This window comes from Gossypium raimondii, chromosome 13, assembly GCF_025698545.1.
Source record: "Gossypium raimondii isolate GPD5lz chromosome 13, ASM2569854v1, whole genome shotgun sequence".
Classification (NCBI taxonomy): Eukaryota; Viridiplantae; Streptophyta; class Magnoliopsida; order Malvales; family Malvaceae; genus Gossypium; species Gossypium raimondii.
The window spans coordinates 26,599,861-26,671,949 of NC_068577.1; the positions used below are offsets into that span (position 1 = coordinate 26,599,861).

The window sequence follows — 72,089 nt, forward strand, 5'->3', positions numbered from 1 at the left end:
AGTCCACAAGTGCTTAAAGGTAAGCCATGTAAGGGATTTACTGTATTTGAGTCTTCTCAATCTTACTTGAATCTTGATGACGAGATTAGCAAAGACTTAGTTTGTGAGAAAGTTTTTCATCTTGATCTGATTGGAAATCATAATTTGATTGTTGATAAATGTGTTTTACATAGTAATGTGAAATATCTTTCTGCTCATGAGCCTATCATTGTCAAGATTGATCAAGAAGTAAGTCCAGGTAAGCCCAAACAAAATTTAGGATTGTGTGATGAAAAGTTGACATCTAATTTGTTTGCTTGTGATGATCATGTGAATTATCTAAATTGTGGTGTGAACTTTTCTTGTTTAATTGTGCGAATGAAATTTGAAGGGTTTGATTGCTCGAATGTATGTATGCCTAACTCCTATTTGCTTGACATGTGTGAAGTCTTGGTGAAGAAGAAATTTTTGTTGCGTTGCAAAACGACCAATGAAAATCGCGTTTTTAAACCCGGGATATACATTCCTAAGTTAACGTCAAGCCAAGCAAGAGGAAGCTTCGTTTTTGACCCCGGAGATTATTATTCTTTGTTCTTGTTAAAAGGGTTTGGATTTTGCAATTTTGACTTTCGAGATTATGCCTTTCGACTATTTTGTGGTTCGGATTTGTTTCTATCCATGAACTTTTTGATTCATTTTGGAAAGGTAAGACCGAATTTCATTTTTGATCCTGGCATTGGGTTAAGCATCCCAATTTTGAATAAGCATCTGAAAAGATCATTTGTGTTTATAATTTTTAGTGTCTCTAATTCCTTTCATTCTCGTGTAGGTGACACTCTAAATTGTTTCCCTCTTAAAGAGGGAGGGCGTGGAAATAATTCAATTTCTTATCGAACCATTTGTGATTTTCAAAGTTTTGGAAATGATTCTATTCGGATCATGAACAAAAGGGTTCGAGATCTTGAAAATTTTTTCTCGAGCAAGTGGCCCGATTTGAGGACAAATCGCCTTAAAGAGGGAGGGGATGATACGACCACGCCTCGGGCACAACAACAACTTGGATTCATCAACGAGGTCCGGATCACATCAATTAAAAAATGGTATTTGGTTTTGGTACGTTTTGGTATTTGGGAATTGGTTCGAAATGGTATGGAATTGGTATGAAATGGTATGGTATTTGGTACGAATTGGTAATGGTTCAAAGAGGGCAAGAATGAACCAACACTAAAGAAAAGTGTCGACCCGAAACTTATAGGACCTAAATGAATTGGAAATGGTTGAAAAGGACCTTGACCCAATACTTAGGAAAGTATGAACCAAAGGTATCAAAGGTGAACGCCACACTCGGGTTTAAGGAGTGATAAGTTCAGAAAAGACTCGGAAAGACGCCACTAAAAACTTAGATAAGTCTTACGGGTCTCGAACGAAATTTGAGAGAAAATGCCTCACAATTTTGGCAGCAATTCGCTAATTAAAAATGTCAAAAGTCCTTTACAAAGTAAAAAATTCAGCTATTTATAATAATCTCCTAAGCTAGCCGAATGGTCTCTTTCAATCCTTAAGGAGTAAGCAAATGAACCACTTGAATGTGCTAGCTAGATTCGGCTGAACTTGACAAGCTTCTAGAACTCCCATTGAACCTTGGTCACTTTGAATGGTGCATGAAGAAGTTAAATTCGGCCAATGTACATAAATGAACTCATTTAAGTTGTATCTTTTGCTGAAAAGTGACCAGCCATTAAGAGGGATTTGAATGGCCAAATGAAGTGATACGAGCTCGTTTCGTATGAAATAACGAGTCGTAATATTTCCCGATCGAAATTAGGTAGTGTCGGCTTTAAAATAAATTCAAGTCTTGGTGTTTAAAATTAAATGGCTTTGGGGAAACAAGGGAGTTTGATGGAGTGTTGTTTGCTGGATATTTCAATGAAAACAAGTCGAACCCTTATTAGCAAATAAGGACCCGGGGCTTAAGGTTTCAAAGAAAGAAAGGATTTGGGATAAAACCGAAACCCTCTATTTAGCAAAATAGGAACCTACGGTATGAAGAACGCCACACCAATGGTGATAAGTTCGGAACAAAGTCAGATTGACACCACTTGTTGAAGATAAGTCAATTTGAGCTTTGGAGAATAAAGAGAGTGAATTGTCTCACTAAAATGATATTTCATTCAGAAATTTGTCAAAAGTCCTTTTACAAGAAATTGAGCAACTATTTATAGTCTAATGTCTAGTAGCCGAATGGACATATTCTAGACTTAATTTCTAAGCAAAAAATTGAACAAAAATTTAGCTTAAATTCATGTATATGCTTGCATCAAGGTTCGGCTGAATAGAGACCAAGGAAGAGCTTTCAATGGACTTGGAAAAATGGCAGCAGCTACATTCGGCCAATGGAGTTTAATGAGGTCATTCATGAAGCAACTATTGATGAAAAATTACCAGCATTAATTGGCAACTTGAACAGCCATTTAGAAGTGTGAATAGACGGTTTTGAAGAGCCTTGAAGTGTGACCATGGCTGAACCGAATAGACATAGTGTGAACGACTTTTATCGCCCTTGGGAAGAGAATCGCCAAGCTTGAAAGGATGAAAAGCTTGATCACTCTTGGCGAATAGTTGCCTCGAAGAACACCAAAATTAATCAGCTTTTAATGCATTAATTCAGCTGCACATGCATCTTCAAATTCATTGAATCTCCATGCATGAATCGCCTAATTCATCTCCAAATTAATTTGCACCTAAAATAAACATGAACTTAATTAATTTCAAGCAAATTCATCGAACTAAATTAAAATATAATGTGAACATCCTAAATAACATTGAGACAACTTAAATATTAACAAATCATAACACATAAATTCAGCTAGACAAATTTAAAACATGTAATAATTTAGACAAACTAAATGACATCAAGACATCTTTAATTTAACTAAATCAAGACATATTAAACACTTAAATTAATTAAGACATATTTAAAAGCTGTAATGAAACTTATTTAAATGTTTATTTAAATGGTCTAAATTCCAACATCAAATTAATTAGCTAGAACGAAATTCACTTCAAAGAAGTTGAATATGTTCACTGTTTTAAACTCCTTGCTATCATTTTCCTCAACCTGTTCCACCATTGCTAAAATAGCATCTTTGAATCGTTTAGCTCTAGCTCGCGTTATTGGACCAATGGGCGACTTGATGGCTTCTTGTTCATTCTCCATTTGGTTCGTAGGCAAGCTCACATCATTCCCTCCTCTTGAGCGATTTGCCCTCAAATCGAATCGCATCAAACGGAGACAAATCGAAAGCGTTAAAAGTCGCGCTAACATTATATTCACCAGCAAGTCCAATTTATAGGAGTTATCGTTAATTCGCTCAAGGACTTGAAACGGTCCATCCCTCTCGGAAGAAGTTTGGATCGCCTTTGCATAGGAAATCTCTCCTTGCATATGCAACCAAACCCAATCTCCGATTCGAACACAACTCGCTTACGACCTTTGTTAGCATGTTGCTCATAGTTCTTGGTCTTGGCCTCAATATTGTCTCGAACTCGTTGGTGCAATTGCTTGACGAAATCAGCTTTGCGGTTCCCATCTACATGAACAAGTTGATTAGAAGGCAATGGCAATAAATCAAGTGGAGTTAATGGATTGAAACCATAAACAATTTCAAAAGGAGAAAATTTGGTAGCTGAATGAACAGCTCGATTATACACAAACTCCACATGTGGTAAGCATTCTTCCCAAGCCTTCAAATTCTTCTGAATAATAGCTCGAAGCAATGTAGACAGAATTCGGTTGACCACTTCGGTTTGGCCGTCCGTTTGCGGATGGCAAGTGGTTGAAAACAGCAACTTCGTTCCAAGACGCCCCCATAGTGTCCTCCAAAAATGGCTAAGGAATTTGCGTCTCGGTCGGACACGATCGTTCTAGGCATGCCATGCAACCTGACCACCTCTTTGAAAAATAAGTTAGCAATATTAACGGCATCATCAGTTTTATGACATGCTATAAAATGGGCCATTTTTGAGAACCTATCTACAACCACAAATATTGAATCTCGGCCATTCTTACTCCTTGGTAAACCTAGCACGAAATCCATTGAGATATCGGACCAAGGGGTTTCGGGGATGGGCAATGGTTTATACAACCCGTGGGGCTTTATTTGCGACTTAGCCCGTTTGCACGCAATGCATCGATTACAAAATCGTTCGACATCTCGTCGCATCTTAGGCCAAAAGAAATGTTCGTGGAGTGTAGCTAATGTCTTAGCGACACCAAAGTGCCCCATTAATCCTCCGCTATGGGCTTCTTCGATCAACACTTCTAAATGCGGAACCTTGGGGTATACAAAGCTTTCCTTCTCGGAATAAGTACCCATCATGTCGATAGTACTTCTCGTAGGCTCCCTTTGCACATAATCTAAAGAATTCACCAAAGTCAGCATCGTTGACATATAAATCTTTAAGAAATACAAACCCCATTAACTTAGCATCCAAAATATTTAGCAACGCATACCTTCGAGATAGTGCATCAGCCACTACGTTTTCCTTACCTTTCTTATATTTAATAACGTAGGGAAAAGATTCGAGAAATTCTACCCACTTAGCGTGCTGCTTATTCAACTTGTGTTGCCCCTTTAAATACTTCAAGGACTCATGATCGGTGTGTATGACGAATTCCTTGGGCCAAAGATAGTGTTGCCACATTTCTAAGGCTCGGATCAACGAATAGAGCTCCTTGTCATATGTTGGATAGTTTAAGACAGCACCATTGAGTTTCTCGCTAAAATAGGCAATAGGACGACCATCTTGCATCAACACAGCTCCAATGCCTAAACCTGATGCATCACATTCTAACTCGAAAGTTTTATCAAAGTTAGGCAAAGCTAATAACGGTGCATGAGTTAGACAATATTTAATTTTCAAAAAGGATTTTTCTTGTTCCTCTCCCCAAATGAAGTTGGAATTCTTACGAATAACCCGGTTAAAGGTGCGGCTAAGGTCTGAAATTTGGCACGAATCGACGGTAAAAACTTGCTAGTCCATGGAAACTTCGAACTTGGGAGACATTCGTCGGACGGGGCCATTCTTGGATCGCCTTGATCTTCTCTTGATCAACTTCAAGACCCTCCGAGCTAACAACAAAACCTAAAAACACAACCTTGTTAGTGCAGAAATCACATTTCTTCAAATTAGCATACAAGGTTTCTTTTCTCAATACTTCCAAAACAGATTTTAAATGTAAAACATGTTCATCCAAATTTTTACTATAGATCAATATATTGTCGAAGTATACTATGCAAAATATACCAATAAAAGGTCTTAAAATGTGATTCATAAGCCTCATGAATGTGCTTGGGGCGTTCGTTAAGCCAAATGGCATAACGAGCCATTCGTAAAGCCCATGCTTTGTTTTGAACGCAGTCTTCCACTCATCTCCCTCACGCATCCGTATTTGGTGATAACCGCTCTTAAGGTCGATTTTTGAAAATAAACTCGCGCCACTTAGCTCGTCAAGCATATCATCCAATCGTGGTATAGGATGACGATACTTGATAGTTATTTTGTTTATAGCACGGCAGTCCACGCACATCCTCCACGTTCCATCCTTCTTCGGAACTAGTAAAACAGGCACGACGCATGGACTAAGGCTTTCACGCACATAGCCCTTTTCAAGGAGTTCATTTACTTGCTTTTGTAATTCTTTCGTCTCTTCAGGATTGCTCCGGTAAGCAGGTCAATTTGGAATTGCGGCCTCCGGCACAAGACCGATTTGGTGTTCAATTCCACGAATAGGTGGTAACCCACTCGGGATTTTTTCCGGGAATACGTCTTGAAATTCCTGCAACACAGACAAAACAGAAGAAGGCAATTTGTCATCAAATTCGTTAGTGCCAAGCAAGCTCTCCTTGTACAAAAGAACCAACAATGGTTGTTTCAATAGCATCGATTTTCGAACTTCCCTCTCTTTTACAAACAAATTCTTTTTTTCAATCTCATCACTCATTTCTTTTCTTTTGAATCACTCTCTTTTTATCACTCATCTTTTGTTTTTCTTCTTTTCTTCACTCTTTTCTTTATTTTTTCATTTTTTGCTCTCTCTCAATTTCTTTTGATTTTTCAATCGAACTCCTCATTTTGAGTTGATCTTCGTACACTTGTTTGGTGATAACGAGCTAGAGTCACCATTCGTCCCATATGTTTGAAAGAGAACCGATTGGTGTATCCATCATGGATTGCTCGCTTGTCGAATTGCCACAGGCGTCCCAAAGAAGATGCCCGCATGCATCGGCACAACGTCACACAATACTTCATCTTGATATTTTCCAATTGTGAACGAGATAAGGACTTGCTTTGTTACCTTCAATTCTCCACCATCGTTAAGCCATTGGAGTTTATACGGATGGGGATGTTTGGTGGTGGCCAATCCGAGTTTCTCCACCATCAACGTACTAGCCACATTTGTACAACTTCCCCCATCGATTATCACGCAACAAATCTTACCTTGCACTTGACATCGCGTATGGAAGATGTTTTTGCGTTGTTGATCATTTTCGACACCTTGCAAAGTAAGGCTTCTTTTCACAACCAAGATTTATCCATTCTCGGCTTGTTCGATGTCTTCCTCTTCTTCGAGTTGTTCAACAGCCTCGTTCTCTTGTTCACTTTTAGATTCAATTTCACCATCATCTCGAACAAACATCGCATTCCGGTTCGGGCATTGGCTTGCGATGTGGCCCCTTCCAAGACATTTTGATACGATCTCGGTTTAGTAGTTGAATCCGAGTCGTTTAGTTCCTGATCGTAAACGAAGAAGTATGTTTGAATAAATCGATTCAAGAGAAAGTAAAGAGAAATTGGGTTCAAAGAAAGCAAGTCAGATGAACAAAGTTGGTATGGTTTTTAGTTTAGATGAGAAGGAATTGGTTTGAATTTGGTCGAGTTCGGTTTTGGGTTTGTTACGAAATGGTAATGTGATTTGGTTCAAAATGGTAATACGATTTGGTACGATTTGGTAAGGTGATTTGGTTCGAAATGGTAATACGATTTGGTACGAAATGTTAATGGTTCAAAAAGGTCAAGAGTGAACCAACACTAAAGAAGAGTGTTGACCCGAAACTTATAGGACCAAATTGAGTTGGAAATGGTGGATAAGGACCTTGACCCAATACTTAGTAAAGTATGAACCAAAGGTATCAAAGGTGAACGCCACACTCGGGTTGGGGAGTGATAAGTTCGAAAGAAAGACTCGGAAAGATGCCACTAGAAGCTAGATAAGTCTTACGGGTCTCGAACGAAATTTGAGAGAAAATGCCTCACAAATTTGGCAGCAATTCGTTACTTAAAATGTCAAAAAGTCCCTTACAAAGTGAAAATTCAGCTATTTATAATAATCCACTAGGCTAGCCGAATGGTCACTTAAATTCCTTAAAAATTAAGCAAATGAATTACTTAAATGGGCTAGCTAGATTAATTGAACTTGGAGCTCAATGGTCACCTTCTAGATGGACAATTGAACTTGGAGCTTGAGGGAGTAAATGGCAGCAGCTACATTCAGTTGATGTGCTTAAAGGAGCTCATTTAATTGGCAACTATTGCTGAAAAATTACCAGCAATTAAGAAGATGTTGAGTAGTCACTTTGAGTGTGAAAACCAAGTTTTGAAGAGTCTTTGAATGTGAACACCTTGATCCGAACAGCCATGATGTATTCAACAGTGTGTAAGTAATAAATTCGGCTGAATGGTCACTTAAGAGACTTCAAACAGCAGCCAACTTCATTCTCCCATTCATGCATGTGTCGTCCCCTTCATGTACCCTCTTTTAATACCTTTCATGCTCCAAAAACGTTCATGGATGATGTACCTGCAGCAACATTCATCAAATAATTCAAATTCATGTTTAGACACATTAAATTAACACTAAAATGCTGCACATTAAAATCGGCAACCTTAGGACATAATTAAAACAAGTAATAAAGTTAACATATTAAAAACAAGCTTAAAAACATATTTATAAGCTGTAAAAATTAAGACAAAATTAATAACATGTCATAATAACTAAAATATCATGCATAATTAAGTTTGACCAGATTTAAGACCAAGTTAATAACGAAAATTAATTAAGCTTGTAAATAACTAATTTAACTAACTCAATTAATTATTTTAGCTACTATATTATTGACTAAGTTATTTTGAGCTAATTTTGAGCTGGTTCGAATTTAATGAGCTAAAGTGGAGCTTAATTCAGCTCGTAACAAAGTGCAAGGAAGGCTCATCGAGTTTGTCCAAGCTTCATCAATGCGTCCAACCAAAGTCTCGCCCCAAACTTGATCTACTAAGGCCAAAACAGTCTCCTTGAATTGTTTAGCTCGTGATCGGGTGATTGGACCTTGAGGCAGCTCCAAAGGCTCCTTGCTCGAGCTAGGTTGGACTTGAGGCGTGGTTGTATCACATTTGAAGCATTTTATGTCTCGGGATCTATTTGGTTGAGCATCCATCTTTCCTTTACTCGATTCGGCAATCGGTTTGTTGAACTTGGTGGCACCACTTACTTCTTTATTCCGACTTGGCATATCTCGTTTGTTGGTCCCTTGCCCCCACCTAGTCATCGAAGAAGTGTTAGGGAAAGAACGGGACGTACCTTTTCTTTTTAATTGTTTTTCAACCTTTAAGGCCATATGGACCATATCAATGACTTCAACATAGTGGTGTAGCTCCACAATATTTGCGATTTCACGATTAAGGCCGGCGAGAAATCGAGCCATGGTGGCTTCTCGATCTTCTTCCACATCGGCGCGAATCATGGCCACTTCCATTTCCTTGTAGTAATCCTCCACGCTTCGTTGGCCTTGAGTTAAACTTTGAAGCTTTTGATATAATTCCCGGTGGTAATAGGCAGGAATAAATCGCTTTCTCATAATCACCTTCATTTCCGCCCATGTAGACACGGGACGTTCTCCATTGCGTCTTCGGCTTAACGAGAGTTGATCCCACCATATTATGGCATAGTCGGAGAATTCTATAGCAGCTAACTTCACCTTCTTGCTTTCCGAGTAATTGTGGCACTCGAAAACTAACTCCACCTTCTTCTCCCATTCAAGATAGGCCTCGAGATCCGACCTTCCTTGAAAAGTAGGAATCGCCATTTTAATGTTTTTTAAATCATCATCGGTCCTCTCTCGATCTCTTGGTCCCCGTGCTCGTTGGCCTTATCGCCTTGCACTTTGTCGCGAAGCTAGATCACTTTCAACGTCACTTGCTTCATATAGATCATTTGCATGTTGCCATGGACGTTCTCGCTCTCTTCTCGGAATAGGAGGGGTGTTCGCACGTTGGCTTCGTTCCTCCATTTGTTCCATTCGTTCATGAAGGGAATCGAATTGAGGTTGGAACAAACGAGAAATTTCTCGCACGATTGCTTGAACTTGTAGATCGGGCACTCCGCCTCCGGGAACGTTTCTCCTTGGTTGAAGATTAACTCCTCCACCAGCGGCATTCGAGGCCCTCCACTTGTAGCTCGTCGTTCCGGGCTCCTAGACATGATGATTAAAATTAAGAAATTATCCTCACCACAAAAACCTCACAATTTCTCTCACAAGAAAAGAATTCACTCCTCTCGTGTTTCACTCTATTTTCGGCTCTTATCTTGATGTACTCTCTTGCCTTTTACCTCTCAAATCCAACTCTCGATATTCTGAAAAGCTACTTAGATTTATCCACACTTGTGGGTCAGCTTCAAGGGGTTTGCAAGGGAAAGTTGTATGGTTTAGGGTAGGCTCGAAAGAAAGAAAGGCTCAAAGATGTGGCGTATAAAATGGATTCACTAATTGGAAACGAATTTTTTTTAATAATGTGAAATTTCACCAAGAGGGATATTAAGGAGTGTAGAATGTGATTTTGGAAAAATTTCTATTGAAGTGTCTCCAGACTCTTTTTTTTTTACGGATCTTTCACGTCTTTTCATCCGCACCTAGACCGTATGCAATTTTTTTTCAAATTTTTTTTTCTTTTCGATTTTTTTTCTTGATTTTTTTTCGAAACTACAATTTACGTACCTAAATTAACCAACTTTGATACCAACTGATACGAGCTCGTTTCGTATGAAATAACGAGTCGTAATATTTCCCGATCGAAATTAGGTAGTGTCGGCTTTAAAATAAATTCAAGTCTTGGTGTTTAAAATTAAATGGCTTTGGGGAAACAAGGGAGTTTGATGGAGTGTTGTTTGCTGGATATTTCAATGAAAACAAGTCGAACCCTTATTAGCAAATAAGGACCCGGGGCTTAAGGTTTCAAAGAAAGAAAGGATTTGGGATAAAACCGAGACCCTCTATTTACCAAAATAGGAACCTACGGTATGAAGAATGCCACACCAATGGTGATAAGTTCGGAACAAAGTCAGATTGACGCCACTTGTTGAAGATAAGTCAATTTGAGCTTTGGAGAATAAAGAGAGTGAATTGTCTCACTAAAATGATATTTCATTCAGAAATTTGTCAAAAGTCCTTTTACAAGAAATTGAGCAACTATTTATAGTCTAATGTCTAGTAGCCGAATGGACATATTCTAGACTTAATTTCTAAGCAAAAAATTGAACAAAAATTCAGCTTAAATTCATGTATATGCTTGCATCAAGGTTCGGCTGAATAGAGACCAAGGAAGAGCTTTCAATGGACTTGGAAAAATGGCAGCACTACATTCGCCAATGGAGTTTAATGAGGTCATTCATGAAGCAACTATTGATGAAAAATTACCAGCATTAATTGGCAACTTGAACAGCCATTTAGAAGTGTGAATGGACGGTTTTGAAGAGCCTTGAAGTGTGAACATGGCTGAACCGAATAGACATAGTGTGAACAGCTTTTATACGCCCTTGGGAAGAGAATCGGCCAAGCTTGAAAGGATGAAAAGCTTGATCACTCTTGGCTGAATAGTTGCCTTGAAGAACACCAAAATTAATCAGCTTTTAATGCATTAATTCAGCTGCACATGCATCTTCAAATTCATTGAATCTCCATGCATGAATCGCCCAATTCATCTCCAAATTAATTTGCACCTAAAATAAACATGAACTTAATTAATTTCAAGCAAATTCATCGAACTAAATTAAAATATAATGTGAACATCCTAAATAACATTGAGACAACTTAAATATTAACAAATCATAACACATAAATTGGCTAGACAAATTTAAAACATGTAATAATTTAGACAAACTAAATGACATCAAGACATCTTTAATTTAACTAAATCAAGACATATTAAACACTTAAATTAATTAAGACATATTTAAAAGCTGTAATGAAACTTATTTAAATGTTTATTTAAATGGTCTAAATTCCAGCATCAAATTAATTAGCTAGAACGAAATTCAGCTTCAAAGAAGTTGAATATGTTCAGCTCGTTTTTAAAATCCTTGCTATCATTTTCCTCAACCCGTTCCACCATTGCTAAAATAGCATCTTTGAATCGTTTAGCTCTAGCTCGTGTTATTGGACCAATGGGCAGCTTGATGGCTTCTTGTTCGTTCTCCATTTGGTTCGTAGGCAAGCTCACATCATGAAGTGTGAACACTCGGTTTCAAAGAGTCTTTGTGTGTGAACATTCCAAACCGAAAAGCCAAGAGTGTGAACTTCATGTGTGAACGGCATTATGCTGGTTCTTGAATCATTTAAAATCAGCTGAACATTCCTCATGCATGTAACGCCACATTCATTGAACCTATGATGCATGCACCTAGCTTAAATACTTCCATCCACATTCGGCCAACCTACACAACATGAACAAATGAATATAGTTGATCATTATTCAGCTGAATCACATTAAAAATGAAATTTAGACAACATTAATCTAAATAATTAAAACAAAACTCAATTAATTAAACTAAGTCTAATTAATTCAGTTTGGACAAGACACATTAAAACATGTATTAAGACTTATTTATAAGCTGTAGGAATTTAATTTGACTTATTAACATGTAAGAAAAACACAATTAATCATGCATAATTAAATCCAACCAGATTTGAGACAAATTAAATAGCAAAAATTATTTGAGCTGAATTTGCAAGTTTTGAGCTAAATTGAGCTGATTTGAGCTCATTGAGCTAAATTGGAAGTTAATTCAGCTCGTAGTAAAATGCATGGAGTGTTCTTCGAGTTGGTCCAAGCTTCTTCGATGTGCCCAACCAAAGTCTCGCCCCAAACTTTGTTAACTAAAGCTGAAACAGCCTCCTTGAATTGTTTGGCTCGTGATCGGGTGATGGGACCTTGAGGCAGCTCCAAAGGCTCCTTGATCGAGCTAGATTGGACTTGAGGCGTGGCCGTATCATCTTTATATACATCATTGGGATTTAAAGGAGCAAAAGTGAATTTTCGGCCTTTAAACACAAGAGAGTATCTATTGAGCTTACCTTGGTGTGTAACATCACGATCAAATTGCCAAGGCCATCCAAGGAGCAAGTGTCGCATGCATTGGGACCACATCACACCATACCTCATCCTCGTAATTCCTGAGCTTATAAGTCATCAAGGCCTGTTTTGTAACTTTAACTTCCGAGCATTCATTAAGCCACTGAAGGTGATACGGCTTAGGGTGCTAGGTACAAGGTAACTTTAAACAATCCACCAAATAACTTCTCACTACATTCGAACAACTCTCACTATCAATAATAAGTGAACATAAGTTACCTTTTATAAAACACCTAGAATGGAAAATATTGGTCCTTTGATTATCAACATCGTCTCTCATTTGGATGTTAAGGGTGCAACGGACTACAAGGACCTCATTATGGTCATTATTCTCATCATCAACGTGACCAATTCTAGACAGCTTATTTTAAAACCTGCAAAACAAACACTCAACACTCAAAAAAAATTAACAAACCTCACCGCTAATCACTCAAAAAGGAAAATCAAATTCTCAAAGAGGTAGAATTCAGTCTTGTGATTTCTTTAGTAGAGTCTATATCAATCAATTAGAAAGTGTATGAACCGTAACTACCAAATAATCCTAATTGCACTAGGAGTCCAAAAAAGTGACGAGACACCAATTGATTTGTGTCGCACCGAGGAAGAATTGTGCACACTTTTAAATCCTACTAACACAAGAAACAAGAAGGTGTTAGATTGATACGAACTCTTTCGTGATTGATTCGAGTCGTTAGTGATGCCCGATCGTGAATTGAGTAGAATAGAATCGTTTCGGTTTAAAGGAAACAAAATAGAAATAATGGCTTCAAACAAAGGTAATATACAAAATAGATAGGAAACAATAACAAATTAATTGGCTAAGACCAAGAATGAACCAACAAATAAGGGAATTGTTGACCCGAATCTCAAAATGGTGCTTAGGTGTTTAACGGTTTAAAGAAACAGCAAGAAACCTTGACCCACTATCAATTATGATAGGAACCAAAGGTATATTGAACGCCACACCAAAGGTGATAAGTTCGGTAAACAAAGAAAAGATGGACGCCACAAGCTATGCTTGATAAGTCAAATCAATTCCGTAAGAACAAAGAGAATTGGATAGCTCACAATTCAAATATAACATCTATATTCAGCAAAAGTCCCCTCTCTAAGGCTGATTACAACTATTTATAATGCTAGAACAAGGTAACCGAATGGTCAAAAAAAAACATCCACTTAATGTGCCATAAAAACTGATGTCTTTTCTTATGCTTTGAACCAAATAACTCCTTCCATAAAATCATTTCAATTCAGCTGATTTGAATGTCTTTAATGTCTTAAAAATGTCTCTTGAGTTGTCCTTGGCTAGCTGAATAGACACCATCTTTTAACCTGCTCCTTAATGACATTCAAAGGTTTGATTAATTTCTATTGAAAGCTCCAAAAATGGCTGGAAGTGGAAGAGTTGCTGCTGAATTTTAAAGGGCATAAAATGCTCTTTAAAAACTCCTTTTAATGATCTTTAAGCTCTTTTTTTTAACAGCCCCTTTAATTGTAACTCAAAAGAACTTGAACAGCCACTTATTAAATGTGTAACAGCCTTGAATTGTAACCACTATAAGCTAAAAAGTCACCTGCAATAAACACATTAAAATGAGTTTATTAAACACATTAAAACACTTATTAATCATAACACATATTAAACTTACTTAAATAAATGAACTAAAACATATATGCAATAATTATTCCAAGAACTAGTTTAATTAAAGAAGCATAATTTAAAGAACTTAATTTATGCATCAATAAATAATCCTAGGAACTAGATCAATTAAGAAGCATCTTATTTAATAAAGTTCAATAACTAACTCATGTATTAAAACTTTAAGATAAGTTAAATTAATTGATCAGCAACTTATTTATTAAACTAAAACAAGTTAATTAAAAGAAACAAATTCAGCTTGCAATAAATTGCAAGTAACGCCTTTTGAACGGTTTGAAGCACGACTATCAAATTCGGCCACTCCCTCTTCCCAAGCTCGTTCCACATAGCTTGCTATTACATTTCAAAATCTCTTAGCTCGTGATCGAGTTATTGGTCCTCGTGGCAGCTCAATGGATTCGGTAGTAATTTCCCGGGCTAAGGTTGCATCATTCCCCCCTCTTCGAGGCGATTTGCTCCCAAATCGTCACCTACATCGAAAAGAGATAAATCAGCAACATTAAAAGTAGCACTAACCCTATACTCACCAGGTAAATCTAACTTATAAGCGTTATCATTAATTCTCTCCAAGACTTGAAAAGGTCCATCTCCTCGTGGTAATAGTTTGGATCGTCTTTGAACGGGAAATCTCTCCTTGCGCATGTGAATCCAAACCCAATCACCAGGTTCAAATATTACTCGTTTACGGCCCTTGTTAACTTGATGTGCATATTGCTCCGTTCTTCGTTCAATATTATCCCTAACTCACTGATGTAATTGTTTCACAAAATCTGCCTTTTTTCTTTCCATCTACATGCACCAATTTATCAAAAGGTAAAGGCAATAAATCCAATGGAGTTAAGGGATTAAATCCATACACTACCTCAAATGGTGAAAACTTGGTAGCTGAATGTACCGATCGATTGTATGCAAATTCAATGTGAGGTAGACACTCCTCCCAAGTTTTTAAATTCTTATGTATTATGGCCCGCAGTAGTGTTGACAGAACTCTATTAACAACCTCTGTTTGGCCATCAGTTTGGGGATGACTTGTTGTGGAAAATAATAGCTTAGTTCCAATCTTTCCCCATAAAGTCCTCCAAAAGTGGCTGAGAAATTTAGTGTCTCGATCCGAAACAATGGTTCTTGGAATTCCATGCAATCGTACAATCTCCCTAAAAAATAGATTGGCAACATTTAAAGCATCATCAGTTTTGTTACATGCAATGAAATGAAACGTACCTTTTCTCTTTAATTGTTTTTCAACCTTTATGGCCATATGGACCATATCAATGACCTCGACATAATGGTGTAGCTCCACAATATTTGCAATATCCCAGTTAAGGCTGGCGAGAAATCGAGCCATGGTGGCTTCTCGATCTTCCTCCACATCGGCGCGGATCATGGCCACTTCCATTTCCTTGTAGTAATCCTCCACGCTTCGTTGACCTTGAGTTAAGCTTTGGAGCTTTTGATACAACTCCCGGTGATAGTAAGCAGGAATGAATCGCTTTCTCATTATGGCTTTCATTTCCGGCCATGTAGACACGGGACGTTCGCCATTGCGTCTTCGGCTCATCGTGAGTTGATCCCACCATATTATGGCGTAGTCAGAGAATTCTATAGCAGCTAACTTCACCTTCTTGCTTTCCGAGTAATTGTGGCACTCAAAAACTAACTCCACCTTCTTCTCCCAGTCAAGATAGGCCTCGGGATCCGACCTTCCTTGAAAAGCAGGAATCGCCATTTTAATGTTTTTTAAATCATCATCGGTCCTCTCTCGATCTCTTGGTCCCCGTGCTCGTTGGCCTTGTCGCCTTGCACTTTATCGCGAAGCCCGATCACTTTCAACGTCACTTGCTTCATATAGATCATTTGCATGTTGCCATGGACGTTCTCGCTCTCTTCTCGGAATAGGAGGGGTGTTCGCACGTTGGCTTCGTTCCTCCATTTGTTCCATTCGTTCATGAAGGGAATCGAATTGAGGTTGGAACAAACGAGAAATTTCTCACACGATTGCTTGAACTTGTAGATCGGGCACTCTGCCTCCAGGAACGTTTCTCCTTGGTTGAAGATTAACTCCTCCACCAGCGGCATTCGAGGCTCCTCCACTTGTTGCTCGTCGTTCCGGGCTCCTAGACATGATGATTAAAATTAAGAAATTATCCTCACCACAAAAACCTCACAATTTCTCTCACAAGAAAAGAATTCACTCCTCTCGTGTTTCACTCTATTTCCGGCTCTTATCTTGATGTACTCTCTTGCCTTTTACCTCTCAAATCCAACTCTCGATATTCTGAAAAGCTACTTAGATTTATCCACACTTGTGGGTCAGCTTCAAGGGGTTTGCAAGGGAAAGTCGTATGGTTTAGGGTAGGCTCGAAAGAAAGAAAGGTTTAAGATGTGGCGTATAAAATGGATTCACTAATTGGAAACGAAGATTTTTTTTAATAGCGTGAAATTTCACTAAGATGGATATAAAGGAGTATAGAATGTGATTTTGGAAAAAATTTTGTTGAAGTGTCTCCAGACTCCTTTTTTATTTATTTATTTTTTTTACGGATCTTTCACGTCTTTTCGTCCGCACCTAGATCGTATGCAATTTTTTTTTGAATTTTTTTCTTTTCGATTTTTTATTTTTATTTTTTGAATTTTTTTTCGAAACTACAATTTACGTACCTAAATTAACCAGCTCTGATACCAACTGATACGAGCTCGATTCAGATGATGTGACGAGTCGTATTATGTTCCCGATCGAATTTAGGTAGTGTCGATTTAGTTCAAATTCAATAAGATGAGTTATATTGGTTTTAGATGATTTAGGAAGCAAAATGGGGATAAATGGTTTCCAATGAAACAAGAACGAACCCTTATTAGCAAATAAGGACTCGGGCTTAAAGGTTTCAAAGAAAAGGAAAGAAATGGTAGATAAAATCGAGACCCTCTATTTAGCAAAATAGGAACCTTCGGTATAGTTGGAACGCCACACCTTATGGTGATAAGTTCGAAAACAAAGTCAGATTGACGCCACTCGTAAAGATAAGTCAATTGAGCTTTGAAGAATAAAGAGAGTGAATTGCCTCACTAAAATGATATTTCATTCAGAAATTCGTCAAAAGTCCTTTTACAAGAAAAAAAAGAAACTATTTATAGACTTTCAACTAGTAGCCGAATAGACAAGTTCAAGACTTAATTTCTAAGCAAACATTCAACTAAAATTTGGCTTAACTTCATGAATATGGGGCAATGTAGATTCGGCTGAATTGTGACCAACTATGAAGCTTCCACCTTAAGCAAATGGATTTTGGAGATGCATGTAGCAGCTACATTCGGCTAATGGGTTTAAATGAGCATTCAAGAGGCAACTCTTGCTGAAAAATTACCAATAATAAAGAGAGTACTCGAGCAGCCATATCAGGTGTGAATGGACGGTTTTGAAGAGCCTTAAAGTGTGAACACCTTGAACCGAATGGCCAAAAGATTTCCAGCAATGTGAAGGAAATAAATGGCAGCTTTGGATAATGAACAATCATCTCTTTTGGCCGAATGGACACATAGAAAACTTAAAAATCAGCACACCAAATTTAATGCATTCCATGCATGTATCGTTAGGTGCATGAACCCAATATGCATGCATCTTCTCATTCATTGAATCTTCATGCATTAATCTGTCCAATTCACCTTCAAATTCGGCTGCACCTAAAAACACACATAAACTTAATTAATTTCAAGCAAATTCAACTGAACTAAATTAAAGTATAATGTGAACATCCTAAATAACATTGAGACAACTTAAATATTAACAAATCATAACACATAAATTCGGCTGGACAGATTTAAAACATGTAATAATTTAGACAAACTAAATGTAATCAAGACATCTTTAATTTGACTAAATCAAGACATATTAAACACTTATATTAATTAAAGACATATTTTTAAGCTGTAGTAAAACTAAATTAAAGGTTATTTAAATGGTCCAAAAAAATTCCAGCAATTAATAACTAGCTGGAACGAAATTCAACTTCAAAGAAGTTGAAAATGTTCAGCTCATCTTTAAGCTCCTTGTTTTCTTTTTCCTCAATTCGTTCCACAAGTGCTAAAATAGCATCTTTGAATCGTTTAGCTCTAGCTCGCGTTATCAGACCAATAGGTAGCTTAATGTCTTCTTGTTCGTTCTCTACTAGGTTCGTAAGCAAGCTCACATCAGATTTGGAATTGTAGCTCCGGGAATAAAGTCTATTTGGTGTTCAATACCTCGAAAAGGAGGCAATCCACTTGGCACATCTTCCGGGAAAACGTCTTTGAATTCCTGAAGCAATGAAACAATAGACAAAGGTAAAGAATTATCAAGTTCGTTAGCATCAAATAAGCATTCCTTGTATATAAGTACAAGTACGGGTTGATGCAAGAACAATGATTTTCTTATCTCTTTTTCTCTCACAAATACGCTCATTTTACCACTCTCAATTTCTTTTTGACTTTCTTGTTCCTCTCGTACTTTTACCTCCACTCCCTCAATTTTTTCTTTCTTTTTTTCATTTTTCTTGTCTCTGTCTTTTTCGATCTTTTCCTTCAACTTCAATTGATCTTGGTACACTTGCTTTGGAGTCAATGGCGCTAAAGTTACATTCTTGCCTCGATGCTTGAATGTATAGCGATTTGTATAACCATCATAGATCACGCGCCTATCAAACTGCCATGGACGTCCCAAAAGTAGATGTCCCGCATGCATAGGAACTACATCGCACACCACTTCATCTTGGTACTTTCCAATAGAAAATGCCACCACAACTTGTTTTGTTACTTTCAGCTCACCTCCATCATTTAGCCATTGCAACTTGTATGGAGTTGGATGTTTAGTTGTAGCCAAACCTAGCTTTTCCACCAACATAATACTAGCTACATTAGTACAGCTACCACCATCAATGATCATACTACATACCTTGCCTTGAATGTGGCATCGAGTGTGAAAAATATTCTCCCTTTGTTGATCAGTTTCAACACCAAAAATACCGAGGCTACGCCTTACCATAAGAATTTCTCCTTCAACGAGTAACTCTAAATCTTCATCATCGGATGGCATTTCAGGTTCATTTTCATCCACTTAATGTGCCATAAAAACTGATGTCTTTTCTTATGCTTTGAACCAAATAACTCCTTCCATAAAATCATTTCAATTCAGCTGATTTGAATGTCTTTAATGTCTTAAAAATGTCTCTTGAGTTGTCCTTGGCTAGCTGAATAGACACCATCTTTTAATCTGCTCCTTAATGACATTCAAAGGTTTGATTAATTTCTATTGAAAGCTCCAAAAATGGCTGGAAGTGGAAGAGTTGCTGCTGAATTTTAAAGGGCATAAAATGCTCTTTAAAAACTCCTGTTAATGATCTTTAAGCTCTTTTTTTTAACAGCCCCTTTAATTGTAACTCAAAAGAACTTGAACAGCCACTTATTAAATGTGTAACAGCCTTGAATTGTAACCACTATAAGCTAAAAAGTCACCTGCAATAAACACATTAAAATGAGTTTATTAAACACATTAAAACACTTATTAATCATAACACATATTAAACTTACTTAAATAAATGAACTAAAACATATATGCAATAATTATTCCAGCAACTAGTTTAATTAAAGAAGCATAATTTAAAGAACTTAATTTATGCATCAATAAATAATCCTAGGAACTAGATCAATTAAGAAGCATCTTATTTAATAAAGTTCAATAACTAACTCATGTATTAAAACTTTAAGATAAGTTAAATTAATTGATCAGCAACTTATTTATTAAACTAAAACAAGTTAATTAAAAGAAACAAATTCAGCTTGCAATAAATTGCAAGTAACGCCTTTTGAACGGTTTGAAGCACGACTATCAAATTCGGCCACTCCCTCTTCCCAAGCTCGTTCCACATAGCTTGCTATTACATTTCGAAATCTCTTAGCTCGTGATCGAGTTATTGGTCCTCGTGGCAGCTCAATGGATTCGGTAGTAATTTCCCGGGCTAAGGTTGCATCATAGATAGTGTAAAGGAAAAATAAAGGCAAAACAAATGAAAACCTACAGCTAAGAGTCAATAAAAATTGCTGAAACCCGAAAACCCGAAAAACTGCGGAGTAACTTGACAACTTCGTTCGAGGTGTTCCTGATCTCCAAAAATCACGAAATTTAAATTGGAATGTCCTTAAATATTTTATATTTGATCTGGAAATTTTTGGAACTAAAATCAACCCGCTGAATATTTTTTAATTTTTTTCTTGATTTTGTCTTTTTTATTTTTTTTGAATATCTCTACTGATTTTTTTTGCGGGAAATATTTTTTAATAATCTATAATAGTGCCAAAAATATGCATATAAAATTTCAGACCAATCAGACAATGTTTACCCACTCAAAAGAATTTTTTTCCAAAAATTTTTCTGGGTAAAAACTGTTGTTTGCTGTTTTAAAAAGGAGATCAGTTTAGAAATCAACCAAGAACACCCAAAACACCCAAAATCTGATACCAAATGATAGAGGGTTGCGCGCGAACCAAGATCGTGTTGTCAAGTCACGGGAAAGTCCTACGAGATTTATAAACAAATTGGCTGCAACGAAAACAGAGAACTAAACTTGTCAGATCAAGAATCCCAAATCGAATAGAATAAGAAATACTTGGGCGGCAATAAATCTGGAAATTATGAATGAAGAATGTTTCTTGATGCCTAAGAACGAAGCCGAATCAGATCTTGAAGTTTGGAATGGCTGAAACGCAACAGGAACAATTAATCCCAAGTTAATCAATAAATCAGCACAAGCAGAAATAAAAACATTTAATTTGTCCTTAGTTAAATTAGTTAATTAGTTTAAGTCATTAATTTGTTAAAATCTGGACATATAATTAATTAAGTGTTTTTAATTGTGTTCTAAATTAATTATGAGTTTTGAATACGTCCTAATATATTACAAGGTTTAAATATGTTTAGCCAAATTTATTAAGCATGTCTAATTTGTTTCTTTGCTGCCGAATTAATGTGTCCTAAGGGAATTTAATTAGTTGATTTATTTGATGTAGGTACACTCCCTTGGACGCCATAGGTACATGGATGGATTTAAGACAGTCTGCTGATCATTGGTGTTACCTAAGTGACTTTTCAGCCAAGCCTTTCAACTCTCCAAGAACGTCATTTGGTTGCCCAAGGCAAATTCAAGGCCTTTCACACCAGCAGATTAATTCTTTTCACACCAAGGGCTGTTCGGTTCTGTTTGTTCACACTTAAATGACCATTCAACTTAGTTTGTTCACACTCCATGTGATACAATCCACCTCGGTGTTGAGTCGAGTCGTATTTGAGTTGCCCAATCATCAACAAGGAAGTTTCGTTCGGTTTCGAAAATGGATGAATTTTGGTTAAGTATGGAATTATATGTTGGAATAAGTTCAAGGTGGCTAATAGATAGATGGATTTTAGATGGAATATCTTTGGATGGGCTCGGTTTAACAAAGAAGTAGGATAGAAAAAGTAAGTGATGGAGATGAATAATAGAACTTAAACATCAAGAAAGATAAGATACTATAACGAGTATCGCCCCAAATCTTATATGGTTTAAGGTGACAGTTGGGAATAGGTGATGGACCTCGACCCATTACTTAGCAAAGTAGGAACCGAAGGTATATTTAGATGGATGAACGCCACACCAGGGTTGGTGATAAGTTCAGAAACAAGTTTAGGATGACGCCACTAACTCGTTAGATATGTCACTTGAGACTCGCACAAAATTGGAGAGGAAGTTAACCTCACAGAACCGAAGTTTCATTAAACAAATTGGCAATAGTTTAGCAAAGGTCCATTAAAAAATCTAATTTCACCTATTTATAGTGCTAAAATAGGGTAGCCAAATAGTCACAAGCATTCATCTTAATGTGCTAATTAAAAGCTGAATTAAAGTTCAAGTCTCTTGGCATTCTTGAAACAAATAACTCCTTCATTGAATTCTCTTCAATTCAGCTGAATGAATGTCTTTAATTACTTGAAAAATGACTCTTGAGTTAGCCCTTGGCCAGCCGAATAGACACCAACTTATTAACCAGCTCCTTAATGGTATCTAAATGCTTGAATTAACCTTTGAAATGGCAAAAATAGGCTGGTAGTTTAAAAGGTTGCTGCCAAAATTAAATAGATGATATATTGCTCCTTAAAACCTCCTTAAATGATATATAAACCTTCTTTGTTACAGCCCCTTTACTTTGTAACTAAAAATGACTTGAACAACCACTTTATTTAATTTGTAACATCCTTGAATTGTAACGATTATAAGTTGAAGAGACACTTACAATAAACACATTAAAATGAACTTATTAAACATATTTAAACACTAATTAAACATATCAAAGAAAAATACTTAACTTATATAAATGAGCTAAACATATGCATCAAATATTCCAGCAACTAGTTAATTAAAGAAGCATAAACTTAAACTCATGCATCAATAAATAATCCTAGTAACTAGATTAATTAAGAGCAACACTTATTAAATAAAGTTAAAAAAAACACTTATTAATTAAACTAAGATGAGTTGAATAAATGCCCAGCAACTCATTTATTAAACTAAGATGCTTAAATGCATGGTTTGAAATGCAAACTAAATGAGTTACTTAATGCAAGACTTAAATTTAATGATGCAGACTTAAACTAACATGGGAGTTACATAATGCATGACTTTATTAAATGCAGAACACACAAAGTGCAAGTCTAAAAATTAAAAATATGCAAACTTATTAATTTAAATAAAACTATCTTAAATTAAAAAGTCCTTAAAAACATTGGCCCAATAATCAATCAGGCCTATGAGATGTTTCATCTTGCACTTGGTCCCTTCAAGTTTAGGCCAATCCTGATGTCGGTGAGTTGTGTCAAAACATGATACGACCGGGTTCGCATCACCATGATCGATGAAGTGCCCTAAGTAGCTCATTTATTTCCAAGAACATTCGGTTGAACCAAGTAGCTTATTAAAGATCATTCAAGCAATTTGGCCGAACCTACTTATTGCAATTCAGCCCTCCCAATCACTTCATTTATTTTACTAGCTGAATTAAGTCATCTAGAAGCTGGCCATTGCTGTTCTCCATGCTCAAGAAGCTTTAAGGAATTTTCCTAAGGATTTCTAGAATTTTTCAGTTAACCATTTAGCTACCTTAGGAGCCTATTCGGCTATCCCTTGTAAAGCCTATAAATAAAGGCTCATTTTACTTTGTAAAGCACTTTTTCCATTTTTATTATTGAACTAAGTATTTGTGAGATTTTCTTCTCTCAATTTCGTCCAAAGACTCTATTGACTTATCTACGTAGCTAATGGCGTCAACCTAGTTCTTTTCTAAACCGAACTCATCACTTTATTTGTGTGGCATTCGAACCCGCTATACCAAGGTTCCTATCTTACATAGATAGTGGGTCGAGGTTTCTATCTACCTTTCACCTTACCATCTTAAGAACATATAAGATTCGGGTCAACACTTAATCATAGTGTTGGTTCTTTCTTGTTTTAAGCTCATTTATTCCATCTTCCACCTTAGCCAATTTACTATCATCCTATACTAAATTTTCCTTTAATGGACAAACCAAAACCATTAATCCTAACCCTTTTTGAACCCAATTCAACATCTAATTGCATCCATAGCCGAATATCCTCCTACTTGCACAAGACAAATGAAACTTCATCGTTAGACAATTGGGCAACAGAGCTACCCAAAACGAGAAGTTTGGATGTTTAGAACAATCCTATATTAGGTTTGTGAAAAAAATTCAAAAAAAAATCATGAATTCATTGTATTTCATTGTAATTAGCATTTTATAATTACAAAAAAAAGAAGAAGAAATTTGAAATTAAAAAAAAAAGAGAAAAGAGTTTGTCCAATTCTTTGTTATTTGATTTTTCGAAGCCTCTCGAAGTATTGCAAAGTTTAAATTCAGTGTTTGTAGCTCTTGATCATCCATCTTTTCCATTGCCCCATTTACATTTCACGCCACACTCTATAACCCATTTTTATTTCATTCAGCCAACCTTACACTGGAAATAACTTTACCCTTGTAAACTCTTGAAGCCTACCCTCTAGACTAGAGATAAAGTCTCATCGAGTCTTATATGAAATCACAAGAGAAGAATGAGTGAAAAAAGGCACGAGTGTGTGAGCACATTAGAGAGGAGGTAAAAGCCAAAAAGAGTGCAAACATGAGTGTGAGTGACATCTGTTCTTTCTTTTCGAGTGAACGTGAGGTTTTATGGTGAGGTTAACAAATTATGTCTAGAAGTCCTGAACGGAATATGGTGAAAAGAACCGAAAGACAACCGATCTGAAATGTTGCACCTAAAGGAGGAGGAGTACTTGATTTAGGCCAACAAGCCCTTTTGCGAGAATTTCAACGAATGCTCCAAAACGAGCTCGAGTCCATCAACGAACGATTAGATCGAGTCGAGAAGAGGGATGGACGGGAAAGAATGCCCAAGGTTCGAGGCAAGAACGGGGGCAAACGAGAGTCCATGATAATGATCTATATGATCCAAGTGATCTGGAGAGTGACCAAGCATCGAACCAAAGTAAACGAGTGGAGAGTGACCAAGCATCTAACCGAAGCGAACGATGACGTGGTGATGTGATCCGGCCCAGTTGATTGAGTCGGGTTCACTTAAGATGCCCAATCGTCGACGAGAAGCTCGTTCAAATTTGTAGATAGATGGAGTTTGAATGTTTTATAAGCGAAAGGTAGGCAAAATGGGTTCAAAGGATGGGTTTTGGTTTGATGAAAGATAGGTTCGGTTTAACAAAGAATTAAGTTACAAAGATGATAGATAAATGGAAATGGATAAAGAACTCAAACTTTAAGAATGATTCAATACTAAAAAGTATTGCCCCTAGTCTTATATTGCTTAAGGTGAAATTTGATGAAAGATAGAAGCGGACCTTGACCCGTTACCTATATGGAGGTAAGAACCAAAGGTATAATAATATGGTTGAACGCCACACGGTTCGGTGATAAGTTCAATGGAGTTCGGATTGACGCCACTAGCAAGCTAGATAAGTCGCTTCGAGACTCGAACGAAAGAAGAGAGGAGGTAACCTCACAAGAACAAAGTTCTATTAAGTTTTAATTGATCAAATTCTGTAACCTCTTACAATAAACAAAATAAACTATTTATAGGCTCTCTAATGCCTATTAAAATTCAGCTACTAATGTGTTCACACAACAATTAAAAATGTTCACACTTCAAGCATTAAATCTCTGTTCATGGATAGTGTAAGTTCATGCATGGTTGAATAATCATGTTTCTTCCCAAAACCCGTTCATGCATGCTTAACCAATAAGAAAGCTTCCTTGTTCCATGAATGTGCATCTTCAATTCATATCCAACCCCTTGGACGAATGCTAGGTGCATGGGTCATGCATCTCTCTTAATTAAAGCTTTTTGATGGGTTGGTTCATGAATGGAAGCATGTACCTTGTAAATTCGTTCTCCCTTTGTACATGCACATTATACATTCAATGTGATGAATTAAGGTAATATTCCTCCTTTGGACGTTCATGAATCCACCCATACATGTATAGGAGCTGATTGGTCAAATTGAGGTGTGAATGGCTTAGATCTTGCCTTGGGAATACGATCGCCAAGCTTGTGCTTTAAGTTGCTGGACACCTTTTGGCCAAATAGGTGCCTTGGGGAGCCAAATGGATCAGCCACCATTCATTGAAAGAGGCCTTACATGCACCGTCCCATACATTGAACCTATCATGCATGAACCTTGTTTAATTACTCTCCAAATTCAGCTCACCTACAAAAACACATGAACCAAAATTAAATCACATAAAATTCAGCTGAACAAACATTAATATAATTTAGACACACTAATTAAAACATAAATTAAATTAGACAAATTTAATAAAGTCTTAACAAGACATTAAATTCGGCCAAGACACATTTAAAACATGTAATAAGTCAAAACATAATTATGAGCTGTAGTAATTTAAGCTAAATTAATAAATTACTTAATTTATTCAGACATTAAAATAAATGAGTTGAAATAAACTTAAGCCAAGCTCAAACGAGCTAAAGTAAGCTAAATTGAGCTCAAACGAGCTAAATTAAGCTCATGTGAGCTAAATCGAGCTGGGAAAAACTAAGATTGAGCTTGTTGAGCTGAGATTGAGCTTCATCTTGCACTTGGGGCCCTCGTGTTTAGGCCAATCACGATAGCAAGAGTGGTGCCACAACATGATGCAATTGAGATCACATCACGTGGTCCAAGGAATCGAGCCTTTAGAGAACGAGGTTGTGTTAATGATGACTTGAAAAATATCAAGCTGTCCGTACCACCATTCCAAGGTAAATTCGACCCGGAGGTGTACCTAGAATGGAAGACAAAAATAGAGTTGGTATTCGAGTGCCACAATTACTCGTAGAGTAAAAAGGTGAAGTTAACGGCGATTGAGTTTTCCGACTATGCCATGATCTGGTGGGATCAATTAATCACAAGTCGGAGAAGGATCGCGGAATGACCAATATCCACTTGAGCCGAGATGAAGGCCGTAATGCATAAGATATTTATCCCTTCCTATTATCATCGCGAACTTTATCTAAAACTTCAAAATCTTATGCAAGGTAATTGAAGCGTGGAGGACTACTTCAAAGAGATAGAGATTGCCATGATCTGTGCTGATGTGGGGGAAGATCGTGAGGCGACCATGGCCAAATTTTTAGCCAGCCTTAATCAAGACATCGCCAACGTGGTGGAGCTTCAACAATATGTTGAAATAGTTGACATGGTGCTGATACAAACTCATCTCATGATGTTTTGAGTCGTATGTGTTGCCCAATCGTGAATTGAGTAAGGATGGATTCGTTTCAGTTTTAAAATGAAACAAAATAGAGATAATGGCTTCAAACAAAGGTAATAAACAAAATAAAGAGGAAACAATAACAAATTAATTGGCTAAGACCGAAAATGAACCAACAATAACGAATTGTTGACCCGAATCTCAAAATGGTCTTTAGGTGTTTTTCGGTTAAAGGAAACAGGAAAGGAACCTTGACCCACTATCAACTATGATAGGAACCAAAGGTATATTGAACGCCACACCAAAGGTGATAAGTTCAGCAACAAAGAATAGATGGACGCCACAAGCTATGCTTGATAAGTCAAATCAATTCCGAAAGAACAAAGAGAATTGGATAGCTCACAATTCAAATATTTCATCTATATTCAGCAAAAAGTTCTTCCCCTCTATGGCTGAATACATCTATTTATAATGCTAGAACAAGGTAACCGAATGGTCAAAAACATCCACTTAATGTGCCATAAAAAAATGATGTCTTTTCTTATTCTTTGAACCAAATAACTCCTTCCATAAAATCACTTTAATTCAGCTGATTTGAATGTCTTTAATGGCTTAGAAAATGACTCTTGAGTTGTCCTTGGCTAGTTGAATAGTCACCATCTCTTAACCTGCTCCTTAATGACATTCAAAGGCTTGATTAATTTCTCTTGAAAGCTCAAAAACTACTGGAAGTGGAAGAGTTGTTGCTGAATTTTAAAGGGCATAAAATGCTCTTTAAAACTCCTTTAATGATTTTTAAGCTCCCTTTATAACAGCCCTTTAATTGTAACTCAAAAGAACTTGAACGACCACTTAATTAAATGTGTAATGACCTTGAATTGTAACCACTATAAGCTAAAAGTCATCTGCAATAAACACATTAAAATGAGTTTATTAAACAAATGAAAACACTTATTAATCATAACAAACATTAAACTTACTTAAATAAATGAACTAAAACATATATGCAATAATTATTCCAGAACTAGTTTAATTAAAGAAGCATAATTTAAAAACTTAATTTATGCATCAATAAATAATCCTAGGAACTAGATCAATTAAGAACAACACTTATTAAATAAAGTTCAACAAAACACTTATTAATTAAAACTAAGATGAGTTGAATAAATGTCCAGAACTCATTTATTAAACTAAGATGCTAAAATGCATGGTTTTGAAATACAAATTTAAGTAACATGAAAGTTACATAATTAAACTAACTTGACTGAATTTAATGATGCAAACTTAACTAACATGAAAGTTACATAATGCATGACTTTATTAAATGCAGAACACATATTAATGATGTGCAAACTATAACATAATTAAAAACACAAACTAAAATAACTAAAAATTAATGAATCAAAGTCCTTTTTTTCCAGCAGCCAAATTGACAAACTAAAATTAAAAACTTCATTTTGCACTTGGGCCCCTCGAGTTTGGACCAATCTCGGTACATCGAGTTGTGTCGTAACATGATACGACCGGGATCGCATCATACCCTCCCTCTTGAAAATGATTTGTCCTCAAATCGGGCCACTTGCTCGAGAAAAAGTTTTCAAGATCATGACCCCCTTTCTTTATGATCCGGACAGAATTATTTTCAAAATTCTGAGAACCACAAATGGCTCGGCAAGAAAAAAGGTCATTTGCATGCCATCCCTCTTTAGGAGGGTACCACCTAACATCATCACCTACAAAACAATAAAACAAATTAGTGACACAAGGAAGGTTAAACACAAAAGAACTTTCCAGGATTTTAGTCACAACTTGAACAAATAAACTCAAAAGAACAACACATGAATCAATACCAGGATCAAAAACAGAAATTGGTTTTACCTTTTTCTTCGATGGAAACAAACCTGATTCACAAGGTATTTGAAGATTATAGTTTTGAAAATTAGAATTCCATGGTCCAAATCCCTTGAACAATGATATGGAACAGCATTCACCGGGATCAAAGACAAAGTTTTTGTTCACCATTTCAATTTGACCAGAAAAATTGGTGGCTAGTAACTTATGAAGAACTTGAAGCACATTAAAGTTAAAATCATGCAACACATGTTCGAATCCATTAAGCAACAATATACAACAACCTCCAGAATAAAAAATTTGATTTTGACTTGGCAAGCCAACGAAATTCACATGTTTGGTTTTCGAACTAAATAAAGATAAAACTTGAAGCAAATAGAAGGGGTCAACACATTGATTCAAAATACAATTTTGGTACTCACCTTCGCTTGACGTCAACTTAGGAATATAGGCTCCGGGTTTAAAAACATGGTTTTGATCGGTCGTTCCGTAACGTAACAAAAACTTCACTTTCACCAAGACATCACACATGCCAAATAAAGAAGATATAGGAAAAAATAAATTCAAACAATCAAATCTCTCAAATCTCATGGAAATATACGAAGATCTCACACTAAGATTTAAAAAATTTTCATTACCATCACGATCAAACAGATTGAGCGTTTCACATGAAAGCTCTTTATCAAACATGATCAGATTTTGTATTTGTGGATTTAAAACATCAAAAGATTTTTCAACACAAAACTTATTGAGTGAACAACTCTTCATGCCTCCACTTAAAACGAATTTATCAATCTCAAATAGCGAGTAACAATTAACCAAATCAAAATAAGGAGATCTTTTAAAAACTAAGTTATCGAAAATTTTATCAACAACTTTCAAACCCGATTGCCATGATTCATTGACTAAAACTCCTTACCTTGCTTACCTTTAAGCGCTTGAACCTTACCTTTTCGATCAAATGGAATCGCTCTCATCGTGAAGGTAATGAAGTTGAAACTTGTCATTTGAATCTCTAGAAACCCGAAAAGAAGAAACAATACGAGGACAACTTGCAGATTGGTTAGTAAAACATTCCTCGCTTTTCTTGTTGACTTTCATCTTTTCCACTCGTTTCTTTTCAACTTCTTTCTTTTCCACAATCTCTTTGTTTGTTGAAAACTCACTTTCACTCATCAATTCTCTTTCATTTTCAACAACACTTGTTTCTCGCACTCTTTCTTTTCTTTCTCCAATCTTTTTCTCTTTTTCAATTTTCGTTTCTTTTTCGGTTTCTTTTTCTCTTGTCACTCTTTTTCTTCTCTCAACTTTATTACAAAATGGAGATAATACAAAAGAATCAGAACAATAGACTTTTCATTTGAAAGAAGTGGAAGAATCTTCATAAGAGTCACAATCAACTCTTCGTGAATAAACCTCCATGGATGAGTTCTTATATGAAACACATTCACTTCTTCGTAAGGATTTTTCCGTAGATGAATACTTTGATGCATACGAAGAATGACTGGTGCTTTCTCGTTCGTTACCTTGATAGGCTTCAAACTCGCAAATGGATTTATTTCGCCTAAATTCCTTGAAGAATAGGAATCGGATAAGGGTCTCTTTTCACATATTCGTGAATGTTCGTCTCCTTGATGATCTCATTTTCGTCCTTTCATTTGGATAAATTTGCTCTCGTTGGGTTCTTGCTCGATGACTCCGCTCTTCGACACGATCCAATTGTTTCTTGATGGGTTTGAGTTTTCGATCAAATAGATGCTCCATTTCATGCGTAAAGCCTTGGAGTGTAAAATCGCACACTTCCTCCAACAATTTTACAGATTTAAATCCAACTCCCTTGTCTCGAATTTTTTTCCAGACTTCGTGACATTTTTTTTAAGAACTCACAACAAAGAATCTCAATATCCACTCACAAAGAAATCTCACACACTTGGCTTTTTTTTCTCGAATAAACTCACTACTCTTTGCCTCTTACCACTCACTCCTCCTCTCTAAGTTCTTAGGAATTATTTAAACTTAATAGGCAGTTGTTGTGGGTCGGCTTAAAAACTTGATGTTTGGGCTTGGAAAGAATATTGTAGGACAAAGGAAAGTAGGCTTGAAATAAAGAAATGTAAATGTTTGGTGTGGCGAAAAGTAGAAGGTAATAAGGACTGAAATTTGGGCAGCAAACAAAAACTAAATTTCAAAACTACCTCTCTTTTTTTTTCAAATTTTTTTTTCAAATTTTTTTTTCACAACTTGATATCCAATCTTTTAAGTTTGAATGGAAACTAGTTTTTTTTCGATTTTTTTTTTGAATTTTTTTTTTCGAGTTTTTTTTCGAGAAACTACTATACCGTAATGCCGACAACGTTGATTCTTACTCCAAATTTGCTAGCTCTGATACCAATTTGATACAAACTCGTCTCGTGATGTTTTGAGTCGTATGTGTTGCCCAATCGTGAATTGAGTACGGATGGATTCGTTTCAGTTTTAAAATTAAACAAAATAGAGATAATGGCTTCAAACAAAGGTAATAAACAAAATAAAGAGGAAACAATAACAAATTAATTGGCTAAGACCGAAAATGAACCAACAATAACGAATTGTTGACCCGAATCTCAAAATGGTCTTTAGGTGTTTTTCGGTTAAAGGAAACAGGAAAGGAACCTTGACCCACTATCAACTATGATAGGAACCAAAGGTATATTGAACGCCACACCAAAGGTGATAAGTTCAGCAACAAAGAATAGATGGACGCCACAAGCTATGCTTGATAAGTCAAATCAATTCCGAAATTCAGCAAAAAGTTCTTCCCCTCTATGGCTGATTACATCTATTTATAATGCTAGAACAAGGTAACCGAATGGTCAAAAAACATCCACTTAATGTGCCATAAAAAACTGATGTCTTTTCTTATTCTTTGAACCAAATAACTCCTTCCATAAAATCACTTTAATTCAGCTGATTTGAATGTCTTTAATGGCTTAGAAAATGACTCTTGAGTTGTCCTTGGCTAGTTGAATAGTCACCATCTCTTAACCTGCTCCTTAATGACATTCAAAGGCTTGATTAATTTCTCTTGAAAGCTCCAAAAATGGCTGGAAGTGGAAGAGTTGCTGCTGAATTTTAAAGGGCATAAAATGCTCTTTAGAAACTCCTTTAATGATTTTTAAGCTCCCTTTATAACAGCCCCTTTAATTGTAACTCAAAAGAACTTGAATGACCACTTAATTAAATGTGTAATGACCTTGAATTGTAACCACTATAAGCTAAAAGTCATCTGCAATAAACACATTAAAATGAGTTTATTAAACAAATGAAAACACTTATTAATCATAACAAACATTAAACTTACTTAAATAAATGAACTAAAACATATATGCAATAATTATTCCAAGAACTAGTTTAATTAAAGAAGCATAATTTAAAAACTTAATTTATGCATCAATAAACAATCCTAGGAACTAGATCAATTAAGAACAACACTTATTAAATAAAGTTCAACAAAAACACTTATTAATTAAAACTAAGATGAGTTGAATAAATGTCCAAGAACTCATTTATTAAACTAAGATGCTAAAATGTATGGTTTTGAAATGCAAATTTAACTAACATGAAAGTTACATAATTAAACTAACTTGACTTAATTTAATGATGCAAACTTAACTAACATGAAAGTTACATAATGCATGACTTTATTAAATGTAGAACACATATTAATGATGTGCAAACTATGACATAATTAAAAACACAAACTAAAATAACTAAAAATTAATGAATCAAAGTCCTTTTTTCCAGCAGCCAAATTGACAAACTAAAATTAAAAACTTTATTTTGCACTTGGGCCCCTCGAGTTTGGACCAATCTCGGTAGCATCGAGTTGTGTCGTAACATGATGCGACCGGGATCGCATTAGGTGCACGTCGCCATAAAAGTGGAAAAGCAAATAAAGAGAGAGGGCTCCAGCCGAACCTTTCCCAACTCCAACGCCACTTCAAAATGGAATCAAGATTCGAGTAAGAAAGATATACCAAACCGTGTGAAGGACCAAGCGGTGTCTGCAAAACCTAGCAAGCCCATTGGTGAAACTAGTAAATGGAAAGACGTAGCTTTTCCAAACCGATCGAGGGATGTCAAGTGTTTCAAATTTTTAGGGGGAGGACACATCGCCAGCCAATGCCCTAATTGAAGCAATATGATTGTGAGACCCAATGGAGAGATTGAGTAGGAGGAAGAGAAAGAAAAAGAATTTGACGCAACCACCGATGAGGAGGAAGAACTTGAATACGCTGTTTATGGCAAAATCCTCGTTATTAAGTGAAGCCTAAGCCTCCAAAGCATGGAAAATGAGTAGCAAAGAGAGAATATTTTCCATACATGTTGCCATGTCCAAGTGATACGATTTGCCTTGGTGTTGAGTCGAGTCATATTTGAGTTGCCCAATCGTCTACGATGAAGTAAGGGACAAATGAATATCTAACAAATAAAATTGAAAAAAATAGGCTCAATATTGTTTTATAACAACAAAGGTTCAGGGAAAATGGCTAAAAATAGATGTGTTCGGTTATGATAAAATGAAGGAAAGAAAAATGGCTCAAGAAACAAGTAAGAACCAACACTAGTAAGTGTCGACCCAACACTTATACGTTTAATGAGATGGATAGTAAATTAAATCAAAACCTCAACCCACTATCTAGAAAGGTAGGAACCTCAATATAAGGTTTGAACGCCACACTTGCTAAAGTGATAAGTTTGGGATAAAGCAAAGAACGGATTGACGCCACTAGCTTTGTAGATAAGCCAACAAGTCTTTGTACAAAATCGAAGAAAGTAATTCTCACCAAATGAAAAGAGTTTCATTCAAAATTGATGCGATTCGGCCAGGGATAATCGAGTCGTTTCACAAAGTTTGCCCGATCGTCGACGAGGAGAAGTTCTAGCAGCCAAACAAGGTGTAAATTTGTTTTAAAATTTTGCGAAAGCTTAAAAAGTGAATTTTGTAATGATAGAAGGTTTAGAAAGATGTAGGTTCGGTTTAATAAAGGAATCAAATGATAGTTAATTTGGGATAATTTTTGGGAATGGAAAAATGGACTTAACTCCAGAAACGATTCAACACTAAAGAGTGTCACCCCGGTATCTATTTGGTTAAAGTGGATTTGCGAAATTGTAGAAGGGTTGAGCGCCACACAAAAATAAGGTGATAAGTTCAAGAAGAGAACGATAGATGCCACTAGCTCGCTAGATAAGTCAGATCGAAACTTGTACGAATTTAGAGAGGAGAAAACTCACTCTTTGAACAAAGTTCATTCAATAATCTGGCAAAAAGTCAAAAGTTCTTTTACAATGAAAATGAACAACTATTTATAGGACCATGCATGGCTAGCCGAATGGGCAACTTAATGGCTAAGAATTCAGCCATGAATATGCTAGAAAATTCTAGAAAGAAATCATTAATTTGTTGTAGCTAAATTCGGCTGAATGGGAATGAATGAAGCATTAAAAATTCGATTCATGCTTGGAGATGATGCATGGATTGGCCGAAACATCATGTTGCTTTACTTGATGCATTCATGCATCCTTAACCTTGAAGAAAGCTTAATTCAATGGATGTGCAGCCCCTTAATTGTTCCAACATCTCCCTTGGCCGAATGGAGCTTTAAAGTGCCTTGAAAACTTGAATGATCATCTTGAAAATACATGGAACATGCCTGAAACGTCCCAAGTTATGTTCTTCCATAAATTCTGTCCATAGATGTGCAAATGCATGAACATTCAACAGCCCCCTCTTGCATGAACGTCCCAAGTACTTGTGTTCCCTTAAATGCCTTCCATTGAACCTCCATTGTGCATGCACACTCCCATACATTGCACCAAGCTGTTCATGAACCTATAGCAAATAAAATCAGCAAGTTAAATGCATTCCAGAACAATAATTTGGTAGCATGTGAACACAATAACCTGCAGCAATTAAATTCAACCATTAATTCATAGTACATGCATCTACAAATTAAAGATAGATTAAGACATATTAAATTGGCAGCAACTTAGTCAATAAACCTGCTCATAAATTTGGCTGAATTTAGACATATTAAATAAAAAACAAGACATATTAATTAGGTGTAATGAAACAGGTGTATTTATGCTATGTAATAACTAAAACATATTAAAAGCATGCATGAAAAACATTAAACACAAATAATTAAATTTGTCCAGATTTAAACAAATTAATTACTAACACTTATTTGAGCTGAACTAACTAAATAAACTAACTCATTTAATTTATTCCAGCAAATTAAAAATGCATGAAATTAAATAAAAGAAAATTAAGCTCAATGAGCTAGCATCTAGCCGAATTAAGCTCCATTGAGCTAGAACGAGCTAGTTCAACTTGCACGAGTTTGCAAATCATGCCTAATGAGCTGATCCAAGTACATTCCCGGGGCGTGGTCATATCATTCCCCCCTTCTTCAGAACGACTTGTCCTCAAGTCGAGCCGTTGATTCTCTCGATCATAGCTCCTTTTACTCAGCTTTCCTCGGTCGAACGAGACGAATGGCAATTGAGTCCATTGAAAAGAATAACCATGAATTAGAAAAAAGCAGTGCAAACAAATTTGCAATCTTAGCATAACAAGACAAATGTAATGCATGCGAGTGGAAAGATTCAGATTACCATGCAAACGAACTAGTTTACTCGACAATGCCACGACAAATGTTCGAAACAAAATTGAATAGATTTCTGGGCATGCATACATCTTAAATTGATTACACAAGCTATGATTGGATCACAAGTAATGAGTCAAAATATGTACATAGGCATCACAAACAGGTAATGAAAAAGATTTACATGGTTCTCGAAGTTGCACAATCATACCATGCATTAGACGATTGACTATCGATTCTATTACAATTGCATCAACACAATTATCAATAACAAGAATCTTTTTATCAACCCACAAAACAGATAGATCATCAATAAGCAAAATATGTCAGTCAAGCACGTTTTGATCTAAATGTTTTACAAAAACTAAATCATCAACACGATCCTTAACACCATCCGAAGAGTACAAAAATCTTTCAAAAGTTTCAAGTGTCTTACCTTTATGAACAGTAAAATAAAGATCATTTTTACCTCACTCGCTCAACAAAAATCTTCGCTCCTCGGGGGTGTAGAGTAGTCAAAACTCCTTGCTTGAATTAACCTTTTCAAAATGGATCTCCATACTCGACAATAGAGAATCAAATTGAAATTAGAATCAAAATACATCAGGAACTCATCCAAATGATCATGTAATCTAAGTTTCAGTCTGTCAATTTTGCTCAAAAATGCAGAATTTTGATAACAAAGCAGATTTGAGACACCATATTCAACTTTAAGTGCACTAACCATTTTACATGTCATCGTCGTATCAAACAAACAAATCAAAGACATGCATGTTTTCAAGCATTCATACATCTCAAATCTCATACGCACATTCTTGTTTAGACAAAGTAGTTTCTCACAAAAGATCAATGAGTGCACATTTTTACCCAAATCAAGCAGATGGAAAGGCTTATATGTTTTCTTATCTTGCAAATGCCAAATAACTTTATTTCACTAGCAAACTCATCAGCATCGCAATTTCCAAAAGCATTATTCTTCTTGCCATCATTCCAAGTAAATATATTATCATCAATCAAAGGATGGCAAGTAACCACATCAAAGTTCAAATCACTTCTAAAGGACAATTCCTCAACAAGGTTTCCATCAACAATCGAATAAGGCAGAGGTGCTTTAAGAAGTTCAAAACTCATACCTTGCTCCTCTTTTGGCATAGGCGAGCTAAGATCATTGAGAACGTTACCTTTTTCAACCAAGGTGAACCTTCTCTCCTTTGAAAGGTATTGGAGTTGAAAATTATCGTCACTTGGCCTTTTAGAAACCTAAAAAGAGGAAACAAAACAAGACAAATTCTTATCTGGTTTAGTAAATAAATTCCTCACTTTTTCTTGCTCTTTTGCCTCCTTTTCTCTCGTTTGTTTTTCTAACTCATTTTCATCTTCTTCTTTTTCATTTCTTTCAATTTCTTTTTCAATGTTCTTTTCTTCATTTTCTTTTTCTCTCACTTTTTTGATTTCTTTTTCTTTTTCATTTTTCTTTTCTTTTTCTTTTTCTTTTTCACTACAATGTGCGGATGACACGAAAGAATCAAAAAGATAATCATTTGGCTCAAAGAAAGAGAAAATATTTTCATAGGCTTCTCGTCTATTTCTTCAGGAACAATCCTTTGGGAAGGACTTTTTGAAGCATAAGAGGAATAACTCGTCCTTTCTCGATCTTTATATCAAAAAGTTGGAAGCTCAAAGCTGTCGCGTCTTGAATTCCTTGACAAATAGGAATCCCGATAAAAATCTTTTAGCTAGTAGTCTTTGGACACGTATCACCGTGATGATCTCGACTCCGTTTGTCGACTTGGTGGATTTTGTTTCTGTCGGGCCTTTTCCTCCACTCGGTCCAAACATCTTTTTAATGGGCTTAGTTTTTCCTCCAACATTTGGCCCATCTCGTTCACCAAGTATTGAAATTCATCGGCAAAGAATTCTGCTCGAGACATGATTTAATTGCTGAAAAAGAATAGTGATTAAAAAAAAATTTAAATTCCTCACCACAAAAATCTCACGTTTCACTCGCAAAGAAAATTGGATAGCACTCCACTCGTGTTTACACTCGTTTAATGGCTTTTGCTCGCTCTAATGTACTCACCACTCGTGCCTTTTTTCTGCTCGTCTCACTCTCGTGAATTCGTATTTTGTTTCAAGAAGACTTATTGCGGCTTAGAGGGTCGGCTTCAAATGGGTGCAAAGGATAACGTTAGGGTGTATAGGGTAGGCTGAAACAAGGAAAATAAAAATCAAAGTATGTGTGGCATTTTTGTGGGGGTAGAAGGAATGGTAGAATGAATGGATGTTCAGAAGTAATAATAAATGATAAGAAAATAAAAATCAGAAGACTTTTCACTTCTTCTTTTTTTTTATACTTTTCGTTTTTTTTAATTTTCGTAACTTTTTTTAACACTTCAAATACAATATATTGAATTCAAGAAGAATAAAATACCACTTGATTTTTTTTATTTTTTTATTTTTTTCACGTTATGAACCTACTCTAAGCTTGATACGATTGTCGATGCTCCTCGTTTTGTAAGCTCTGATACCAAATGATGCGATTCGGCCTAGGATAATTGAGTTGTTTCACAAAGTTTGCCCGATTATCAACGAGGAGAAGTTCTAACAGCCAAAAAAAGGTGTAAATTTGTTTTAAAATTTCGTGGAAGCTTACAAAGTGAATTTTGTAATGATAAAAGGTTTAGAAAGATGTAGGTTCGGCTTAATAAAGGAATCAAATGATAGTTAATTTGGGATAATTTTTGGGAATGGAAAAATGGACTTAACTCCAGAAATGATTCAACACTAAAGAGTGTCAGCCTGGTATCTATTTGGTTAAGGTGGATTTGTGAAATTGTAGAAGGGTTGAACGCCACACCAAAATAAGGTGATAAGTTCAAGAAGAGAACGATAGATGCCACTAGCTCGCTAGATAAGTCAGATCGAAACTTGTACGAATTTAGAGAGGAGAAAACTCACTCTTTGAACAAATTTCATTCTATAATCTGGTAAAAAGTCAAAAGTTCTTTTACAATGAAAACGAACAACTATTTATAGGACCATGCATCGCTAGCCGAATGGGCAACTTAATGGCTAAGAATTTAGCCATGAATATGCTAGAAAATTCTAGAAAGAAATCATTAATTTGCTATAGCTAAATTCTTCTGAATGGGAATGAATGAAGCATTAAAAACTCGATTCATGCTTGGAGATGATGCATGGATTGGCGGAAACATCATGTTGCTTCACTTGATGCATTCATGCATCCTTAACCTTGAAGAAAGCTTAATTCCATGGATGTGCAGCCCCTTAATTGTTCCAACATCTCCCTTGGCCGAATGGAGCTTTAAAGTGCCTTGAAAACTTGAATGACCATCTTGAAAATACATGGAACATGCCTGAAACGTCCCAAGGTATGTTCTTCCATAAATTCTGTCCATAGATGTGCAAATGCATGAACATTCAACAGCCCCCTCTTGCATGAACGTCCCAAGTACTTGTGTTCCCTTAAATGCCTTCCATTGAACCTCTATTGTGCATGCACACTCCCATACATTGCACCAAGCTGTTCATGAACCTGTAGAAAATAAAATTAGCAAGTTAAATGCATTCCAGAACAATAATTTGGCAGCATGTGAACACAATAACCTGCAGCAATTAAATTCAACCATTAATTCATAAAGATAGATTAAGACATATTAAATTGGCAGCAACTTAGTCAATAAACCTACTCATAAATTTGGCTGAATTTAGACATATTAAATAAAAAAACAAGACATATTAATTAGGTGTAATGAAACAGGTGTATTTATGCTATGTAATAACTAAAACATATTAAAAGCATGCATGAAACACATTAAACACAAATAATTAAATTTGTCCAGATTTAAACAAATTAATTGCTAACACTTATTTGAGCTGAACTAACTAAATAAACTAACTCATTTAATTTATTCCAGGAAATTAAAAATGCATGAAATTAAATAAAAGTGAATTAAGCTAAATGAGCTAGCGTCTAGCCAAATTGAGCTCCATTGAGCTAGAACGAGCTAGTTCAGCTTGCACGAGTTTGCAAATCATGCCTAATGAACTGATCCTAGTACATTCTCGGGGCGTGGTCGTATCAAAAATGATCAAAAGTCCATTACAAACTCTAATTTCACCTATTTATAGTGCTAAAATAGGGTAGCCAAATAGTCACAAGCATTTATCTTAATGTGCTAATTAAAAGCTGAATGATAGTTCAAATCTCTCGGCATTCTTGAAACAAATAACTCCTTCATTCATTTCTCTTCAATTCAGCTGAATGGATGTCCATGAATGCTTGAATGACGACTCTTGAATTGTCCCTTGGCTAGCCAAATAGACACCAGCTCCTTAATGGTGTTTTGAATGCTTTATTTATTCTTTTGAAAGAGCAAAAATAGCTGGTAGAAGAAAGAGTTGCTGCTGAATTTTAAAGAGTATATAATGCTCTTTAAAACTTACTTAAATGATGTATTAAACCCCCTTTGTAATAGCTCCTTCTTTTGTATTCAAATAACACTTGAAAAGTCACTTCAATTAAGTTGTAACAGCCTTGAAATGTAACGATTGTGAGCCGAAGAAACTCCCGCAATAAACACATTAAAATGAACTCATTAAGCATATTAAACACTAATTAAACATATCAAGAACAAATACTTAACTTAAGTAAATAAACTAAACATATGCATTAATTATTCCAGCAACTAGTTATTTAAAGAAGCAACAATAAATAAACTTAGCTCATGCCTCAATAAATAATTCTAGAAACTAGATTACTTAAGAGCAACACTTAATAAATAAAGTTCAAAGAAAACACTTATTAATTAAACTAAGATGAGTTGAATAGATATCCCGCAACTCATTTATTAAACTAAAGATGAGTTTATTAAAATTTTAGTTCAACTTGCAATAAATTGCAAGTGACACCTATTGGGTTAATCCTTTCATGACAAATAGATCCGGCTTCTTGTTCATCCCAAACTCGATCCATATAGCTTGCCAATGCATCTTTAAAGTTCTTAGCTCGTGACCTAGTTATAGGCCATTGTGGCAACTTAATGGATTCAATAGAAACATCCCGGGCTAATGTCGTATCATGAGTCTCAGTCTAAAATTGAATCAATAAAGCCAAAATAGCTTCTTGGAGTTGTTTGGCTCGAGCTCAAGTTATGGGGCCTTTAGGGAGCTCGAGGGAATCAAAACTTGAATTCGCGGGCGCCCCGGGCGTCCTCACATCACCAAGCAAGGTGTGTAGTTTGATCGTGGATGGCGGAAGTTGCATGAATGTAGCCAGTACTTTGATAGTGGAAAAACTCAGTTTGCCAACAACTAAACATCCTCATCCCTACAAACTTCAATGGCTCAATGACGATGGGGAATTGAAGGTGTCCAAACAAGTCTTAGTTTCATTTTCCATCGGTAAGTACAATGACGAGGTTCTTTAACGTGGTGCACATGCATGCCGGTCATCTATTTTTGGGGTGTCCGTGTAATTTTATCACAAAGTTATCCGTGATGGCTATACGAATCGCTACACTTTCAAACACCTCGAGAAAAATGTAACTCTAACTCCATTGATGCCAAGACAAGTTTATGAAGATCAATTGAAGCTAAGAGACTCCATTGAAAAATTTAGAGAGAGTGGACAAAAAGAAAAGATTGAAAAGGAGAGTGAAAGAAAAGTTAGAAAAAGAAAGGAAAACAAGTGTAAAATCTGAAAGAAAAAATGAGTGTTTATGCAAAAGAGAGTGATATTCGAAAGTCCTATCTGTTGAAGCGACTGGTTCTTGTACTTCTGTACAAGGAAAACCTTTTGAGTACTAACGACTTGGATCAAAATCTTCCCTCTTCAATTGTTTCTCTTTTGCGGGACTTTGATGACGTATTTTCAGATGAAGTTCCTAGTGGTTTGCCACCCATTTGAGAAATTTAACATCAAATCGACTTCATTCCCGAAGCTTCCATCTCAAATCACTCGGTTTACTATAGCAACCCTGAGGAAACCAAGGAGTTACAAAACCAAGTGAATGAGCTTATAGAGAAGGGGTACACATGAGAAAGCCTTAGTCCTTGCGCTGTACAGGTATTATTGGTGCCAAAAAAGATGAAATGTGGCGCATGTGTGTGGACTGCCGCGCGGTGAACAAGATCACTATAAAATACTGACATCCAATACAATTACTAGATGATATGTTAGATGAGTTGAGTGGTGCGCAACTATTTTTCGAGATCGACTATGTGTGTGGATGCGTGAAGGTGACAAGTGGAAAACTGCATTTAAGATGAAGCATGGTTTGTACGAGTGGTTGGTCATTCCATTCGGCCTAACCAACGTACCCAGCACCTTCATGCAGCTTATGAATCATATTTTACATTCTTTCATTGGAAAATTTTGTGTTGTCTATTTTGATGATATCCTTATTTATAGTAAATCTTTAGATGACCATGTGCTACATTTGAAAGCTGTCCTGGAAGTCCTTCGGAAAGAAACTTTGTATGCTAATATTAAGTAGTGTACCTTTTTCACAAACAAGGTTATCTTCTTAGGTTTTGTAGTCAACTCGGAGGGACTTGAGGTAGACTAAGATAAGGTGAAACAATACGAGAATGGCCTAGACCAACGAGCATAAGCCAAGTGAGGAGCTTCCACGACTTGGCAAGCTTTTATTGGTGATTCGTACCGATCTTTAGCACCTTGGCCACACCTTTAACGAGTGTGATCAAGAAGTCTACATCTTTTCATTGGGATGAAGAACAAGAGAAATCCTTTAATTCTATTAAAGATTGTTTAACTAATGCACCTTTGCTTGTGTTGTCTGATTTTTCTAACATGTTTGAAATTGAATGTGATGCTTCAGGTGTCGGAATAGGAGCCATGCTAACTCATGATGGGAGACCCGTTGCATATTTTAGTGAGAAGTTGAATGGAGCCGCATTAAACTACTCCACCTATGACAAAGAGTTGTACGCCCTGATTCGAACACTAGAAACATGGCAGCATTATTTGTGGCCCAAGGAGTTTGTAATTCATTTGGACCATAAAGCACTTAAGCACATCAAGGGCCAAACAAAATTAAACAAGTGACATGCCAAGTGGGTAGAATTCTTAGAATCTTTTCCTTATATTATAAAGTACAAGCAAGGTCAGGAAAATATAGTGGCTGATGCGTTGTCAAGACGATATTCTCTATTATCTTATTTGGATTCTAAATTACTTGGATTTGTTTTCTTGAAAGACTTGTATGTTGATGATGCTAATTTTGGGGAGATCTATAGATCTTGTGAAAATATTTCTATTGATAAGTTTTACAGGTGTGGCGGATTCCTCTTTCAAGAAGGCAAGCTTTGCGTTTCGCAAAGTTAAATACAAAACTTGCTGGTGAGCGAGGCACATAGTGGCGGCCTGATGGGCCATTTTGGAGTATCAAAAACTTTGTCTAAGCTCCAAGAGCATTTCTTTTGGTTGGGGATGAAGAGGGACGTAGACAAAATTTGTGCCCAATGCGTGACGTGCAAAAAAGTAAAATCCAAGATCAACCCACATGGATTGTACACGCCACTACCAATACTTGAAGAACCATGGGTCAACCTTTCTATGGACTTTGTCCTAGGCCTACCAAGAACTAAAACTGAGAAGGATTCAATCTTTCTTGTCATAGATAGATTTTCTAAAATGTCTCATTTTATAGCTTGCTCAAAAAATTGACAATGCCTTAATGTTGCTAATTTGTTCTTTAGGGATGTCTCATTTTGTTCTTTAAATTATGCATTAAAATGTAAAAGCCAATTAAATAACATACTTATATAAACAAACTCAAACATATTAAACAACTAAGATGCTTAAATGCAAGGTTTAAGATGCAAACTAAATGAACAAATGAGTTACTTAATGCATGACTTAATTTAATGATGCAGACTTAAACTAACATGGGAGTTACATAATGCATGTCAAAGTTAAGAGATGTAGATTAATAATGTAGGACATTAATTAAAGATGCATATTAATGATGTACAAACTAAAACATAATTAAAGACACAAAAATAAATGAATTAAAGTCCTTATTCCAGCAACCAAATTAACAAACTAAAATTAAAAGCTTCCTTTTGCACTTGGGCCCCTCGAGTTTGGGCCAATCTCGATGTCATCGAGTTGTATCGTAACATGATGTGGCCGGGATCGCATCACCAACATTGAGGTGAGGATCGAACAATATATGCGCAAGGCTAACAAAGGAAGGAAACAAGTAGTATTCCAACCCAGAGATTGGGTTTGGGTTCACATGAGGAAGGAACGGTTTCCAGCTTAATGAAGGTCGAAGTTATTACCAAGAGGAGATGGACCCTTCCAACTGTTGGAACGCATTAACGAAAATTCTTACATGCTCGACCTTCCAGGTGAGTATGACATTAGCACAAGCTTTTATGTATCTGATTTATCTCCCTATGATGTAGGCAACGATTTGGGGGCAAATCACTTCAAAGAGGGAGGGAATGATACGGCCAAGTCCCAAGGGTTACCAAGAGCTGACATGGATCCACTCGAGCTACCTTTAGGTCCGATCACCCGAGCTCGGGCTAAGAAGTTCAAAGACGCAACCACAGCCCTAGTTGATAGAGTTTGGGGCGAAACCATGGCTGGCCTACTTAATAGTTCTTGGACCAGCAAGCCGAGCAAGCCATGCAACCTCATTCAAGCTCAACCAGCTCGATCTTAGCTTAATAAGCTCGTTCTCAGCTTAGTCTAGCTTATGTTTAATTATGCTAGAATAAACATTTAATTTGTCCGTAGTTAAATTAGTTAATTAGTTTAAGTCATTAATTTGTTAAAATCTAGACATATAATTAATTAAGTGTTTTTAATTATGTTCTAAATTAATTATGAGTTTTTAATCTGTCTTAATATATTACAAGGTTTAAATATGTTTAGTCAAATTTATTAAGCATGTTTAATTTGTTTCTTTGCTACCGGATTAATGTGTCCTAGGGGAATTTAATTAGTTGATTTATTTGATGTAGGTACACTCCCTTGGATGACATAGGTGCATGAATGGATTTAAGATGGTGTGCTGATTATTGGTGTTACCTAAGTGACTTTTCAGCCAAGCCTTTTCAACTCTCCAAGAAGGTTATTTGGCTGCCCAAGGCAAATTCAAGGCCTTTCACACCAGCCGATTAATTCTTTTCACACCAAGGGCTATTTGGTTCTGTTTGTTCACACTTAAATGACCATTCAACTTAGTTTCTTAGCACTCCATAACCAATGAAGTGCCCTAAGCAGTCATTTATTTCCAAGAACTTTCGGCTAAACCAAGCAGCTTATTAAAGATCATTCAAGCAATTTGGTCGAACCTACTTATTGGAATTTAGCCCCCCAAATACTTCATTTATTTTTCCAGCTGAATTAAGTCATCTAGAAGCTGGCCATTGTCGTTCTCCATGCACAAGAAGCTTCAGGTAATTTTCTTAAGGACTTTTAGAATTTTTCAGTTAACCATTTAGCTACCTTAGGAGCATATTCGGCTATCCCTTATAAAGCCTATAAATAGAGGCTCATTTTACCTTGTAAAGAACTTTTGCCATTTTTATTACTGAACTAAGTATTTGTGAGATTTTCTTCTCTCAACTTTGTCCAAAGACTCTATTGACTTATCTACGTAGCTAGTGGCGTCAACCTAGTTCTTTTCTAAACCGAACTCATCACTTTATTCGTGTGGCATTCGAACCCGTTATACCAAGGTTCCTATCTTACATAGATAGTGGGTTGAGGTTTCTATCTACCTTTCACCTTGGCATCTTAAGAACATATAAGATTCGGGTCAACACTCAATCATAGTGTTGGTACTTTCTTGTTTTTAAGCCCATTTATTCCATATTCCTCCTTAGCTGATTTACTATCATCCTATACTAAATTTTCCTTTAATAGCCAAACCAAAACCATTAATCCTAACCCTTTTTGAACCCAATTAACATCTAATTCCATCCATAGCCGAATATTGATACGATCTCGGTTTAGTAGTTGAATCCGAGTCGTTTAGTTCCCGATCGTAAACGAAGAAGTATGTTTGAATAAATCGATTCAAGAGAAAGTAAAGAGAAATTAGGTTCAAAGAAAGCAAGTCGGATTGAACAAAGTTGGTATGGTTTTTTGGTTTAGATGAGAAAGAATTGGTTTGAATTTGGTCGAGTTCGGTTTTGGGTTTGTTACGAAATGGTAATGTGATTTGGTTCAAAATGGTAATACGATTTGGTATTTAATTGGTAAGGTAATTTGGTTCGAAATGGTAATACGATTTAGTACGAAATGTTAATGGTTCAAAAAGGTCAAGAGTGAACCAACACTAAGGAAGAGTGTTGACCCGAAACTTATAGGACCTAAATGAATTGGAAATGGTTGAAAAGGACCTTGACCCGATACTTAGGAAAGTATGAACCAAAGGTATCAAAGGTGAACGCCACACTCGGGTTGGGGAGTGATAAGTTCGAAAGAAAGACTCGGAAAGACGCCACTAGAAGCTAGATAAGTCTTACGGGTCTCGAACGAAATTTGAGAGAAAATGCCTCACAAATTTGGCAGCAATTCGTTACTTAAAATGTCAAAAACTCCCTTACAAAGTGAAAATTCAGCTATTTATAATAATCCACTAGGCTAGCCGAATGGTCACTTAAATTCCTTAAAAATTAAACAAATGAATTACTTAAATGGGCTAGCTAGATTCTATTGAACTTGGAGCTCCAATGGTCACCTTCTAGATGGACAATTGAACTTGGAGCTTGAGGGAGTAAATGGCAGCAGACTACATTCGGTTGATGTGCTTAAAGGAGCTCATTTAATTGGCAACTATTGCTGAAAATTACCAGCAATTAAGAAGATGTTGAGTAGTCACTTTGAGTGTGAAAACCAAGTTTTGAAGAGTCTTTGAATGTGAACACCTTGATCCGAACAGCCATGATGTATTCAACAAATGTGTAAGTAATAAATTCGCTGAATGGTCACTTAGGAGACTTCAAACAGCACCAACTTCATTCTCCCATTCATGCATGTGTGTCCCTTCATGTACCCTCTTTTAATACCTTTCATGCTCCAAAAACGTTCATGGATGATGTACCTGCAGCAACATTCATCAAATAATTCAAATTCATGTTTAGAAACATTAAATTAACACTAAAATGCTGCACATTAAATTCGGCAGACCTTAGGACATAATTAAAACAAGTAATAAAGTTAACTTATTAAAACAAGCTTAAAAACATATTTATAAGTCAGATAAATTAAGACAAAATTAATAACATGTCATAATAACTAAAATATCATGCATAATTAAGTTTGACCAGATTTAAGAACAATTTATTAACGAAAATTAATTAAGCTTGTAAATAACTAATTTAATTAACTCAATTAATTATTTCACTACTATATTATTGACTAAGTTATTTTGAGCTAATTTTGAGCTGGTTCAATTTAATGAGTGAAGTGGAGCTTAATTCACTCGTAACAAAGTGCAAGGAAGGCTCATCGAGTTTGTCCAAGCTTCATCAATGCGTCCAACCAAAGTCTCGCCCAAACTTGATCTACTAAGGCCAAATGACCTCCTTGAATTGTTTAGCTCGTGATCGGGTGATTGGACCTTGAGGCGCTCCAAAGGCTCCTTGCTCGAGCTAGGTTGGACTTGAGGCGTGGGCTGTATCATCCTCCCCTCTTCAAAGCGATTTGCCCTCAAATCGAATCGCATCAAAAGGGATAAGTCGAGACATTAAAACTTGCACTTATGTTATACTCACGGTAGATCAAGTCGATAAGAATTCTCGTTGATTCGCTCCAAGACTTGAAAAGGGCCATCACCATGCGGTAGTAGCTTTGACCTTCGCATGGAAAACGTTCCTTTCTCATGTGAACCCAAACCCAATCACCAGGTTCGAAGATAATTCTTTTACGACCCTTGTTCGCTTTCCTAGCATAACTTTCGGTTCTTGCTTCAATGTTGGCTCGAACTTTCCGATGTAACTCCTTTACATACTCGGCCTTCTTTTTAGCATCTGCATGAATAAGTTGATCATTAGGTAAAGATACTAAATCTAAAGGAGTTAACGGATTAAATCCATAAACAATTTCAAAAGGAGAGTGTTTGGTTGCCGAGTGAACGGATCGATTATACGCAAATTCTATATGCGGCAAACACTCCTCCCACGACTTAAGATTTTTCCGTATGATGGCTCGTAACAAAGTTGATAGCACTCGGTTGACCACTTCCGTTTGTCCATCTGTTTGGGGGTGGCAAGTGGTTGAAAACAACAACTTAGTTCCGAGCTTTCCCCAAAGCTATCTCCAAAAATGGCTCAAAAACTTCGCATCTCGATCAGAAACAATCGTCCTCGGGATGCCATGCAAACGAACAATTTCCTTAAAGAAAAGATTAGCAATGTGAATGGCATCATCAGTTTTTGAACAAGAAATAAAATGAGACATTTTGGAAAAGCGATCAACAACAACAAAAATAGAGTCCTTCCCCGTTTTAGTCCTAGGCAATCCAAGGACAAAATCCATGGAAATGTCCTCCCAAGGTACGTCGGGTATAGGGAGCGGTGTATACAACCCGTGCGGCTTAATCTTGGATTTGGCCTTCTTGCACGTCACACATCGCGCACACACTCGTTCAACGTCCCTTTTCATTTTCGGCCAATAAAAATGCTCTTGGAGGGTTGCTAAGGTTTTTCCAACGCCAAAATGGCCCATAAGGCCTCCGCTATGCGCCTCATGTACTAATAGGTCTCAGATGGAACTCCGGCACACATAATTTTCCTTCTCTAAAAGGAATCCGTCGCTCCTATAAAACTTATCAATAGCAACACTTTCACAAGCAACAAATATTTCTCCAAAATCAGCATCAGCAGGATATAAATCTTTTAACAATGCAAAACCAAGCAGTTTAGAGTCCAAATACGACAAAAGGGTATACCTTCTTGAAAGAGCATCAGCTACGATATTTTCCTTACCCTTTTTATACTTAATGACATAGGGAAATGACTCCAAATACTCTACCCATTTAGCATGGCGTTTGTTTAATTTGTGTTGTCCTTTAATGTGCTTTAACGCTTCATGATCCGAATGGATCACGAACTCCTTCGGCCACAAATAGTGTTGCCTAGTCTCGAGAGCGCGGATAAGTGCATACATCTCCTTGTCATAAACGGGGTAGTTTAGCACGGCACCATTCAACTTTTCACTAAAGTAAGCGATCGGCCTCCCGTCTTGAGTTAACACGGCACCTATTCCAACACCTGAGGCATCACACTCAATTTCAAATGTTTTAGAAAAATCAGGCAATGCTAACAACGGAGCTTTAGTAAGACAATCTTTAATAATATTAAAAGAATTTTCTTGTTCTTTGCCCCAATGAAAAGTCGAATTCTTCTTGATAGTGCTTGTCAACGGTGCAGCCAACGTGCTAAAGTTGGGTACAAATCGCCTATAGAAACTTGCTAGGCCATGGAAGCTTCGCACTTGGCTTATGCTCGTCGGTCTCGGCCATTCTTGAATTGCCTTAATCTTTTCGCTATCTACTTCGAGGCCCTCCGAGCTAACCACGAAACCTAAAAAGATAACTTTGTCAGAACAAAATGTACACTTTTTAAGATTAGCATACAAAGTCTCTTTTCTAAGAACTTCCAAAATAGCTCGCAAATGAATTACATGCTCATCCATCGATTTGCTATAAATGATGATATCATCGAAATACACAACGCAAAACTTACCAATGAAATTTCAGAAACATAGTTCATAAGTCTCATAAAAGTGCTAGGGCGTTGGTTGTCGAATGGCATTACCAACCATTCATACAAACCATGTTTCGTTTTAAAAGCGGTTTTCCACTCGTCACCTTCTCGCATACGAATCTGGTGGTATCCGCTTTTGAGATCAATTTTTGAGAACAACTTTGCACCACTTAACTCATCGAGCATGTCATCCAAGCGCGGTATGGGATGCCTATACTTAATAGTTATTTTATTTACGGCGCGACAATCGACACACATGCGCCAAGTTCCATCCTTCTTAGGCACCAACAAAACCGGTACGGCACATGGACTAAGGCTTTCTCGAATGTAGCCCTTTTCCATGAGTTCGTTAACTTGACGTTGAAGCTCTTTGGTCTCTTCAGGATTGGTTCGGTATGCTGGTCGGTTTGGAATAACGGCTCCAGGCACAAAATCAATTTGGTGCTCGATCCCACGAAGTGGTGGCAAGCCACTTGGCACTTCATCCGGAAAACGTCTTTGAAATCGCAAGAGAGACAAAAAAAGAAGAAGGGGATCTCCGAATAAGTCGTTAGTATTAAACAAATTTTCCTTATACATAAGTACAAGGATCGGTTGTCTTGCCAAAAACGCTTTTCGAACATCACTTACTTTTGCAAAGACATTCAATTTTTCAATCACTTTTTCTTTTTCATCTTTTGCTTTTCTCATTTTTTTTCATTCTCATTTTTTGAATTTTCTTTCTTTTTTTCATTTTTCTTTTCTTTTGTATTTTCTTTTCTTTTCTTTTTCTCTCATTTGATCTACAGAATTTTTCAGCTTTAATTGATCCTCGTAAACTTGCTTTGGCGTCAATGGGGCTAAGGTTACATTTCTTCCCAGATGTTTGAAAGAATATCGATTTGAGTAACCATCGTGCATAACTCGACGATCGAATTGCCATGGACGGCCCAATAACAAGTGACCCGCGTGCATTGGAACAACATCGCATAGCACTTCATCGGAATATTTCCCAATGGAAAAGGAGACTAGAACTTGCTTTGTCACTTTTAACTCTCCTCCATCGTTGAGCCATTGAAGTTTGTACGGGGTTGGATGCTTGGTGGTCGGTAGATTTAATTTTTCCACCATGAGAGTGCTCGCCACGTTCGTACAACTTCCTCCATCGATGATGACGCTACATAGCTTTCCTTGTACTTGACAACGAGTATGGAAGATGTTCTCTCGTTTTTGTTCATCGTCAATGCTTTGGATGCTTAGAATTCTTTTAACAACGAGGAGTTCTCCATCAAGAGCGTGTTCAACTTCTTCATCGTTGTCAGAAACGATTTCGGGCTCGTCTTCAAGTTCTTCCTCCTTCGATTCGATTTCTCCATTTGCACGAACCACCATGACGTTGCGGTTGGGACATTGACTTGCAATATGGCCCCTTCCAAGGCACTTAAAACACTTAATATCTCTTGAACGATTAGCAAATGAATCGGTTGCCTTACCTTTGCTCGTATCGCCCATAGGTTTGTTTGCTTTTGTAGGCAACATTGGCTCTTTGGCACGGCTTGGTGGATTAGTTTTACTCGAACTTTGCCCCCATCTAGTTGTGCTTGGAGTAGGAAAACTTCGAGTGGTACTCTTTCGCTTGAGTTGCTTCTCCACCTTAATGGCCATGTGTACCATGTCCACTATCTCAACATAATGTTGGAGTTCCACAATGTTAGCGATATCTCGGTTGAGACCAGCAAGGAATCGTGCCATCGTTGCTTCGCGATCTTCTTGGACATTGGCTCGGATCATTGCGATCTCCATCTCTTTGAAATAATCCTCAACACTCTTGGAACCTTGAGTGAGATTTTGAAGCTTTTGATAGAGTTCCCGATGGTAGTAGGAGGGAATGAAACGTCGTCTCATCACGGCCTTCATCTCATTTCAAGTGGATATTGGCGTTCCCCATTCCTTCTTCGCTCGAGTGAGTTGATCCCACCATATCATAGCGTAATCGGAGAATTCTATGGCCGCCAACTTCACCTTTTTGATCTCGGAATAATTATGACAATCAAAAAGCAATTCGATCTTCTTCTCCCATTCCAAGTAGGCTTCCGGATCAGATTTTCCTTGAAAGGATGGAATGGATAGTTTAATGTTTCTTAAGTCGTCATCCATGCGTCTTTGATTCCGATTACCTCGGTTCCGTTGACCTCTTCGTCCTTCACTTATGTTTGATCCTTGATCACTTTCGGCTTCATTCGGATCATATAGGTCGTCTTGATTGATTTCCAATTGGTCTCGCCTTCTTTGCGGCCCTTACGGTGTACGCTCTCGTTGATACCCCAATTCAACTCGATCCAATCGTTCGTTAACGGATTCTAACTCACCTCGGATCATGCGTTGGATTTCTCGTAACAAGGCTTGTTGAGCCAAATCTGGCACTCCACCTCCTCCAGGCGCAATGTTTCGGATTGGTTGCCTTCCACCTTGATACGGGGTGGCGCGCGGACCAAGATCGAGTTGCCAAGTCACGAGAAACTCCTACGAAAGCTCTTAACGAACAGATCTGAAATTAAAACAAAGAACAAGATTAAACTAATCAGATCTGGAATTAAATCCCCAAATTCAATTAAATGAACAGCAAGACACAAAGAACGAATGAATAGATGTTTTCGTAGTTCAAGAAGACAAAATCGAACTCCAAGATCAATTCTCCACAAGTTGAATCTGCTCAAGAACACCGAACAAAGAACGAATTAAATCAATCGATCTTTAATAGAAAATTAGGATTTGGGCGACAAAAGAAAAGAAAGAAATTAATGAAATTGAACGAATTTGGAAGTAAAGAAAAGTGCTAATCATCAATAACTTGAATCGCCAAGAATGCCCAAATTCCAGAAATTTAATTTCACCCAACAAGAAGAAATAAAAATGGCAAGAACCCTAAATTTTGGGGATTTTGGATCGAATAGTTGCTGCCAATAAAAGGGATCGATTAAACAAAGAGTTCTTGGAGTTTAATCAAGGTGAAACACAAACAAAAACAGCAAAGAAAATTAGAAGAAGAATCGGCACAAGCAATAATAAAGAAAATAAATTGAATAGCAAGGAATTAAAGAAAAGTCCTAAGAACCCTTGAATTCGAAAGAATTCACAAATTCCTTCAAACGGCTCTAATCTCCTCCAAAGAATATCGATGGCAAGAAGAAGGTTGAAGATGGCTCCCACAATCAAAAGATTGTTAAAACAACTTCTAAAGAAAACTCAAGAGAGAATTCTTGGAGAAAACCCCAAAGAAAATTTCGCACTCAACAAATCTAAAATTTGATAGAAAAATAATAATAAGATGATTTTTACAAAGGGTGGTGGCCAATGCTTATATAGGCCTCCAACAAATCCTAATCTCACAAGTAACTAATAAAAATTAAACCTAATTAATAAAATAACAAGGTAAATTCGCCATGCACTTATATGGGTTGTTTTAATGAATTTTACATGTAATGCTCCTAAAGATTAAAAAATTAAATTAAACAAGTAAGATGTTTACAAATTGGGCCCTTTAACATTTTGGCCTGATTTTTCAACTAAGTATGAAGAAATTTCTTGATTGGGCTAAATTTTGGTTATTGGGCCTCGCCTTCAAGAATTTGGGCTCGTGATCCATCTCCTACCAAAATTGGGTCGTTGACGCTCGTAATGGAGATCCAATGCGTTTTGGCTGCAAGATTTGGTTTCTTGGACCAAGATTTCCAAGATTTGAAATCTTGATTTTCTTGATTCTTGAAATCTCTTCGAACAACAAAATTGGGCCAAGATTCGGTTTCTTGATTTTCTTGAAAACAAGAAAGTGAATCTTGATTTTCTTGTTCTCTCGTGTATGCATCTAAGGCCTTGCTAACAAGCTCTTGAATGGTCCCATTTAGTTTGGACCGCATTTGTCAGCCTTTGATCTTGTTATTGGGCCTTGTGGCAATTTGAGCCCATCACGTTCTTGAACTTGGATTGGGCCTTTATGACTCGTATCATTCCCCCCTTCCTCAAAAAGATTCGTCCTCGAATCTGAAAAATCAAATGGGGACAAGTCAGCCACATTAAAAGTAGAACTTACATTGTACTCACCAGGTAGATCAATTTTATAGGCATTATCGTTGATCCGCCGAGTACTTGGAAAGGCCCATCGCCTTGGGTCCAACTTAGTCTTCCTCTTTGTAGGAAATCGTTCTTTCCTCAAATGGACCCAAACCCAATCTCCGGGTTCTAGTACAACCCGTTTGCACCCCTTATTTGCTTTGTTGGTGTTGGCGTCATTTGTTTTGGCTATTCGCTGTCTAGCCTTCTCATGTAAGGATTTCACCAACTCAGCTTTCTGTTCGCCATCTAAATTCGTAACATGTTCAAGAGGTAATGGCGCAAGATCAAGTACTGTTAGTGGGTTAAAACCATAAACAAGTTCAAATGGGGAATAACCAGTTGTAGAATGAATAGATCTATTATATGCAAATTCAACGAATGGTAGGCATTCTTCCCAATTTCTAATGTTCTTTCCCACCATAGCTCGTAATAGAGTCCCTAAGATTCGATTAACTACTTCAGTTTGACCATCAGTTTGGGGGTGACATGTAGTAGAATAAAGCAATTTAGTACCAAGCTTACCCCACAATACCTTCCAAAAGTGGCTAAGGAATTTGACATCTCTATCAGAAACAATTGTTTTAGGGATGCCATGAAATCTTACCACTTCTTTAAAGAATAAGTCCGCCACATGTGTAGCATCATCTTTTGTGACAAGGAATAAAATGTGACATCTTTGAAAACCCATCAACAACAACAAATATACTATCTCTTCCTTTTTTGTTCGAGGCAAACCTAAAATAAAATCCATGGATAAATCTACCCAAGGTGAAGTAGGAATCGGTAGAGGAGTGTAAAGGCCATGAGGCATTACCTTAGATTTTGCTTGTTTGCATGTAATGCACTTGGAACATACCTTTTCCACATCCTTCTTCATATGTGGCCAATGAAAGTGTTCGTGCAAGATATCTAGTGTCTTGGCCACTCCAAAATGTCCCATTAAACCTCCACTGTGGGCTTCATGAATCAATAAGTCTCTCATGGAACACTTTGGTATGCATAACTGTTCATACGAAAAAGAAAGCCATCTACAAGATAAAATTTTTCAAAAGTAGTATGTCCACAATTCTTATAGATATGGTCAAATCAAGATCAGATCATATTATTCTTTAATGTGTTCAAACCCTAAGACTTTAGCATTCAATGTAGTCATTAAAGCATATCGTCGAGACAAAGCATCTGCAACTACATTATCTTTACTGCTTTTATATTGTATCACATAAGGAAATGTTTCAATGAATTCTACCCATCGGGCATGTCTTTTACTCAACTTACCTTGTCCCTTTAACCATTTAAGAGACTCATGATCTGTATGTATGACAAACTCATTAGGCAGCAAATAATGTTGCCATACTTGAAGTGCACGAACTAATGCCAATAGTTCTTTGTCATAAGTCGAGTAATTTAACGTGCACCGCTCAATTTCTCACTAAAATAAGCAATAGGTTGCTTATCTTGCATTAAAACGGCGCCGATTCCAATTCTCAAGCATCACACTCAAGTTCAAAAGTTTTAGCAAAATCGTAATTTAAGCAAAGGAGCGAACATAACTTAGCTTTTAGAGTTTGAAAGGCCTTTTCTTGGGTTTCACCCCATTTGAAACCCACGATTTCTTTATAACCTCTGTCAATGGGGCAGCAATAGTAGAGAAATCTTTCACAAATCGTCTATAAAAACTAGATAAACCATGGAAAGATCTCACCTCGCCATCGATTTAGAGTCGGCCACTCCTTAATTGCCTTGACTTTGTCCTCGTCGACATGAATACCTTGAGCACTAACTATGAAACCTAAGAATATTAGTTTATCACAACAGAATGTGCATTTATCAAGGTTGGCAAATAATCTTTCATTCAGAGAATATCCAAAACGGTTCGAACATGGAAAACATGATCATCTAAAGTCTTTGAGTAAATTAAAATATCATCAAAATAAACCACTACAAATTTACCCAAGTGAAGCCTTAAAACATGATTCATTAATCTCATAAATGTGCTAGGTGCATTAGTAAGGCCGAAAGGCATAACTAACCATTCATACAATCCAAATTTTGTTTTAAAGGCTGTTTTCCATTCATCCCTTCCTCATTCAATTTGATGATAACCGCTTTTAAATCAATTTTAGTAAATATAATCGAACCATGTAATTCATCAAGCATATCATCAAGTCTAGGAATTGGGTGTCGATACTTTATCGTTATTTTGTTGATTGGCGGCAATCAACACACATTCGACACGTACCATCTTTCTTTAGTACCAATAGGACAGAACAAAGACAAGGGCTTAGGCTTTCACGAATGTACCCTTTGTCTAGTAACTCTTCAACTTGCCTTTGCAATTCCTTTGTCTCCTGGATTGCATCTATAGGCTGGTCGATTAGGAATCGAAGCTCCGGTACTAAGTCAATTTGATGTTCTATCCTCGTAAAGGTGGTAAACCTTTAGGGCCTCACTAAAAACATCCTCATAATCCCGCAAAAGAGATTGAAACATACTAGGCGATTTTTGTTAATGTTAGATAAAGATAAATAATTTTGCCTAAACCTTACAAGGATACAAGGTCATTTATTAAGTAGGGCTCTCTTCACATCTTTTTTGTTGCCAAAAGATTTTTCCGCTCATTTTACCACTAGAGGTTCACTCACCTTTGGGCTTTTTAAATTTTGACTTTTCCACTACTATTAGCCTCTTTTCTCTCTCTCTTTTGAACTTGCTCTTTCTCCTTACCCCTCACAAAATTTTATCATCCTCAATTGATCTTTATATACATCAAGAGGATTTAAAGGAGCAAAAGTGAATTTCTTACCTTTAAATACAAGGAGTATCGATTAAGTTTACCTTGGTGTGTAACATCACGATCAAATTGCCAAGGTCGTCCAAGGAGCAAGTGTGCCGCATGCATTAGGACTACATCACACCATACTTCATCCTCATAATTGCCGAGTTTAAAAGTGACCAAGGACTGTTTCAGTAACTTTAACTTCGAACATTCATTAAGCCACCGAAGGTGATATGGCTTAGGTGTTTGGTGCAAGGTAACTTTAAAGAATCAACCAAATAGCTACTCACCACATTTGAGCAACTACCACTATCAATAATGAGTGAACATAAGTTACCTTTAATAAAACACCGAGAATGGAAAATATTGGCCCTTTGGCTATCATCATCTTTCATCCGAATGTTAAGGGTTCGACGAACTACAAGGCATTGAAAGTTAGCAAAGTCCCTTCCTTTGGTGGTTCGACCAACTCGTCGCCATTATCACCGCCATCCACAAGTTTCGCATATCCGGATCTCAGATATCGAGTCGGACGTGTACTCACCGTTATCTTTTAGAAGAAGTAATCTCGTGTTAGGGCATTCTCTACTATAATGACCACGCCTTTGCACTTAAAGCATTCAATCTCACGAGTCCTCTTCGCACTCGAATCACCTAAATTAATGCTTAGAAGGTGTTTGCGTTTTAGCAGAGCCCTTTCTTCCAATCGATTGTTTACTTCCATTACTCAAAGAAGACTTGTTAGTAACAAAAGGTGGTTTTGAACTCTTAAAATCGAATTGGAATTGTTACCTCGATAATATTGTGAAGTAGAGAAGGACCCAAACCTTTGTTCCTTTAATTGTTGCTCGATCTCAATGGCTTTGTGAACCGCTTCTTCCAAATCAATGTAAGTTTGTAGCCTTAATGTATTAGCTATCGGCTGTTCAAACCATCAATGAATCGAACCATAGTTGTTTCTTCATCTTCCTCCACATTAGCTCTCCGAATGAGCATCTCCATCTCTTTAAAATATTCATCCACCGTCCTACTACCTTGGATAAGTCTTCTCAACTTTGTTTTAATTTCACTATAGTAGTGAGGTGGAATAAACCTTTACGCATAACTGCTTCAACTCATCCCATGTCAAAATCTCACCTTCATAATTCGATGGCGGTTTACCCCAAGTTGAGTCCACCAACTTAATGCATAATCGAAAATTCCGGTGTTGCTAACGCTACCTTTTCATCATCCGGACATTTATAATACCGAAACATGAGTTCAATATTAGATTCCCATTCACAATAAGCGTCGGGATCATTCTTACCACGAAATTGGGGAATTGTGAATTTCGGTTTTGCCAAAGAAGGTTGTCCACGATCATGAAAATCATCATCCAATCTAGGGACACGCCGAGGGCGCGCCTATGGGGCTGATTATTCCTATCTTCCCGATTGGATCTCGATATTGAAGTTCTTGATTCATTCGTACCTCATTCAAAGTAGTATTCAATGCTTGAAGGGTAGCATTTATTTGTGTGATTGTAGCAGCGTGTCCTTCTAACTTTGTTGGACTTCCACAAGTGTATCATTATGGTCATCTTTAGACATCTTCCCAAAAAGCTGCAAAAATAAACACTCAAGACTCAAAAATAAAAGTTAGCAAACCTCACCGTTAGTCACTCAAAAGAAAATTCAAATTCTCAATGAGGTAGAATTCAATCTTGTGAGTTCTTTATCGAGTTTATATCAACCAATTAGAGAGTATGAACCAAACTACCAAAGAATCCTAATTTGCACTAGGATGCCAAAAACCGACGAGACACCAATTGATTCGTGTTGCACCGAGGAAGAAGTTGTGCACACGTGTAAATCCTACTAACACAAGAAACAAGAAGGTGTTAGATAACGTAACAGAAGAATAAAAAGCAAACAAATGAAAACCTACAGCTAAGAATCAATAAAATTGCTAAAACCAGAAAACCCAAAATCTGCGGAGTAACTTGACAACTTCGTTCGAGGTGTTCCCGATCTCTAAAAATCACAAAATTAAATCTGGAATGTCCTTAAATATTGAATTTTTGATCTGGAAATTTTGGGCACCAAATTCAACCCGCTGAATCTTTTTTTAATTTTTTATTGAATTTCGTCTTTTTTGATTTTTTGACTTTTTTGACTGATTTTTTTGCGGGAATAATTTTTTTATATTCAATCACAGTGCCACAAATATGTATGTAAAATTTCAGATCAATCGGACAACGTTTACCCACCCAAATGAATTTTTTTTGAACAATTTTTCTGGGTAAAACTGCTGTTTGTGCTTTAAAAAATAGAGATCAGTTTAGAAATCAACCAAGAACACCCAAAACGCCCAAAATCTGATACCAAATGATACGGGGTGGCGCGCGGACCAAGATCGAGTTGCCAAGTCACGAGAAACTCCTACGAAAGCTCTTAACGAACAGATCTGAAATTAAAACAAAGAACAAGATTAAACTAATCAGATCTGGAATTAAATCCCCAAATTCAATTAAATGAACAGCAAGACACCAAGAATTCTCTCTTGAGTTTTCTTTAGAAGTTGTTTTAACAATCTTTTGATTGTGGGAGCCATCTTCAACCTTCTTCTTGCCATCGATATTCTTTGGAGGGGAGATTAGAGCCGTTTGAAGGAATTTGTGAATTCTTTCGGGAATTCAAGGGTTCTTAGGACTTTTCTTTAATTCCTTGCTGTTCAATTTATTTTCTTTATTATTGCTTGTGCCGATTCTTCTTCTAATTTTCTTTGCTGTTTTTGTTTGTGTTTCAGCCTTGATTAAACTCCAAGAACTCTTCGCTTAATCGATCCCTTTTATTGGCAGCAACTATTCGATCCAAAATCCCCAAAATTTAGGGTTCTTGCCATTTTTTATTTCTTCTTGTTGGGTGAAATTAGGTCATTGAATTTGGGCATTCTTGGCCGATTCAAGTTATTGATGATTAGCACTCTTTCTTTACTTCCAAATTCATTCAATTTCATTAATTTCTTTCTTTTCTTTTGTCGCCCAAATCCCTAATTTTCTATTAAAGATCCGATTGATTTAATTCGTTCGTTTAGTGTTCTTGAACAGTATTTCGCTTGTGGAGAATTGATCTTGGAGTTCGATTTTGTCTTCTTGAACTACGAAAACATCTATTCATTCGTTCTTTGTGTCTTGCTGTTCATTTAATTGAATTTGGGGATTTAATTCAGATCGATTAGTTTAATCTTGTTCTTTGTTTTAATTTCAGATCTGTTCGTTTAGAGCTTTAGAGGAGTTTCTCGTGACTTGGCAACTCGATCTTGGTCCGCGCGCCACCTCAGATCACACCTCCTTCCGCCATATTTCGCTCAGGACTTTGAGACATGTAAATAAAACTTCACAAAGAAAACCTCACAAAATCTCTCACAAGAAGAATAAACACTCCACTCGTGTTTCACTCAATTTCGGCTTTTAACTTGATGTAACTCTCGTGCCTTTTACCACTCACTTTCCTCTCGTGATTTCGTAAGCGACTCGTAGTGACTTAGTCTTAGTCCAGTGGGTCGGCTTCAAAAGGTTTAACAAAGGATCAATGTTAGGTTATGGGTAGGCTAAAAGAAATAAGAAAGGCTTTTAGGATAAGTGTGGCGTAGAAGAAAAGAAGATGGGTAGAAATAGGTATCGAACTTACAAACTCGAAACACTAAAATTTTTTTTAATAGAGTGAAATTTCACTAAGAAGGATATAAAAGGGTGTAGAATGTGATTTTGAAAAAAATTTTGTTGAAGTGTCCCCAGACTCTTTTTTTTTTTTACGGATCTTTCACGTTCTTTTCGTCCGCACCTAGACCGTATGCAATTTTTTTTTCTTTTCAATTTTTTTTGATTTTTTTTTCGATTTTGAATTTTTTTTTTGAACTCTCTTTTTTTTTACGTACCTATTTCAAATTGACTTCGAGTGCTCGTACTTCTCGTTTTTACCAGCTCTGATACCAAATGATACGATCTCGGTTTAGTAGTTGAATCTGAGTCGTTTAGTTCCCGATCGTAAATGAAGAAGTATGTTTGAATAAATCGATTCAAGAGAAAGTAAAGAGAAATTAGGTTCAAAGAAAGCAAGTTGGATTGAACAAAGTTGGTATGGTTTTTTGGTTTAGATGAGAAAGAATTGGTTTGAATTTGGTCGAGTTCGGTTTTGGGTTTGTTACGAAATGGTAATGTGATTTGGTTCAAAATGGTAATACGATTTGGTACGAATTGGTAAGGTGATTTGGTTCGAAATGGTAATACGATTTAGTACGAAATGTTAATGGTTCAAAAAGGTCAAGAGTGAACCAACACTAAGGAAGAGTGTTGACCCGAAACTTATAGGACCTAAATGAATTGGAAATGGTTGAAAAGGACCTTGACCCGATACTTAGGAAAATATGAACCAAAGGTATCAAAGGTGAACGCCACACTCGGGTTGGGGAGTGATAAGTTCGAAAGAAAGACTCGGAAAGACGCCACTAGAAGCTAGATAAGTCTTACGGGTCTCGAACGAAATTTGAGAGAAAATGCCTCACAAATTTGGCAGCAATTCGTTACTTAAAATGTCAAAAAGTCCCTTACAAAGTGAAAATTCAGCTATTTATAATAATCCACTAGGCTAGCCGAATGGTCACTTAAATTCCTTAAAAATTAAGCAAATGAATTACTTAAATGGGCTAGCTAGATTCTATTTGAACTTGGAGCTCCAATGGTCACCTTCTAGATGGACAATTGAACTTGGAGCTTGAGGGAGTAAATGACAAGAGCTACATTCGGTTGATGTGCTTAAAGGAGCTCATTTAATTGGCAACTATTGCTGAAAATTACCAGCAATTAAGAAGATGTTGAGTAGTCACTTTGAGTGTGAAAACCAAGTTTTGAAGAGTCTTTGAATGTGAACACCTTGATCCGAACAGCCATGATGTATTCAACAAATTGTGTAAGTAATAAATTCACTGAATGGTCACTTAGGAGACTTCAAACAAGCACCAACTTCATTCTCCCATTCATACATGTGCCGTCCCTTCATGTACCCTCTTTAATACCTTTCATGCTCCAAAACGTTCATGGATGATGTACCGCAGCAACATTCATCAAATAATTCAAATTCATGTTTAGACACATTAAATTAACACTAAAATGCTGCACATTAAATTGGCAACCTTAGGACATAATTAAAACAAGTAATAAAGTTAACATATTAAAAACAAGCTTAAAAACATATTTATAAGTCAGTATAAATTAAGACAAAATTAATAACATGTCATAATAACTAAAATATCATGCATAATTAAGTTTGACCAGATTTAAGACCAATTTAATAACGAAAATTAATTAAGCTTGTAAATAACTAATTTAACTAACTCAATTAATTATTTCAGCTACTATATTATTGACTAAGTTATTTTGAGCTAATTTTGAGTGGTTCAATTTAATGAGTGAAGTGGAGCTTAATTCATTTCGTAACAAAGTGCAAGGAAGGCTCATCGAGTTTGTCCAAGCTTCATCAATGCGTCTAACCAAAGTCTCGCCCCAAACTTGATCTACTAAGGCCGAAACAGCCTCCTTGAATTGTTTAGCTCGTGATCGGGTGATTGGACCTTGAGGCAGCTCCAAAGGCTCCTTGCTCGAGCTAGGTTGGACTTGAGGCGTGGCTGTATCAAATATCCTCCTACTTGCACAAGAAAAATGAAACTTCATCGTTAGATGATCGGGCAACGGAAGTGACTCAACTCACTCAACCGAGGCTAGATCCCATCTCAGTCGTGTGACCCATACAGTGTGAATTTCCTAACTTTTTCCTAAATGTTTCAATTGATTCTGATTTAGTCCCGAATTATTTCTAAAGTGTTTCTAAGGCCTCGAGGGCTCAAAAAAGGGACGATATGCATATGTATAAATGATTTATACTATGGTTAATGAAATGCTTGGAAATGAATGTTTTAAGTTACGTTTTCATGGTAATGCTCTGTAACCTTATTCCGGCGATGGAGATGGGTTAGGAGTGTTACATCACCTATGACAAGGTTATTACAGAAAAATGTCAAATTTGCTTGGTCTGATAAATGTCAACAAAGTTTTGATCATCTGAAAAACATGTTAACAGAAGCTCCAGTATTAACTCAACCTGAATCTGGAATGGCGTATGTTGTTTATAGTGATGCATCTCTCAATGGTTTAGGTTGTGTGTTAATGTAAAGTAGTAGCTTATGGTTCTCGACAGTTAAAGCTGCATGAAAGAAATTATCCTACTCATGATCTTGAGCTTGCCACGATCATCTTCGCTTTGAAGATATGTAGGCATTATTTATACGGTGAGAAATGCCACGTGCTTATTAATCATAAAAGCTTAAGATACTTAATGACCCAGAAGGAATTGAATCTGCGGAAGCGATATTGGTTAGAACTATTGAAAGATTATAATTTTATTATTGATTACCATTCGGGGAAGGCTAATGTGGTTGTAGATGCACTCAGCAAAAAGTCATCATTATTTGCACTTCGAGCGTTGAACGCTCATTTGGCTTTGAGTACCGATGGTTCTGTATTGGCAGGATTGAAGACTAAACCCTTGTTTCTGCAACAAATTCGGGAATTGCAAAATGATGATCCAAAGTTGATAATGAAACGAAACTTGGTTCAGGATAATTTGACTACTAGATATCGTATTAATGATGATGGTATATTGTGTTACCATAATAGAATTTGTGTTCCGAATAGTTCATATTTGAAACATGATATTCTATTCAAGGCTTACAGTAGTAAATATTCCATTCATCTGGGTAGCATGAAGATGTATAGTGATTTGAAACAAATATATTGGTTGTCGAGTATGAAACGTGAAATTTGTGAATTCGTAGCATATGTTTGATTTGCCAGCAGGTAAAAGTAGAGCATCAGTTACCGTCAGGATTATTACAACCTGTTATGATTCCTGAGTGGAAGTGGGAACGTACCATTATGGATTTTGTATTTGGTTTGCCTGTAACTCCAAAATAGAAAGACTAGATCTGGGTGATTGTTGACAGGTTGACTAAGTCAGCCCATTTTATTCCAGTTAGAACAGATTACTCACTGAGAGGTTAGTAGATTTGTATGTGTCAGAAATTGTGAGATTGCATGGAGTTCCAACATCTATTATTTCTGATCATGATCCGCGATTTACATCAAGTTTTTGGAGTAAACTTCACGAGGCTTTGGGCACTAAACTCAACTTCATTACCGCATTTCATCCTCAGACAGATGGATAATCAGAAAGAGTAATGCAGATTCTGGATGACATGTTACGATGTTATATACTTGAGTTTGAAGGTAGCTGGGAAAAATATCTATCGTTAGTTGAATTCGCTTATAATAACAGTTATTAGTTTAGTATAAAAAGGACACTGTTTGAAGCTTTATATGGAAGAAGATGTAAAATGCCATTGTATTGGTCTGAGTTGAGCGAAGCCAAAATGGTGGGGATTGATTTGATTCAAGAAACTGAAGATAAGGTTTGAATTATTCAAAATGGTTTGAAAGCTGCATCTGATCGTCAAAAAACATACGTAGATTTGAAAAAAGAAGATTTTGAGTTTGTTGTTGGAGATCGAGTGTTCTTAAAAGTTTTTCCATGGAAGATGGTGCTACATTTTGGAAGGAAAGGAAAGTTGAGCCCAAGATTTATCAGACCATACGTGATATGAGTCAGAAAGGCCCAACCCAAGCTCAAGAAGGTGATGGGCTCAAATCAAGAAAATCAAGATTCACTTTCTTGTTTTCAAGAAAATCAAGAAACCGAATCTTGGCCTAATTTTGCTGTTTGGAGCGATTTCAAGAATCAAGAAAATCAAGATTTCAAATCTTGGTCCAAGAAACTGAATCTTGCACCTAAAGCGCATTGGATCTCCGTTACGAGCATCAACGAACCAATTTCAGTAGAAGATGGAATACAAGCCCAAGTTCTTGAAGGCAAGGCCCAATAAGATGATTCCAAGCCCAAACAAGAAGACAAACCATACTTACTTGAAAATCAGGCCAAATTGTCAAAGTGGCCTAATTTGTAAAGTTTTATTTTTTAAACACTTACTTTAAATTTTTATGTGGATATTCAGTCCAAGAGGCCCAATTAAAAGCCCTCGGCCGAATTTCTATTTCAATATTAAAATAATTAGGAGTTTTTTTTATTTTTAGTTTTCTAATTAGATTAGGAAAACACTTGAGAGGCCTATATAAAAGCTTGGCCGGCCACCTTGTTATTCACTTCTCAAATATATTAAAAATTTCAGATTTGTTTAAGTGCAGAATTCTCCTTGAGTTTTTCTCCAAGAATTCTCTCTTGATTTTTCTTTAGAAGTTGTTTTAACAATCTTTTGATTGTGGGAGCCATCTTCAGCCTTCTTCTTGCCATTGATATTCTTTGGAGGGGAGATTAGAGCCGTTTGAAGGGAGTTGTGAAATCTTTCGAGATTTCAAGGCTTCTTAGGACCTATTTTTAAATTACTTGCTGTTCAATTTGTTTTCTTTATTTCTGTTTGTGCCGAATCTTTAACTAATGATACGACCACGCCCCGGGCACATTTTTCGATCAGCTCCATAAGTATTTCTTGCACACCCATGCGAGCTAAATTAGCTCAATTGCATCTCACTGAGCTTCGTTTAGCTTGTTTCCAGCTCAATGGGATCATTTTGCTCAATTTGAGTTTATTTTAATTCTTATAATTTCATTTGCTGAAACAAATTGAATAAGTTAGTTTATTTATTTATTCCAGCTCAAATAAGTGTTAGTATTAAATTTATTATGCTTGGACGAATTTAATGCTGCCACTACATGTTATAAATATGCCTGGACGAATTTAATGCTGCTACTACATGTTTGGCCGAATTTAATGTATGTTTTTAAGGATGTCCAGCTGAATTTAATTGTCATTACATCATTTAAGTTGTTTTGCTACAACCGAATTTAATGAGGTTTAATTTATGTCTTGACCGAATTTATTTTGTGTCTGCAGGTAATTAATTCAGCTGGAAACAACTACTTAATGGCAAAGGAGACATGCATTTAAGTTGCTGTTCTACATGCAAGGAACGACATTAATTAGTTGCTGGTGCTTTTTCATGTGGCCATTTAATGGACAGATTTAATGGGTGCATGCTTAATGATACGAGCTCATTTCGTATGAAATAACGAGTCGTAATATTTCCCGATCGAAATTAGGTAGTGTTGGCCTTGAAATAAATTCAAGTCTTGGTGTTTAAAATTAAATGGCTTTGGGAAACAAGGGAGTTTGATGGAGTGTTGTTTGCTGGATATTTCAATGAAAACAAGTCGAACCCTTATTAGCAAATAAGGACCCGGGGCTTAAGGTTTCAAAGAAAGAAAGGATTTGGGATAAAATCGAGACCCTCTATTTAGCAAAATAGGAACCTACGGTATGAAGAACGCCACACCAATGGTGATAAGTTCGGAACAAAGTCAGATTGACGCCACTTGTTGAAGATAAGTCAATTTGAGCTTTGGAGAATAAAGAGAGTGAATTGCCTCACTAAAATGATATTTCATTTAGAAATTTGTCAAAAGTCCTTTTACAAGAAATTGAGCAACTATTTATAGTCTAATGTCTAGTAGCCGAATGGACATATTCTAGACTTAATTTCTAAGAAAAAATTGAACAAAAATTCAGCTTAAATTCATATATATGCTTGCATCAAGGTTCAAATGAATAGAGACCAAGGAAGAGCTTTCAATGGACTTGAAAATGGCGCAGACTACATTCGACCAATGGAGTTTAATGAGGTCATTCATGAAGCAACTATTGATGAAAAATTACCAGATTAATTGGCAACTTGAACAGCCATTTAGAAGTGTGAATGGACGATTTTGAAGAGCCTTGAAGTGTGAACATGGCTGAACCGAATAGACATAGTGTGAACACTTTTATACGCCTTGGGAAGAGAATCGCCAAGCTTGAAAGGATGAAAAGCTTGATCACTCTTGGCCGAATAGTTGCCTTGAAGAACACCAAAATTAATCAGCTTTTAATGCATTAATTCAGCTGCACATGCATCTTCAAATTCATTGAATCTCCATGCATGAATCGCCTAATTCATCTCCAAATTTAATTTGCACCTAAAAATAAACATGAACTTAATTAATTTCAAGCAAATTCATCCGAACTAATTTAAAATATAATGTGAACATCCTAAATAACATTGAGACAACTTAAATATTAACAAATCATAACACATAAATTGCTAGACAAATTTAAAACATGTAATAATTTAGACAAACTAAATGACATCAAGACATCTTTAATTTAACTAAATCAAGACATATTAAACACTTAAATTAATTAAGACATATTTAAAAGTGTAATGAAACTTATTTAAATGTTTATTTAAATGGTCTAAATTCCAAGATCAAATTAATTAGCTAGAACGAAATTCACTTCAAAGAAGTTGAATATGTTCACTTGCTTTTAAACTCCTTGCTATCATTTTCCTCAACCCGTTCCACCATTGCTAAAATAGCATCTTTGAATCATTTAGCTCTAGCTCGCGTTATTGGACCAATGGGCAGCTTGATGGCTTCTTGTTCGTTCTCCATTTGGTTCGTAGGCAAGCTCACATCATTCCCCTCCTCTTCAAAACGATTTGTCCTCAAATCGAATTCTGCATCAAACGGAGACAAATCAGAAACATTAAAGGTCGCACTAACATTATAATCTCCAGGCAAATCCAATTTATAGCAATTATCATTAATTCGTTCAAGAACTTGAAACGGTCCATCCCCTCTCGGAAGAAGTTTAGATCGTCGTTGCATAGGAAATCTCTCCTTGCGCATATGCAACCACACCCAATCTCCCGGCTCGAACACAACTCGTTTACGACCTTTGTTAGCATGTTGTTCATAGTTCTTGGTCTTTGCCTCAATGTTGTCTCGAACTCGTTGGTGCAATTGCTTGACGAAATCAGCCTTACGCTTTCCATCTACATGCAGAAATTGGTTAGAAGGCAATGGCATTAAATCAAGTGGTGTTAATGGATTGAAACCATAAACGATTTCAAAAGGAGAAAATTTAGTAGCTGAGTGAACAGCTCGATTATACGCAAACTCCACATGTGGTAGACATTCTTCCCAAGCCTTCAAATTTTTCCTAATGATAGCTCGAAGCAATGTAGACAAAATTCGATTGACCACTTCGGTTTGGCCGTCCGTTTATGGATGGCAAGTGGTTGAAAACAAGAACCGCTCCAAGACGCCCCATAGTGTCCTCCAAAATGGCTAAGGAATTTTTGCGCCTCGGTAGGACACGATCGTTCTAGGCATGCCATGCAACCTGACCACCTCTTTGAAAAATAAGTTAGCAATATTAACGGCATCATCAGTTTTATGACATGCTATAAAATGGGCCATTTTTGAGAACCTATCTACAACCACAAATATTGAATCTCGGCCATTCTTACTCCTTGGTAAACCTAGCACGAAATCCATTGAGATATTGGACCAAGGGGTTTCGGGAATGGGCAATGGTTTATACAACCTGTGGGGCTTTATTCGCGACTTAGCCCGTTTGCACGCAATGCATCGATTACAAAATCGTTCGACATCTCGTCGCATCTTAGGCCAAAAGAAATGTTCGTGGAGTGTAGCTAATGTCTTAGCGACACCAAAGTGCCCCATTAATCCTCTGCTATGGGCTTCTTCGATCAACACTTCTCGTACGGAACCTTGGGGTATACAAAGCTTTCCTTCTCGGAATAAGTACCCATCATGTCGATAGTACTTCTCGTAGGCTCCCTTTGCACATAATCTAAAGAATTCACCAAAGTCAGCATCGTTGACATATAAATCTTTAAGAAATACAAACCCCATTAACTTAGCATCCAAAATATTTAGCAACGCATACCTTCGAGATAGTGCATCAGCCACTACGTTTTCCTTACCTTTCTTATATTTAATAATGTAGGGAAAAGATTCGAGAAATTCTACCCACTTAGCGTGTCGCTTATTCAACTTGTGTTGCCCCTTTAAATACTTCAAGGACTCATGATCGGTGTGTATGACGAATTCCTTGGGCCAAAGATAGTGTTGCCACGTTTCTAAGGCTCGGATCAACGAATAGAGCTCCTTGTCATATGTTGGATAGTTTAAGACAGCACCATTGAGTTTCTCGCTAAAATAGGCAATAGGACGACCATCTTGCATCAACACAGCTCCAATGCCTAAACCTGATGCATCACATTCTAACTCGAAAGTTTTATCAAAGTTAGGCAAAGCTAATAACGGTGCATGAGTTAGACAATCTTTAATTTTCAAAAAGGATTTTTCTTGTTCCTCTCCCCAAATAAAGTTGGAATTCTTACGAATAACCCCGGTTAAAGGTGCGGCTAAGGTGCTGAAATTTGGAACGAATCGACGGTAAAAACTTGCTAGTCCATGGAAACTTGAACTTGGGAGACATTCGTCTTGACGGGCCATTCTTGGATCGCCTTGATCTTCTCTTGATCGACTTCAAGACCCTCCGAGCTAACAACAAAACCTAAAACACAACCTTGTTAGTGCGAAATCACATTTCTTCAAATTAGCATACAATGTTTCTTTTCTCAATACTTCCAAAACAGATTTTAAATGTAAAACATGTTCATCCAAATTTTTACTATAGATCAATATATCGTCGAAGTATACTACGCAAAATCTACCAATAAAAGGTCTTAAAACGTGATTCATAAGCCTCATGAATGTGCTTGGGGCGTTCGTTAAGCCAAATGGCATAACGAGCCATTCAGAAGCCCATGCTTCGCTTTTGAACGAAGTCTTCCACTCATCTCCTCACGCATCCGTATTTGGTGATAACCGCTCTTAAGGTCGATTTTTGAAAATAAACTCGCGCCACTTAGCTCGTCAAGCATATCATCCAATCGTGGTATAGGATGACGATACTTGATAGTTATTTTGTTTATAGCACGGCAGTCCACGCACATCCTCCACGTTCCATCCTTCTTCGGAACTAGTAAAACAGGCACGACGCATGGACTAAGGCTTTCACGCACATAGCCCTTTTCAAGGAGTTCATTTACTTGCTTTTGTAATTCTTTCATCTCTTCAGGATTGCTCCGGTAAGCAGGTCGATTTGGAATTGCGGCTCCCGGCACAAGATCGATTTAGTGTTCAATTCCACGAATAGGTGGTAACCCACTCGGGATTTCTTCCGGGAATACGTCTTGAAATTCCTGCAACACAGACAAAACAGAAGAAGGCAATTTGTCATCAAATTCGTTAGTGCCAAGCAAGCTCTCCTTGTACAAAAGAACCAACAATGGTTGTTTCAATAGCATCGATTTTCGAACTTCCCTCTCTTTTACAAACAAATTCTTTTTTTCAATCTCATCACTCATTTCTTTTTCTTTTGAATCACTCTCTCTTTTTTTATCACTCATCCTTTTGTTTTTCTTCTTTTCTTTATTCTTTTCATTTTTTTGCTCTCTCTCGATTTCTTTTGATTTTTCAATCGAACTCCTCATTTTGAGTTGATCTTTATACACTTGTTTCGGTGATAACGGAGCTAGAGTCACCATTCGTCCCATATGTTTGAAAGAGAACCGATTGGTGTATCCATCATGGATTGCTCGCTTGTCGAATTGCCACGGGCGTCCCAAAAGAAGATGCCCCGCATGCATCGGCACAACGTCACACAATACTTCATCTTGATATTTTCCAATTGTGAACGAGATAAGGACTTGCTTTGTTACCTTCAATTCTCCACCATCGTTAAGCCATTGAAGTTTATACGGATGGGGATGTTTGGTGGTGGCCAATCCGAGTTTCTCTACCATCAACGTACTAGCCACATTTGTACAACTTCCCCCATCGATTATCACGCAACAAATCTTACCTTGCACTTGACATCGCGTATGGAAGATGTTTTCGCGTTGTTGATCATTTTCGACACCTTGCAAAGTAAGGCTTCTTTTCACAACCAAGATTTCTCCATTCTCGGCTTGTTCGATGTCTTCCTCTTCTTCGAGTTGTTCAACAGCCTCGTTCTCTTGTTCACTTTCGGATTCAATTTCACCATCATCTCGAACAAACATCGCATTTCGGTTCGGGCATTGGCTTGCGATGTGGCCCCTTCCAAGGCATTTGAAGCATTTTATGTCTCGGGATCTATTTGGTTGAGCATCCATCTTTCCTTTACTCGATTCGGCAATCGGTTTGTTGAACTTGGTGGCACCACTTACTTCTTTATTCCGACTTGGCATATCTCGTTTGTTGGTCCCTTGCCCCCACCTAGTCATCGAAGAAGTGTTAGGGAAAGAACGGGACGTACCTTTTCTTTCTAATTGTTTTTCAACCTTTATGGCCATATGGACCATATCAATGACTTCAACATAGTGGTGTAGCTCCACAATATTTGCGATTTCACGATTAAGGCCGGCGAGAAATCGAGCCATGGTGGCTTCTCGATCTTCTTCCACATCGGCGCGAATCATGGCCACTTCCATTTCCTTGTAGTAATCCTCCACGCTTCATTGGCCTTGAGTTAAACTTTGAAGCTTTTGATACAATTCCCGGTGGTAATAGGCAGGAATAAATCGCTTTCTCATTATGGCTTTCATTTCCGCCCATGTAGACACGGGACGTTCGCCATTGCGTCTTCGGCTCATCGTGAGTTGATCCCACCATATTATGGCGTAGTCGGAGAATTCTATAGCAGCTAACTTCACCTTCTTGCTTTCCGAGTAATTGTGGCACTCGAAAACTAACTCCACCTTCTTCTCCCATTCAAGATAGGCCTCAGGATGCAACCTTCCTTGAAAAGCAGGAATCGCCATTTTAATGTTTTTTAAATCATCATCGGTCCTCTCTCGATCTCTTGGTCCCCGTGCTCGTTGGCCTTGTCGCCTCGCACTTTGTCGCGAAGCTCGATCACTTTCAACGTCACTTGCTTCATATAGATCATTTGCATGTTGCCATGGACGTTCTCGCTCTCTTCTCGGAATAGGAGGGGTGTTCGCACATTGGCTTCGTTCCTCCATTTGTTCCATTCGTTCATGAAGGGAATCGAATTGAGGTTGGAACAAATGAGAAATTTCTCGCACGATTGCTTGAACTTGTAGATCGGGCACTCCGCCTCCGAGAACGTTTCTCCTTGGTTGAAGATTAACTCCTCCACCAGTGGCATTCGAGGCTCCTCCACTTGTTGCTCGTCGTTCCGGGCTCCTTGACATGATGATTAAAATTAAGAAAATATCCTCACCACAAAAAAAAACCTCACAATTCACTCACAAGAAAAGAATTCACTCCTCTCGTGTTTCACTCTATTTTCGGCTTTTATCTTGATGTACTCTCTTGCCTTTTACCTCTCAAATCTGACTCTCGATATTCTAAAAAGCTACCTTAGACTTATCCCACTTGTGGGTCGGTTTCAAGGGCCTAAACAAAGGAATATGATATGGTTTAGGTAGGCTCGAAAGAAAAGAATGGTTTGAATATGTGGCGTATATATAATTTTTTTTAAATAGCGTGAAATTTCACTAAGAGGGATATTAAGGAGTGTAGAATGTGATTTTGGAAAAATTTCTATTGAAGTGTCTCCAGACTCTTTTTTTTTTATGGATCTTTCACATCTTTTCGTCCGCACCTAGACCGTATGCAATATATTTTTTTTTAATTTTTTTTTCTTTTCGATTTTTTTTATTTATTTTTTCAAAAACTACAATTTACGTACCTAAATTAACCAGCTCTGATACCAACTGATACGATCTCGTTTTGTATGAAATAACGAGTCGTAATATTTCCCGATCGAAATTAGGTAGTGTCGGCCTTGAAATAAATTCAAGTATTGGTGTTTAAAATTAAATGGCTTTGGGAAACAAGGAGTTTGATGGAGTGTTGTTTTTGGATATTTTAATGAAAACAAGTCGAACCCTTATTAGCAAATAAGGACCCGGGCTTAAGGTTTCAAATAAAGAAAGGATTTGGGATAAAAGCGAGACCTCTATTTAGCAAAATAGGAACCTACGGTATGAAGAACGCCCACCAATGGTGATAAGTT

The 72,089-nt window shown here is 36.8% G+C and overlaps 1 pseudogene; it reads right to left on the reverse strand.

The window, feature by feature from the left end:
* Positions 1 to 9,185: 9,185 nt before the first annotated feature.
* LOC128036162 (uncharacterized) lies at positions 9,186 to 51,310 on the reverse strand (annotated as a pseudogene).
* Between the last annotated feature and the right edge of the window lie 20,779 nt (positions 51,311 to 72,089).